At 41.4% G+C, this 72,089-nt stretch overlaps 1 protein-coding gene and 1 pseudogene across 4 annotated transcripts; one reads left to right on the top strand and one right to left on the bottom strand.

Moving 5' to 3' along the window:
* Positions 1-14,016: 14,016 nt before the first annotated feature.
* Positions 14,017-47,527, top strand: LOC118935207 (bromodomain adjacent to zinc finger domain protein 2B-like). 4 transcript variants are annotated; one of them, XM_057493777.1, is made up of 9 exons: positions 14,017-14,355; positions 31,939-32,072; positions 32,480-32,607; positions 41,037-41,078; positions 42,407-42,538; positions 42,832-42,981; positions 43,248-43,391; positions 43,665-43,808; positions 46,988-47,527. In XM_057493777.1, exons 5-9 carry the CDS (start codon positions 42,408-42,410, stop codon positions 47,172-47,174), a joined length of 756 nt encoding a protein of 251 aa, XP_057349760.1. In that variant the 5' UTR covers positions 14,017-14,355; positions 31,939-32,072; positions 32,480-32,607; positions 41,037-41,078; position 42,407; the 3' UTR covers positions 47,175-47,527. The 4 variants fall into 4 exon arrangements, with proteins under 4 accessions (XP_057349760.1, XP_057349761.1, XP_057349759.1 ...); XM_057493778.1 differs by lacking the exon at positions 32,480-32,607; XM_057493776.1 differs by lacking the exons at positions 14,017-14,355; positions 31,939-32,072; positions 32,480-32,607; positions 41,037-41,078 and adding an exon at positions 30,461-30,495.
* LOC130681216 (calponin-3-like) lies at positions 27,221-28,405 on the bottom strand (annotated as a pseudogene).
* Positions 47,528-72,089: the final 24,562 nt, after the last annotated feature.

The raw sequence follows: 72,089 nt of genomic DNA, 5'->3' as shown, positions 1-72,089 counted from the left end.
ACAGGAGCACCAGCATATGTGAAAAAAATACTAACAGAACTAAAGGGGGAAATAGACTGCAATGCATTCATTCTAGGAGACTTCAACACACCACTCACCCCAAAGGATAGATCCACTGGGCAGAAAATAAGTAAGGACACGGAAGCACTGAACAACACAGTAGAGCAGATGGACCTAATAGACATCTATAGAACTCTACATCTGAAAGCAACAGGATATACATTCTTCTCAAGTGCACATGGAACATTCTCCAGAATAGACCACATACTAGCCCACAAAAAGAGCCTCAGCAAAATGCAAAATATTGAAATTCTACCAACCAACTTTTCAGACCACAAAGGTATAAAACTAGAAATAAATACTACAAAGAAAACAAAAAGGCTCACAAACACATGGAGGCTTAACGACCTGCTCCTAAATAATCAATGGATCAACGAACAAATTAAAATAGAGATCAAGGAATATATAGAAACAAATGAAAACAATAACACAAAGCCCCAACTTCTGTGGGACGCAGTGAAAGCAGTCTTAAGAGGAAAGTATATAGCGATCCAGGCACACTTGAAGAAACAAGAACAATCCCAAATGAATAGTCTAACATCACAATTATCGAAATTGGAAAAAGAAGAACAAATGAGGCCTAAAGTCAGCAGAAGGAGGGACATAATAAAGATCAGAGAAGAAATAAACAAAATTGAGAAGAATAAAACAATAGCAAAAATCAATGAAACCAAGAGCTCGTTCTTTGAGAAAATAAAGACAATAGATAAGCCTCTAGCCAAACTTATTAAGAGAAAAAGAGAATCAACACAAATCAACAGAATCACAAATGAGAACGGAAAAATCACGACAGACTCCACAGAAATACAAAGAATTAGTAAAGACTACTATGAAAACCTATATGCCAACAAGCTAGAAAACCTAGAAGAAATGGACAACTTCCTAGAAAAATACAACCTTCCAAGATTGACCAAGGAAGAAACACAAAAGTTAAACAAACCAATTACGAGCAAAGAAATTGATATGGTAATCAAAAAACTACCCAAGAACAAAACCCCCAGGCCAGATGGATTTACCTCGGAATTTTATCAGACACACAGAGAAGACATAATACCCATTCTCCTTAAAGCTTTCCAAAAAATAGAAGAGGAGGGAATACTCCCAAACTCATTCTATGAAGCCAATATCACCCTAATACCAAAACCAGGCAAAGACCCCGCCAAAAAAGGAAATTACAGACCAATATCCCTGATGAATGTAGATGCAAAAATACTTAATAAAATATTAGCAAACCGAATACAAAAGTATATCAAAAGGAACATACACCATGACCAAGTGGGATTCATCCCAGGGATGCAAGGATGGTACAACATTCGAAAATCCATCAACATCATCCACCACATCAACAAAAAGAAAGACAAAAACCACATGATCATCTCCATAGATGCTGAAAAAGCATTTGACAAAATTCAACATCCATTCATGATAAAAACTCTCAGCAAAATGGGAATAGAGGGCAAGTACCTCAACATAATAAAGGCCATATATGATAAACCCACAGCCAACATTATACTGAACAGCGAGAAGCTGAAAGCTTTTCCTCTGAGATCGGGAACTAGACAGGGATGCACACTCTCCCCACTGTTATTTAACATAGTACTGGAGGTCCTAGCCACGGCAATCAGACAAAACAAAGAAATACAAGGAATCCAGATTGGTAAAAAAGAAGTTAAACTGTCACTATTTGCAGATGACATGATATTGTACATAAAAAACCCTAAAGACTCCACCCCAAAACTATTAGAACTGATATTGGAATACAGCAAAGTATCAGGATACAAAATTAACACACAGATATTTGTGGCTTTCCTATACGCTAACAATGAACCAATAGAAAGAGAAATCAGGAAAACAATTCCATTCACAACTGCATAAAAAAGAATAAAATACCTAGGAATAAATCTAACCAAAGAAGTGAATGACCTATACTCTGAGAACTACAAGTCACTCTTAAGAGAAATTAAAGGGGACACTAACAAATGGAAACTCATCCCATGCTCGTGGCTAGGGGGAACTAATATCGTCAAAATGGCCATCCTGCCCAAAGCAATATACAGATTTGATGCAATCCCTATCAAATTCTCAGCAACATTCTTCAATGAACTGGAACAAATAATTCAAAAATTCATATGGAACCACCAAAGACCCCGAATAGCCAAAGCAATCCTGAGAAAGAAGAATAAAGTAGGGGGGATCTCACTCCCCAATTTCAAGCTCTACTATAAAGCCATAGTAATCAAGACAATTTGGTACTGGCACAAGAACAGAGCCACAGACCAGTGGAACAGACTAGAGACTCCAGACATTAACCCAAACATAAATGGTCAATTAATATTTGATAAAGGAGCCATGGACATACAATGGCGAAATGACAGTCTCTTCAACAGACGGTGCTGGCAAAACTGGACAGTTACATGTAGGAGAATGAAACTGGACCATTGTCTAACCCCATATACAAAAGTAAATTGAAAATGGGTCAAAGACCTGAATGTAAGCCATGAAACCATTAAACTCATGGAAAAAAACATAGGCAAGAACCTCATAGACATAAACATGAGCGACCTCTTCTTGAACATATCTCCCCGGGCAAGGAAAACAAAAGCAAAAATGAACAAGTGGGACTATATTAAGCTGAAAAGCTTCTGTACAGAAAAAGACACCATCAATAGAACAAAAAGGAACCCTACAGTATGGGAGAATATATTTGTAAATGACAGATCCAATAAAGGCCTGACGTCCAAAATATATACAGAGCTCACACGGCTAAACAAACAAAAATCAAATAATCCAATTAAAAAATGGGCAGAGGAACTGAACAGACAGTTCTTCAAAAAAGAAATACAGATGGCCAACAGACACATGAAAAGATGCTCCACATCACTAATTATCAGAGAAATGCAAATTAAAACTACAATGAGGTATCACCTCACACCAGTAAGGATGGCTGCCATCCAAAAGACAAACAACAACAAATGTTGGCGAGGCTGTGGAGAAAGGGGAACCCTCCTACACTGCTGGTGGGAATGTAAACTAGTTCAACCATTGTGGAAAGCAGTATGGAGGTACGTCAAAATGCTCAAAACAGACTTACCATTTGACCCAGGAATTGCACTCCTAGGAATTTACCCTAAGAGTGCAGCAATTAAGTTTGAGAAAGACCAATGCACCCCTATGTTTATTGCAGCACTATTTACAATAGCCAAGAATTGGAAACAACCTAAATGTCCGTCAGTAGATGAATGGATAAAGAAGATGTGGTACATATACACAATGGAATACTACTCAGCCATAAGAAGAGGGCAAATCCTACCATTTGCAGCAACATGGATGGAGCTGGAGGGTATTATGCTCATTGAAATAAGCCAAGCGGAGAAAGAGAAATACCAAATGATTTCACTCATCTGTGGAGTATAAGAACAAAGGAAAAACTGAAGGAACAAAACAGCAGTGGAATCACAGAACCCAAGAATGGACTAACAGATACCAAAGGGAAAGGGACTGGGGAGGATGGGTGTGTAGGGAGGGATAAGGTGGGGGGAGGAAAAAGGGGGGTATTAAGATTAGCATGCATTGGGGGTGGGAGAAAGGGGAGGCCTGTACAACACAGAGAAAACAAGTAGTGATTCTACATCATTTAGCTATGCTGATTGACAGTGACTGTAAAGGGGTTTATAGCGGGGACCTGGTATAGGGGAGAGCCTAGTAAACATAATATACTTCATGTAAGTGTAGATTAAAGATAACAACAACAACAAAAAAAAGCAGTTCCTGTTTGGTGACCTCCAATGAGTTCTACATAATGGTATAAAGGGCAGATCAAAGTGTGGGCAAACGGTCTGTTTGATACAGAGGATCAAAGCCTAATTTGGCTACCCAGAAAATGAACTAAGATACGATATGAAGAACTTCCAACATCAGCACTCTCTGGAAGGGTCATATCAGAAGATGATCATCAAAAAACCTTAACAAAGTTCCAGGCGATGCTGCAGTTGTAGCTGCATTCATCGCACTGGTTCCTGGAGTTGCCATGGGAATGAAGGAGATATCTAAGCTGGCCTGTGCATACAGTAAAACAATAAATTTGACTGGATCTACACTGTTGGAACTCAACCAAGAATTAGGAGAAGTGCAAGTTGTAGCACTCCAAAATCTTACAACTACAGACTATCTACTGTTAAAAGAACATATGGGATGTGAACAGCTCCCAGGAATGGGCTGTCTTAATTTGTCTGATTTCTCTCAGACTGTTCAAGTACAGTTGGACAATATCCATCATATCATAGACAAATTTTCACAAATGCCTAGGGTGCCTAACTGGTTTTCTTGGCCTCACTGGAGATGGCTGGTAGTTATAGATCTGCTTTGGTTATGTAACTGTGTTCCTATTATGTTAATGTGTGTGTGCAATTTAATTAGTAGTTTAAAACCTATACATGCTTAAATTACTCTATAAGAAGATATGTCAAAGAAATAATCAGTCTTCCCATGTTTTCTTCCGTCTGCTACCTCTATAGCTTTTCTTCTTCCTTCCTAATTACAACCCTTAAATAGAATTTGTGCCTCATATCGAATTTACCGAGTATCATAATTCCTCCAAGTGCTAAAGATACCTCAAGACAAATGCTGGGCATAGATACCACAGGGCATAAATCTGCAAAGAAGTAAAAAGCTAACCTTTTCAAAGAATACTGCTTCTCTCTCACTTACCAACTTTACATTTCCCTGTATGGTCCCGGAAGATGACTGGTTAGCCAGAGACGGGTAAGACTCCTCAAGGGAGGAACAACCTAAGACAGGCACAGTCGCAGGGGGGCCATCAGGTGAGAAATTGGGGATCAACAGAGGTGAGGCTTAGAACCTCTCCCCCCCTGTTTTGAGAGAAATCTGCATCCGTGGATGTTTTATTGCCCTTGTCTAGCTTGGATTAACACATAGTCTACACGCACTCACCTGATCATCTACATTTGCTCTCTTACAACACTAAACTAAGTTTTCTACCTCTATCTTACATCTACCTACCACTTCAGCATTTTATTAAAAAAATAATAATAATAATAATAAAGGGAGAAATGTGGGATCCACATATAAATCAAGTATAAAAATCAAATGAATATTCATATTTGACCTGATTGTTTATTGTTCATAATACGTGATCAAAACCGAAAATTTCTGGGATGACTGCCCTTGCACTGTTCACCATGTAAGAACTTATTCACTATGTAAGAATTTGTTCACCATGTAAGAACTTGTTCATTATACTTTAGAAGATTGGAGACTGTTGAGAATTAGACTTGGGGTTGATTAATGATTGTGCATTGAGTCCCTTATACAGAATTTTATTGTTGTTAACAACCATTTGATCGATAAATATAAGATGCCCTCTCAAAAAAAAAAAAAAAAAACCAAAAAAACCAATTTTGTTTTATTGCATGAGTCAAGATTTTTAGTGATGGTCACCAACCTAAATGGTGAAAATCTTGGTTCTTAGGGGTAGTAAAAAAAGTAGCATCTGCTGTCAGCCATTTTAGTAAAACCTCTGAACCCAAGTCCTCAGGCTCTATTTATCATCCTTGCAGACAGGGCCCTGGGCCTTCATCTGTGAGCTGAGCGCCTCTTATGGCGGTCTTCTCCAAGTTCATGGCTCTACTTGCTCTGTTTTGACATTACCAGTGGGCATCTGGCAGCAAATTAGCTTTTGAGGCTTGTGGTGTAGCCACTATTTCAGTCTCATTGTTGCTACACTTAAATCAAGAAATAAGGTGAAAAAAAATTATATGAAGAATAAAAATAGGTGGAAAAAACTGCTGTGTGTTTTCAGCAGCTACCCCAATATACAGATATTGTGATTATTTTTTTAACATGACACTTTCTCACTCCATTATCTCCAGGAATTTACTTTGTCAGGAGATAATAATATTACTCAGGGGTCAGGGGTCTACTCAGAACATCTCATCCTCCCCCAGTCATGGTTGATCACTTCAGCAAATGTCCTCTGAATCTCTCCCCTCTTGGATCACTTTCCCCTTTATTCCCAATCCCGTGTTGAGGAGGATGAGGGATGTCTGTGGCTCCCCAGTTGTTTAGGACAATTTCTGAGGAGCCTGTTTTCCAGGGTCACCAGATCCTTGTGGAAATGAAGCCTTTGTTGTGTGGCCAGCAGTTGACCACGCCACGCCAGCCCTAAATCCACAGCAGTGGCTCATGGTTTCCATCTTTCTTCTTGTCTCTTGTTCTATTTTGTCCTTGGAAGCTCTAGGTTTATCACCTATTTGTTCATTTATCTGTTTCTTTCCTACCTCATAGGGCCTAAGGTACACACTCTTTCTTACTGCTCATCTCTCCTTCTGGAATATCATCACATTCGGTGTTTTTCTGTTTTTGGACTCTTCCCTGTGCTATAATTTTGATGAATACCAATTTCTTATCCTTACTCTTTACATAAACACACAAGGTTTCTCCAATGTTAATCTAGGAATCCCTTCATCCTGGCTTTCCAAGACCCTCTCAAACCCCTGCCCATGCCCTGGACCTCTCTGTCTCTAGCTTCTCCCCTGCTTCAGCCTGGCTGGTCTCTCTTCTCTTTTGGAATACACTTCCCCCCACCAGCACCAAGCCATTGCTCCTGCATGTCCGCATCTGGAATGCGTTATTCCCCCAGCCCCCAGTCAGTCTTCAAGCTCCAATCCACCCCTTTCTTCCTCCTTTAGGGTTCCTTCCTTGGTAACTAATGTTGATTTTTAGCTTATTCCTTTCTGAATGGTTATATAATTTCTCAATTGCCACACAATTGTCACCAATAATCCAACATATTTTCATATCTCCACAAGTACATTACATTTTTCTTGGAGTACAAAGGCCAAAACTGAGGCTTCCTATCCTTCCCACCCATTGACTTAAGCACAGGACCTTCCCATGGGAGGCACTGAATAGGCACTTGTTGAGCAAATGACCTGTAGCATCTGGTGCTGGATCATTCTGTGTCACAGGTGACTGTGTGCCTGGCGTTGAACTGATCTTCAGAAAAGTTAGATGATGAATTACCTCAGACACATGTTTTTCTGTTTATTTGTCCAGTTTCCTGCTATCACCATCATTAAAAATGCAGTTGACACTGAGTTTTTTCCCTCTTAAGTAATTTTCTACTCTTCTCATCATCTCTAATCTTCTAAAACCATATCTTTTGTTCTGGTTCCCTATGAAGCATCTATGTTTTAGTGCAACCGTTCCGCGATGTTTTGTTATATTTGGTATGCAGATACCTTGTCTCACCATCGATGATTCGTGTGGGGTCAGCAAGCTTTCTCTATAAAGGCTGGAGCATAAACATTTAAAGTTTTGCAGGCCATGTGGTCTCTGCTGCAACCACTTGGCTCTGCCCTTGAAAACAGATCAACAATCGACAATATGTAAACAAATGAGGTGACTGTGTTAAGACAAAATTTGGGTTATATATTATTTGTATGTATCATGAAATTTGGGTTACATATTATTTCTATGTATCATGAAATATTATTCTTTTGATTTACAGTCACTGAAAAGTCTAAAAACCATTCTTGGCTGGTAGGCTTTACAAATACAGGTGGTGGGCCAGATTTGTCCTGCTAGCCCCTGATACAGTGTGCTAAAGGCAGGGTGCTTTATTTAGAGGTGAAATTGACGAGCTCAGTTCCCTGGTCTGTGTGTGAGAAATATGCTCACTGGCCCAAACTCAGTAAGTGGACATGGAGACAAAGAGAACAGCAGAGTGAGGCTTTAATGGAGGTCTTGCAAGATCGGATGTCTGGTGGGCAGGCACACCCAGGGCAGCTGGAGGAAGTAATTTATTCCCTACCACATGAGTCCCTCTCTTGGTTCCTCATTGGCTGAGTACTACAGGGTTTACATTCTTTCCTGGACGTTGCCCAAGCAAGTTTTATCCATATTAGGCAGTCCTTTACATTTGCCTTAATTTTATTGGCCAGTTTAAAATTTCCTTCTTTTTCCCAACTGGTCACAGCCCATTCCTTATCTATCTCCATTCCCCTGCCAGCTTGAGCAACTTCCTGGCATGTATTTTGCCATGTGGCCCTTTGTCAATACCTTACTGTTAAAATGTTTAAACCCCTGATGGAAATAAATCACATTTAGGTTTTATGCTTCTTCTAACATGTGGCATTTCAAAGCTGTCCCTAAAATCTTGTCTGATCTTGGTGGACATAAGACCTCAGCCTACTGTTCCTCCTCCTTTATGTCTGGCCTTTTTTCTATGCCATGCTGACCTTACTCTGAAACATAGCCCTTTACTGAGTCCCTCAAAGGAGTTCCCATGCACACAGGTCTTCTTGAGCAAAACAGACTTTACCGATGATTTCAGAGGAGTTTGGCACAGAATCCTAGTAAGCCTTGTCCAGTGGATTTATGACACCACATTTCTCAAAAGATTGCTCTGTCACCTCACCACTGTTCTCCCCCCACCAAATAAATATTATGTCTTCTTTAAGAAGACTGCTTAAACTCTTAAACTAACAGAGTCCTGAGCATGATAAAGCTAAGAAATACACACTCCAGCTCTGTCACCAATGGGCTGTGGACTTGGATTCAACTGTAGGTGCTTGGTTTCCTTATCCATGACACAGGACTATCAACAACAATTCCTCAGTGGACTGCTCGGAAGTATCAGTGAGTTCATATTTGTGCACAGTGCATGGTGCAGAGCAGGCTGTTGTGTCAGTGGTTGTGACAATGGACAGCTGGACTGACAGCTTATTTGTCGCTGGCTCCTTACATGCAAAGAGACAGTAATGACGACTAGAATTTTAGTAAGCTTAGGTAAATTATTACCGAGATTGGGATTTTTTTAAAAAGCTGTTTTTAGGCCAAAACTCAGAAAGTGTAACACCCATAAACCCTCAGTAAAGAATTGTTAAAGGATGTTGTGCAAAAAGAAATAAATTCACAAGAAACAAAATTCATCATAGAAAGGGGTGAAAGTAAGTCCAGAGACAATTCGCCTCCTCAGAGAGAGGAGTCAGGAAAAGGAACTCCTGTGGTCTCTCTTTTAATCAATTTGCCCAAGGGCAACACCAGTTACAGAGAACTGCATGATAGCACATGCAGTTAAACCCGGAGAGAAGGGGATTAAGTTTCATATGTGCAAGTCCCAGGCCGACTCCCAGACTGTGCATGAGCTCAACAGACCCAAAGAAGCTCAGCAAAAGATCTGAGAACAAAGTTACACCGACTGCCTGACTCAGACTGACCTCCCGAGGTTTCACACACATGGGCTTTGAAAACCAAACACTGGAACTACCGCCTACCAACGGTAATTAACAATTGAAAACTGAAATTATAGAAAATTATCCTTTCCAAAAAAATTAAATGCTTAAGTACAAATCTAACAAAATATATACAGGTCCTCTATGCTTCAAACCCTCAACCACTGCTAAAAAAAAATCAGAGTAGACATAAATAGAGATATTTGCCATGTTATTGTAAGACTCAACATTGTTAAGAAGTTAATTGTCCCCAAACTAGTCTATAGATTCAACAAAACCCTGAAATCAAGCAAAACTCTGACAGCTTTTTTTTTCAAGATGGGAAACAATAGATTCTAAGGTTTGTACGCGAAAGGACAAACATGTAGATACGTGGGACAGAAGAGCAAGACCAGGTACTGAAAAATAGTCAGTCATTTTTTTGGCAATGATGCAGAAATTGTAAAAATGGCTCATTCACTAGTCTGGGATTTTTTGTTGCAAGTTGCAGAAACTCAAATGATTTTTAAGGAGATGATTTGTTGCTCAGAGAACTAGAAGAAACCTAGAGGCTGGGGTTGGGGAACCAGGGCTGAGAGATGAGATCTGGGGGCCAGGAGGGTTCCTGCCTAGCTCTCAGTGACATTCCTGGTCACACTTGCCTCTTGGTCTCCTGTGGCAGCAGACTTGACCCAATTTAGCAACCCAGCTGTGGAGAGAGACTTCTCTTCCTCTGAGTCTGTCAGCTCCAGGGAAGCCTGAGCTGTGTGGCCACAGACTCACACCTGGTCAACCCCTGCTGCCAAGACAGAAGGAGCACCAGGATTGTTAATCACCCCTCTGTGGCCAAGGACTGGGGTTGTTTGAGAAGAATGGGATCAGAAAGCTTTAGGGCAGACAAGATCAAGTCAGGGGCTCATTCAACTTCATTAACCATGAATTAATAAAATTAACACAACTAGTATTTTATTTCTAGTCAACATCTACTTATACTTTCATAATTGTTTCCTTAAACTAGGTGAACACTGATTTGAAAAACAAAGGCTTTAAAATGTTTTTGAGGCACTCAACTCTACAGATTGACTTTTAAGACTGGGAACGAATCATAATTAAGTGTGAAAATATTTATTTCTGGTCCCAGTGTATTTCACTGATCCACCAATATTTCAAAATGATAAAAGGAAACTGGCCTAAGGCTGGTGGCGCAGCCCAAATTAAAAGACTTTATTATGTAAATGAAGACTATTGTATCACCTTTATGATTAAGCTTCTTTCCTTTGAAGTATCAGTCTTTAAACATTTTGGAATTAAAAAAAATCAAAGCTAGATAGCCTCTTTTGTTAAAAGATAAAGATGCTTAATTTTAAAGATTTTCTCTGGAAGCCATCAGTCACGATGATTGAACTCAGCTTATGAATTTTCCTGCCTTTGTATCAGTGAACCAGAACCAATATTCTTTAGAGAGCTGACATTCGAAAGCCTTTATTTTCTCTTTGCATGCAGTGTCTTTATAAAGAAATCATTAAAACAAGTATAAATCCCCTTCCAAAGCAAAAGACACGTAAGCTCCATGCTCTTGTTTTCCTCTTCCCCTTCCTGCAGTGTTACTCCAAGGGCTCCACCGGATGGGGTGGCTGACAGAGGAAACTCACCAATCTCACGTCCCTGGATTACAAACCAGAAATAAGAGGAAAAGACAAACGCTGGCTTCCATTTGCCCAGCCTGTTGGCTCAGCAACCAAGGGACACAGTCTCAGCTGCTCTTTGGGCCGTACAGTGATGACTTCTTCCCAGGAGGGTGGCACCTGAGGGTCACTCACCCTCAAACCTCAAACTGCCAGCAGGGGGAAGCAAAAGCAGATGCAGAAACTGAAATATTCCTCCCTGAGAGCAACTCTGAACAGTTTCAGAGGATTCATGTCATGCAGTCTCAAGTTTCTAAACCTAATTTAATAAGTGTATGTCTTCTTTTAAAAATAACACTGTGCATATCAGGGCCATTTTTATCTGTTTCAGCTGGAAATGGAAGCAAAGTTTCCCATTACTGGCAAATTCTCTCAGTATCTCAGCAGCTGCAAAGAAGTTTAATTCATCCTATTTTTAAATCCTGCACAATAAAGTTATATTATCACATATTTAAAATTTCTCTGCTATTTTATTTAAAAACTACAGTTAAGTGATGTAGGGTACCTAAAGCTAAAACTGAGAATTCAAAAAATACATATTATTAGGCAAAGTCCCAAAATTATTAAGCTAAGGTTATTTTATGTTCCTCTTAGGCCATTGTGATACCATTTAGTTCAATGGAAGAGACTCAAGAAACTAAACCAATTTGTTCTAAAATGTGTGCTGTTTGAGAGGATGGTATAAATCCTTCCTGTTTCCAGAGAAGACGGATATGAATTCTGAGAACAAATGGTATCCGTTATCCCCAACATTCCAGGTCAAAAACAGAGGTGTGTGTAAGGGCTTGTTGACTGGCCTTACTGGTACAAAACCTCCGTTTCAGGCTCAGCCTCCCAGACCGAAGCTAGAAGGTGCCAAGGGAAGAGGCTGGTGAAAGGCAAGTGTGAGGGGGCTGAAGAGAAAGGGGCTCAAGTAGAGGTGCCCCCAGAGGCCCATCTAGGGATTTGATGCCCGAGGGGCTTCATACCCCCTCCTCTCCACAAAATTATTTCAGTCATTATCCCAAACTAAACAAAGTGACAATAATGAACAGAAAAGAAATGCAAACAGTGCAAAATGCTTTATTAAGTTTTATAAGTAAAACCATGCCATTAAAAAAATTAAAACTTAACAAAATATTGCAGAAAAAAAGGAAAAGTAATGGATTGATGTATTTATATTAATGTACTTTTTGAAAAAAGGGGGAATTTTATTCCTTTGTATTATTCTGGTACCAGTAATGAACAACATTATAGTTTCTATTTTCAATCCTTAATTTTATCAAAATGGATATTCACATATTCATGATTTGCCCCATTTGTGGATCTATATTCCCTGTTTTGTTGAAGACCACTTTTTATTAATTTAAAATTTTAATTTCAAAAGCCTTTTCACATAAAGCAATGCATACATAAAAAGTGGCAAGAAGTCTTAAGCCTAAGGATAAATTTGGCAGAGATTCCTAAAAAGCCCATTTCACAATAAATTCCAGAGTTTCAACACTAAGCATGTCATGGTTTCTTTGGGGTCTCTTTTAGCAGTTTTCAAATGTCTCCAATGAAAAAAATTTACTGAAATATCTTTACTAATAAATTCAACATAAATTTACATCATATCCCATACAAACTTCCAAAGTTTTTCTTCTGCAAAAATCAGAGACATTTTCTGATCCCTTATTTTAGAACAAATGTCCAGTTCTTGGTAAGAACAATGAAGTTACTCAATCATAGACATTTTTATATCTCCTAGCAATGTAAGAGCAGCATTTCTTGTTATTTCTCCTGGCCTTTAAAATTTGATTTTTTTTCCTATGTAAATACCCATTTTCTTATATGTTGTTGAGTGCAAAAACTTTCTCTACCAAGTTAGGTCTGAATGGTCAAGAGCTTGCAAATTAATTGACAGTAGACAAATTAAAAGGACAAAACTGTATTATATATGTGGGAGTGTGCTGTGGAGCTCTCTGGGATTAAGGTTATAGGCCAGTTTAGTAAGGGAAGGAGGGGCACTGAGTTCGAGCTTCAGAGGGTGGAAAGCTCAGATGAGGCTTACTTACACAATTTTTTGGAATATTCCAGTGCCCAAGGATAGTTGTGTGTGAGACAGCTGATTCTCATAAAGCTCTGCTTTCATCAGATAAGGGAAATTCAGATAAGATTTCTTTCTGCATCTGCTGTAGCTCAGATAGTTTCACCTTGATACCATTTGGATGTGGTTTCAGTCCTTTCAATTTTGTGTGGTGCAATTTCAGCCTTTTTCAGAATTTCTGTGTGTTGATCTCAAGTAACAATTTTAAAGCTTGCTGTGTCACGGTATATAGTTCATGGTTGATTCTGGCTGTTTGCATATATTTTGGGGTCTACTTAACCTCAGCTAAAACTTCACACTAGAAAGTGGTAACTCAGAAAAGAAGTACTGCATGCAACAGAGACATTTTTTTGGTATCATTAATGTACAATTACATGAGCAACATTATGGTTACTATACTCCCCCCATTATCAAGTACCCACCACATACCCCATTACAGTCACTGTTCATCAGTGTAGTAAGATGCTATCGAATCACTACTTGTCTTCTCTGTGTTATACTGCCTTCCCCGTGCCCGCAACTACATTATGTGTGCTATCAGTAATGCCACTTTTCCCCCTTATCCCTCCCTTCCCACCCATCCTCCCCAGTCCCTTTCCCTTTGGTACCTGTTAGTCCTTTCCTGGGTTCTGTGAGTCTGCTGCTGTTTTGTTCCTTCAGTTTTTGCTTTGTTCTTATACTCCACAGATGAGTGAAATCATTTGATACTTGTCTTTCTCCGCCGGGCTTGTTTCACTGAGCATAATATCCTCTAGCTCCATCCATGTTGTTGCAAATGGTGGTAGGATTTGTTTTCTCCTGATGGCTGAATGATATTCCATTGTGTATATGTACCACATCTTCTTTATCCATTCATCTACTGATGGACACTTAGGTTGCTTCCATTTCTTGGACATCTACTGGGCGAGAGCGTCGACCACGTGAGTCTGGCGGCTGCGCAGTAGCTGCAGGCGCCGCCGCCACCATATTCAGTCAGTAGCGTCGCGAGCGCCGCCGAGAGGAGCCGCTGCTGCCGCTCCCTCAGTGTTCGGTATGCCGGCCCCGGGAGGAGCTGCCCGCGCCGTCCTGTCCGCTTAGCGGGCTGGGCGGAGACCAGATACTGACGAACCCGAGCCTTGCTCGGCTGCACCGTCCTTCCTGCGCGCATGCGGGGGCGGCACCGGCCCGGACTTGGAGCCGCTGCCCCCGCCGGGCTAAAAAAAGAGCTCGGCCGAGAAGCGGCTCCCGCTCCCACGTATCTGCGGTGGAGGGTCCAGAGTGGGCCCTGCTTCAGGTTGAAGGCGATAGCGACGGCTCTGCGGGCCAGAAGGTACGTGACCGTGGGACGCGGCGGGACCCGGACGGGGCGTGGTGAACCCTGCCTTCGCCTGAGGGCGCGGGGGAGCCGGACGAGGGGGCGGCCGAGTGGCTCGGCGGGCAGCGCGTGGCTCGCGGGGCCCGGCCGGGGGCCGGGAGTTGGCGCGCTGCGACGGAGGGCCAGCCCGGGAAGGGAGGGAGCCGAGCAGGTGCGCCCGGGGCGGGCGTCCGCGCGGCCGGCGAAGTTCGCCGGGGTCGGGGGCGGTGGGGCCCGCCGGAGCCGCTGCTCCCCCGTCCGGGCCCGGGTGGTGAGGGCGGCTGCTCTCCGCCCCGCGGCGCGCGTCCCCCCGGCCCGGGGACGCGCCGGCGACCTCCTCCCGCCGCTCTGGCCGGGGCCGCAGGCGGAGGGGCCGGGCCGGCCCGCGCAGACATGGAGGCCGGTGGGCGTTTTGCCGTATGTGGATTTTCTCGGCGGGGGCCTCGAGGGCGAGGGCCGGTTGGGCTGAGGTTCAAGTGTGACCCGCGGCGGTCGAGAGGCCGCCCAGAGGCAGCGCCTTTAAAATTAAAATTTTTTTCATGAGGTACTTCTCGTGTCTTTTATTTGGGAATGAAGTTTCTTTGGGAACTGACAGTGCAGTTTCTTGTATTTAGAAATTCGTATCTTTCTGTCATTTCAGTTTCTAATCTGCAGCTGAGTAACATAACTAGCCACAGAGATTCTGAGACGCGGACCGTGGGTGTAGTCAGAGTAGGGTGAGGGCCTCTGGAAAAAGACCCCTGCCAAACCTCCGTATTAAACAATTCAGCAAAGTCAGTCACATTAATTCTCTAAAGTAAAATATCAAATTAGGAGTATAAGCAGTCTTTAGTGAAGATTAGTTAAAACTAAAAAGCCAGGAGTAACCGGGCCTGGAATGTTTGTGTAAACATCCCCCGGATAAGAAAATGCCTCCATGTAGCCCATGACTTCATTGTGTCAATTAAATGAGGATGTTGTAACATTTAGTTCAGTAGGCTAAAAGGCCCAGTTAATCTTTAACTTTGTCCAGGTGCTTCTTTTCCTCCTCCAGCCCCTAATCAAGTGATGTATAACCTGGGCAATTAATGTGGCAAGTAAGCCCAGCCACAAACAACATAGTAAAAGGCAGGAAACATCCCATCTTAAAGATAAGATTGCATTTTAACACCCAGGAAGTTAAACAGGTAAGATTCTTTAAAAAAATTTTTTTTAAGGTATTATTGATATACACTCCTATGAAGGTTTCACATGAAAAAACAATGTGGTTACTACATTCACGCATATGAGTCCCCTCCACATCATACCCCACTGCAGTCACTGTCTATCAGTGTAATAAGATGCCACAGATTCACTATTTGCCAAGAAGTAATTAAGTTGTTCTTGGCTTTTTGAGCTTTAATTGATTAATTTTGGGTCTTTCTGGTGGACTTTCTGGCCTTTTTCTCTTTCCACCCCGCTCATAGGTAATTTCCTGCCTAACAAGTAGGTTTCCTTTTTGTCTTTTAGAGGGTTTCATTTCCTGCCCAGAAGCCATGTAGTTTGATGTAGCCACACTTGTTTACCTTTGGTTTTGTATCCCTTGCCTGGGGAGACATAAGCAGAAAAAATTTGCTGAAACCAACATCCAAGCCTTACTACCTATTCTTTCTCCAGAGTTTTATGGTTTCAAGTCTTATATTTGTAAAAACAAACAACTGCTTCATTCATCCCCCCACTAAACCTAAGACGTGCTTTTTGATTTTCATCCTCCTCTTTGTCCTCCAGAGACTTGTTTCATTGATCATAAGACATACCTGTAAGGCTAAGAGCACTGACGCAAGCACGTCGGACCCTGATGACGTGTCAAAGTCCCCGGCTGTTAGCTGGGTGACCCGAGAGATGAAAGCAGGCCCGTTGTCCGACTGTAGCGAGGCAGGCAGACCAAAGTGAGGGATGATATGCGCTACCAATGTCTGTGCCACCACCGAAGCTGTCTCTTGGTTGGTGGGGAAGGTTTCAATCCATCCTGAAAAGGTATCAACCAGAACTAGTAAATACCTGAGTTTTTTATGTTTAGGCATGTGGGTGAAATCGACCTGCCAGTCCTGTTCGGGGATGGTTCCTCTCATCTGGTGGAGGGCCATCCGGATCTTCAGAGCACCTTGAGACGAGATGCGATGACAAGTAGTGCAGCCTTGGTGTACCTCATCTGTGGCCTTGCAGAAACCATAAGGGGCAAATACGGGGGAGAGAAACCGGTACGTGGCTTCCAGCCCAATGTATAGAAACTGATGAATTTTGGATATGACATCTGGAGAACAAGATGGAGGATATGAACAATGAGGAAGGGAGCTGGGAGGGGGCAACAGCCGGGGACTTTGACACGTCATCAGGGTCTGACGTGGGAGGGGGCAGCAGCTGGGAACTTTGACACGTCATCAGGGTCCGACGTGCTTGCTCCTCCCGTCAGTGCTTTCAGCCATACAATATTTTCACTGGTTTATTTAGGATTGCTCTGTCTTAAAAATGTTGAATAGTAAATACAACTTTTTCTTTCCTCAGGTGGTTGTGTTTATATACTGAAGATATCCATGTTAATATGTGTAGCTCCAGTTCATTCATTTTAACTGGTTTATACTATTTTGTTCTATAAACATACCACAACCTTTTAATTAATTTTTCCAATATTTCACTATATAAATAGTGCTGAAATTTACATTTTTGTATATGACCTCTTGTGCACATGAATGAGAACTTTTCTGGATTCTGTATCTGGAAGTGGAATTGCTGTGATGGAAATGGCATACAGCTTTGATTTTACTATGTATTGCTTAATATTTTTATACACTGTTCATACCAGTTGGCACCACCAGTGCGTAAGAGATTTCCTGTTCTACATTTTTGCCAATCTTTGGAATTTCCTTGTTTTTTGCCTTCCCACTTGCTCTGTATAGAACTTGCTATGAAGTCCAGTAGATTTTACTTCTACATTTTTTTTATTTCTAGCTCTTCTTTGCCCAGCTAAGAAGAAAAATTTTTGATTCATTTTATCTCATTCATAATCATCTCCATATTTTTGACTCTACTGCTACAATCTTAGATGAGACCCTTACTTCTTGCCTTAAACTATTGCACCAGAGTGAGTATTGCAATCTCTATTGGAAATCTCTTCTGCTCCAATCCATCCTGCTTAAAACTACTAGATCAGTATTTCTCATGTAAGTAGTTTACCATTGTTTGCAGTGTTAAATTTAAACACTTAATGTGGTATTCAGGGTTATCTATTATAAGGTCCTAAACAACCTTTTCAACCACTATTTTCTGAATATGCCCTATACACAGCCAGACTGGATCACCTGCATTTATTAATTCATTCAAATAGTTGATATTTAATGCTTGCATATTGACTATACAGGCATATTGACTCGAGTTTTGTAGGTACTATTGCTATAAAACGAACAACTCAAGATTCTTGTTATTGGGAGCTTGCAAGTGACTTCAGGCTCTTCTGTGAATAAATCCAATGTTTTTAGCCTCTGTTCCTCAAACAAGTTTCACCTCCGCTTGTGATGCCTTTTTTCCTAGTTCTTCCACTTAGCCTTTGCCTTTAAAAATCCTACATACTTTTCAAGGCCTGCTTCAGGAGGCATCTTTCCATGAAGCCTTTTATAACACCTGCAGTTAATTTTGCTCCCATTCTACTATATTTATATAGATTTTTTGGCACTTACCATGTTCCATGTCTACTATGTCCATTTATATTGCCTTTGTAAAACTTAACATAATGTCTTATATATGGTAGGCATACTATTAACTAAAGTAATTCAGTTGAAAATAATATATTAATTAAAACCAACCTCAGCAATTAGACTATTTTGGGAGGAGATCAATTTGAATTAGGAAAGATGCTTAATTATATAATTATATCTAGTGCTCTTTAAAACACGATAGAATAAATTAAACTAAATTGAATAGTAGGTTTCTGTAAAGAGTTCTTTAGGGCTCACTTTGATCAATAATGATCTTTACTTGTGATTAGTGTAACAGTTACTCAGTTTGTTTTTAGACTTTTAAGTAGTTCCTTTAAGGCAGAGTTTTCCAAACTGCACTCTGAGGAATCCAGTCAGTTGGTTCTGTTGAGATGCTTTGGCTACTGCTGGATGCCTTCCCTGCCCCAAAGCAGAGTCCTCTATTTATATTTTACTATACTGGGCTCCTTCCTAAACAAGATTTTATTTAGGAAAGACTCTTCTGATGAAATTGTTTAAAATAGTCGCTGAGTGTAAATACTTCAACTTTATCCATATATTTAAGATTTTCCAAGATCTTACAAAAAGATAATAATCCCTCTTACTTCTTTATTACCACAAACTGCAGATCAGTAGTTTATAATGAATATGAGACTTGAAAAAGTAAAGCAAATGATAGGTGAATGGGCTTTGGGTATAGCAGGTAAGCTGTCTGTTCTCTGAATATTCTGTATCTGAATTTGAATTTTTGAGGAGTTGTTAGAATATCAGAAATTAGTGGAATTGATATACAAATTGTTTGGTAGGCTGAAGAATTTTCTATATCATGGCTTGTAAATTTTAATGTGTGTAAAATTCTGATTAAGTACATGTAGGTTGGTGTTTGAAATTCTGATTTTCTTAAAAAAAAAGCAGTTTCAGCGTTGCCGGACTGTGGGCCACATTTTGAGTAGCAAGGAGCCAGCTGACTTTCCAAAGCCTATCACCACATTTTAGGACTGCAGTCTTGGTCCTAGATAGCAGGTTTTCATTGTTACTACAGACATTTGCTTAAACTGCCTGTTTCTCTACAGTCTGATTTTTATTTTGCCATTTTAATAGAAATTTTTGGCTGTAGCTCCAGGAGTAAGGGGTGGGAGGTTCCCCTCCAGAAAAAATTCCAGTGAAACCAAACTAAGTCAAGGGAAAGGGCAGGTTGGGAGAAATCATTGTTAATTGCTCACAGTTCCAGGTGTCCTCTCTGCCACTGCACGCATGCGCTTAATTTTGTTTGGCTGAGGCTGTTTTAGTTGGTATTGGTATAAGTACTGCTTTTTTTTTTAAAGCAATTGTTATTATCATGAATTAACAGCAGTTATATGCCACAGCAGGTTAAGCTGTTAATTTTATCTGTAGCACATGTGAATTGAAAACCTAATTTGTAAACAACCAATGAAACAGTTACTTAGCTAAATAGCTTATACTCAAAAAAATAAATCAATTTTGAGGGTATTAATTATTTTATTTAAAATATATAATATCAACTTTTCACAGTCTTTTGGGCTTTTATAGAAAATTATAACTAAATCATAGATTTAAATAATAGTTTTTTAAGAAAACTCAGAATTATTTACTTTTGATAAATGGAAATTAGTAATTAACTTTGTAGAACAGGACAGCAGAGCAGTTTTGGGGGAAAATTACAATTTTTATCTAAACACATTAGAATAATTTTCATACTGATAGTTATGTCAGCCCTACATTATTTCGCTTAATAATTGTCAGTAGTAGAAATTGCTGGAGGAATTACATTATTACAAAAGTGACTTTTAAAAATAAATTCATATTCCTTATCAAGTAGGTACTAACATTGCTATAAAATGTCAGATGTTGCAATTCTGAATAGAAATAAACTTCCTTTGTTTCTTCTGGTATCATCCATTGATTTTTTTTTTTCTTAGATACTTTTTAATAGTGCTGATAGAAGCAGAACAGTTGGAATTTATATTAAAAATAAATAGCACTACACTACAACATTATAGCCTTAATTTTTGTTTACCAAAGTTCCAAAATCTAAAGGACAAAAATACAGACAAGGTCAAGAAAAAAATGAAAAAGAAAATGACACTGAGGTCTTGGTTTAATGCATATGTATTCCAGGTTGATGGTTGATTTCATTAGCAAATCTCATTGTTATGCAATGTCTGTTCTTCTGCAGCAAAATGAATATTGTATTTTCACACGCTCTGTGTATTATGTTGCATTAAATGAATACATATGTATTTGTAGCTTTCTTTGGTTTATTATTTACAGTTTGTCTTTTAAGAAAAAGAAAAGTTGAATTACATTCTTGTTAAATTGGTAAAAGCTTTTCAATTTATATTATAGATATGTTTCCTACTTTTATTCTCTGAAGTAAACAATTTTAAGTGGTTAATGTAAAATCATAATTATCCTATAACTTTCTAAGTTAATAGAATGTAATATTGATTGATTTAAGCTTATAATTAATACTGAGCTTCTTAAGCATATGCTTTTCAATATATTTTTAAATGTAGGAGTGTTTTTTTAATTGCAAGAAAAATGTTAAACAAGTGTACATATTATGCCAAATGTAAATAACGCTACCTTTTGCAATACTAAAGATTGTATGTTGAGATCACTAAGGTGTGAATTTTCATAGAACAGGAAATTCAGAAATAACAAATTTCAGTGGTTACACACTGGAAGAGTTCATTTAATAATAGAAGACTCTGGGTTATGTATATGAGTTCAAGTATGGATCAAACTGTATTGGATACCACTGTCATTTAATCTTAGTCATTTTGAGATCTGACAATAAGTTACAAAATCTATTTGGTTTTTTGTTTGTGTTCTCAAAAGTCCTCACAACTAAAATTCTTCTGACAAGCTTGGAAGTAGAAGAGCTTAAGGTTTGATGTAATATGGGTTGATTGTATGCCATTCGGAAATTACCTTTGTGGTAAAAAATTTGCTTTCTGGCTTACTTGATGAAATCCTAATAAATATCTTAGTTATGTCGAACAACCGTAAACTGTTACAAGTATGTGGTTGATTAATGCATCATATTAAGTTAATTTGTACTTAGAGCATTTGCATTTCATTATTCATAGTGGGTAACGTAAAAACTAGGAATTCCAATATCTAGTAAGGGAAATACTAAAATAATTAGAGAGTAATGTAGAGCTAAATCAAATATGATGAGAAGGTTATGTGGGCCCAAATAGCCAGGCTTTTGAGAGAGGAGCATCCTGAAAGTGATGAGATTCAAACTGATAATGAGGTAGGAAAGCAACGGGGTACAACATAACCATAATGTGGGCGGTAGAATATAAATTTGACATCTTCGGGAGACAGAGAAGAGGAAACTCAACTGTAATGGAAGATACAATTTGCTACTGCCTATTTATTAAATATCAGATTGTAGCATTGCTAAATTTTAGTAGTATGAAGTCCAGATATATGGTACATTGAGATGCTGCCATTGTGGACCTTAGTTTTTCTTGTATGATAAAATGGGAGATAGGAAATTCTCTTGATACTAATTTTACTCTTTTCTCCCCCACCAGTAACGTAAAAAAACCTGCCAAAGTGTGTAAAGATTCATACTCTACCATGAATTTAAATTGGTGTAGACTGAATGGGAAGATACCAATCTAGAAACTCTTAAGTTAGAATTCTTTACCATTTCTTGGTTAGAAATACAAAATTGAGGAGGAATAAAAATGATCACAGATTGGGCTCCCAGGCTGCTGAATTAAGCAGGATAATAGAAGGCTCCCCAGAAAAGTAAGAGAAGGACTGTTTTAAGTTTTAAGAAGAGGTCTCCTTGAAGTGTTTGGACCTATGTATTAGTGTCGCCCTCATCTGATCTGGAGCCACAATTGTCGCTTGCATGACCATTTTACTTACTCATCCATCAGAAGAACCTGAATTTAGAAAATGAAATGGGACTTTGGAATATGAAAATGGACTATGAATTTAACAAATATCCTGAGGATTGTTAGTATTTGGTTGGTCTGCTTTCTTTGCTGTGATTTTATTTTCTCTGGTGATATCTGTTTAGTCTTAGGAGTGCTCCCATCTAGAGCAGTCCCTCTGAAATACCCTGTAGAGGTGGTTTTTGGGAGGCAAATTCCCTCAACTTTACTTGTCTGGGAATTGTTTAATCCCTCCTTCATATTTAAATGATAATTGTGCTGGATACAGTATTCTTGGTTTAAGGCCCTTCTGTTTCATTGCATTAAATATATCATGCCATTCTCTTCTGGCCTGTAAGGTTTCTGTTGAGAAGTCTGATGATAGCCTGATGGGTTTTCCTTTGTAGGTGACCTTTTTCCTCTCTGTAGCTGTCTTTAAAAAACTCTTTCCTTGTCCTTGATCTTTGCCATTTTATTTATTATATGTCTTGGTGTTGTCCTCCTTGGGTCTATTCTGTTGGGATTTTTGTGTACCCCTGTGGTCTGATTGATTATTTCCTCCCCCACTTTGGGGGAGTTTTCAGCAATTATTTCTTCAAATACACTTTCTATCCCTTTTTCTCTTCCCTCTTCTTCTTTTGGTACCCGTATAATGTGGATATTGTTCCTTTTGGATTGGTCACATAGTTATCTTAATATTGTTTCATTCCTGTAGATCCTTTTATCTCTCTCTGCATCAGCTTCTATCGTTCCTGTTCTCTGGTTTCTATTTCATCAATGGCCTCTTGCATCTCATCCATTCTGCTTTTAAATCCTTCCAGAGATTGTTTTATTTCTGTAGTCTCCCTCCCTTCTTTGTTAGCTCTTGCATTTTTCTTTGCAGCTCCATCAGCATGGTTATGACCTTTATTTTGAATTCTTTTTCAGGAATATTGGTTAGGTCCATCTCCCCAAGCTCCTTCTTAGTGGTTGTGTCTGTTAGTCTGGTCTGGATCAAATTCTTCTGCCTTTTCATGGTGATAGAGGTAGTTGTGGGGAGTTGGTGGGTGTGTCAGCTGGGAGAACATCCCTTCATGTTAGTTTGTGGCATTCCTCTCCTGTGAGAGTGGCGACCACTACCGGCTTGTGCTGGGCAGCTGTGCACAGATGGGGCCTCTGAGTTTGGCCCGAGCGGTTTTATCTCGGTGTGGCCGGCCTCAGGTTGCTGCTCCACTATGGCAGAGCTGCACCGGAGGGGGAATGGGCGAGAGGCTGTTCATTGTCGTGAGGGGCCTCCAAGCTGTGCTACTTCCCAGGGGGTTAGGGTGCCCAGAGTTATTCCGGATTCCCAGCTGCTGTGCTGAGTGCGTCGGGACGCTTCTGTCCAGCTGTGAGGCTCCTGTCCCTTTAAGACTTTCGAAAAGCACTCACTTTTCTTTGTCCCAGGGGCGCCAGCTCTGGGGACCCGCTCGCAGGTTTTACTGTTCCGTTTCCCTACTATCCACACACCACACACTGTGTGTCTGCGCTCTCAGTGTGGATGACTGGGGCTGGGTATTTAGCAGTCCTGGGCTCCCTCTCCCTCCCCACTCTGACTTCTCTCCTCCTGCTGAGGAGCTGGGGTGAGGGACACGCTTGGGTCCCACCGGGCCGCGGTTTGTATCTTACCCCCTTCGTGAGGCACTAGTGTCTCGCAGATGTAGATGTAGCCTGGCTGTTGTACTGTATCTTCTGGTCTCTCTTTTAGGAATAGTTGTATTTGTTGTATTTTCAAAAATATATATGGTTTTGGATGGGGATTTCTGATGCTCTACTCACGCCACCATCTTCGCTCCTCCTCCCTTTGTGTGTTTTGATTAGTGCATTTCCTACATTTACATTTAGTGTGATTATTGATAGATATGTACCTATTTCCATTGCAGGCTTTGGATTTGTGGTTACCAAGGGTAGCTTCTTTGCTATCTAACCGTCTAATATTAACTCACTTATTATGCTGTTATAAACACAGTGTGATGATTCTTTATTTCCCTCCCTTCTTTTTCTACGTCCTCCATCACTTTGTGTTAGGTGTTTAATTCTGTACTCTCTTGTGTTTCCCTGAACTCCTTTTGTGGATAGCTGATTTTATTTTTTGCTGTTAGTTACTATTTGGTGTGCCTTCTTTGGTGTGATTTTATTTTCTCTAGTGACATCTATTTAACCTTAGGAGTACTTCCATCAAAGCAGTTCCTTTAAAATACACTGTAGAGGTGGTTTGTGAAAGGTAAATTCTCTCAACTTTTGCTTATCTGGAAATTGTTTAATCCCTCCTTCAAATTTAAGTGATAATCTTGCTGGATACAGTATTCTTGGTTCAAGGCCCTTCTGTTTCATTGCATTGAATATATCATGCCATTCTCTTCTGGTGTGTAAGGTTTCTGTTTAGAAGTGTGATAATAGCCTGATGGGTTTTCCTTTGTAGGTGATCTCTTTGCTCTGATTGGCTGCTTTTACTACCCTGTCCTTGTCTTTGATCTTTGCCATTTTAATTATTATGTGTCTTGGTGTTGTTCTCCTTGGGTTCCCTGTGTTGGGAAATCTGTGGGCTTCCATGGTCTGAGAGACTATTTCCTTCCCCACCTTGGGGAAGTTTTTATCAGTTTTTTCTTCAAATACACTTTCTATCCCATTTTCTCTCTCTTCTTTTGGTACCCCTATAATGTGAATATTGTTCCATTTGCATTGGTCACACAATTCTCTTAAGTATTCTTTCATACCTATAGATCCTTTTATCTCTCTCTCTGCCTCAGCTTCTCTGTATTCCTGTTTTCTATTCCATCAGCAGTCTCTTGCACCTCATCCAGTCTTCTCTTAAGTCCTTCCATTGTTTGTTTCATTTCTGTTGTCTCCCTCCAGAATTCATCCCTTAGCTCTTGCATATTTCTCTGCAACTCCATCAGCCTGGTTATGACTCTTATTTTGAATTCTTTTTTAGGAAGATTGGTCATATTGGTCTCACCAGGCCCTCTCTCTCTGGTGTTTGAGTGATTTTGGACTGAACCAGGTTCTTCCTTTTCATGGCGATAGAAGTTATCGCCAGTGAGTGGCATGTTTGTCAGGTGGGAGGACCAAGCCCCTTCCTGTTTGCTGGTCGCCTTGCCCTTCTCTGCTTCCTGTGCTGGTTAACTGCACACAGCAAGCAGTCTCTGGGTTAATCCCTTGAGCTGCCGTTGGCAGGGCAGCCCTCAGCATAGCCTAAGGCACTGGCGGGGGTTGCAGGCGAGCCACACGTTCTGCGAGAAAGGTGCCCCTTAGTTACTTACGCACTTTGTGCTGTCTTCCTTAAGCCTATGCCAGGTAGCTGCACACAGGGAGCAGTCTCTGGGTCTGGCTCGTTTAACTGTGCACTGGGAGAAGATTCTGTGTGGTTGCTGTGAGTGTGGCTTCTCCCTGGCTGGTCTGCAGCAATGGCGTGTCAGCAGTTCGCTTGCAGTGCCAGCCGGGGGGAATGAATAGCAGGCTGTTAATCACTGTGAGGGGCTTTCGAGCAGTGTTGCCACCGAGGGGGTTAGGGCGCCTGAAGTTCCTTCAGATTCCCAGCCTGCTTTTCTGAGTGTGCCAGGACAATTTTGTCCACCTGTTGAACCCTTGTCCCCTTACGACTTTTAAAGTGCGTGCTTTTCCTTTTGTTCCGGGGAAGCTGGCTATGGGGACCTGTTCAGGGTCTCCATCTCGGATTTACTTTTCCGTTTCTCTAATATCCCGTATACCGTGCAATGTGTGTCTGTGCTCCCAATGCAGAATACTAGGGCTGGTTATTTAGCAGTCCTGGGCTTCCACTCCCTCCCCAGTCAGATTCTTTTCCTCACGCCGGTGAGCTGGGGTTGGGGGAGTGCTCTGGTCCCACCATGTCACAGCTTTATATCTTACCCTTTTCGTGAGATGCTGGGTTCTCACAGATGTAGATGTAGCCTGGCCGTTGTACTGTATCTTCTGGTCTCTCTCTTAGGAATAGTTGCATTTGCTGTATTTTCAAAATATATATGGTTTTGGGGGGATATTTTCGCCACCCTACTCACATTGTCATCTTGAGCAAGTTCCCTCGTGGTTTTAATTTGCATTTGCCTGATGATTAGTGATGTGTCATATCTTTTCATGTGACTGTAGGCCATCTGTACGCCCTCTGTGGAAAAATGTCTGTTTAGATTCTCTGCCCATATTTTAATGGGTTCTTTGTTTTGGGGTATATTTATCCAATATGTATTGGATATCAGTCCCTTATCAGATATATCACTTTCAGATATTCCTTACAGTAAGTTGCCTTTTCATTTTGTTGATGTTGTCCTTCACAGAAACTTTTTAGATCGATGAAGCCCCTCTTGTTTATTCTTTCGTTTGTTTCCCTTGCCTGGGGAGATGTGTTCAGAAAAAATTTACTGTTGCTGATTTTCAAGAGATTCATGCCCATCTTTTCTTTCAAAAGTTTTGTGCTTTCATGCCTTTAGGTATTTAATCCATTTTTTTTAATGTTCAAAAAAATATATTTGTTTATAAAAAATACAATGGGATAAGTTTATGCTGAGAAATGCAGCAATAAATACAGTTGAAGGAAACAGAGCAACTCTACATTGAAACATTGGCACAAACAGGAAGAGCAAATGCACTGCCCAGACCTAACTGTCTGCGGGCTGATTTTATACACGCTCCTTTAGAAACACCATTCTCAAAAGATCTTGTCAGCTTGGGTAAGAATAAGTACACATTTAATCACAAATACACACTGATCATGACTTTATTCAGCGAAACAATACTGTAAAAACATTGCTATGTAAATTTCTAAAATGCAGCATCTTAAATTTAGTTGGCAAAGACCACATTTAATTATAAGCACGAGTTTATTAGTCTTCCGTGTAGAAACCAGATACTAAACTGAAAAAAAAAAAAAACCCCAAAAAACCAAAAACTTTCTGTTGCTTGAAAATACCATTTTAAGTAGAAGATTGTTAAAATGTGTAGATCTTCCATTACTGTACTGGCTGTCTCACAGTACTCCCCTTTCACAGTATTCCTTTTCACTGTGCATGCAAGTTAATGGCTATGCTGTAGGATTTGACTGTTACAGCACTAAAAGGCAACTATTTAGGGAAGAGGCAGGAAAAGGAAGAGGGAATGTATGTAAGGCAATACTTCTTTTAGATACAATAAGCATAAGAGTGTTTGAGGAAGACAAGATAAAAATTACTCAAGGCTAGCTTGTTTCTCAGTGGATAAAAAACAATGGGCTAAATACTGAACTCCTCGTGTGACTAATAATCAATGCTTTGGTCACCGTACTGGTAATCTCTGGGGTAGTCATCTTGGTACTCACCATGATACTCATCGGGGTATTCTGCCTGATAATCACTATCACTGATTTTCAACCCGTTTGTTCCTGTTCCTAGGCTTCCATTGTGAATGACAGGTTCTGTTGGAGCAGCACAGTATTTAGGGTCATATATTTGCTGCCCAAGCCCGTACACACTCATTCCTTTCTGGGAGGTGACTTTGTTGGTACCCATCTGTAGGGAAATTGTAGAGTTGTCCACTGGTTGTAATGTTAGTTTCTGATCGTAGATGTCTCTTCTGGTACCTGGTGCTAACATCCCTGCCTGGCTGGCTCCTTTATTGGTGCCCGTCTGCAGGCTAATCGTGGACTGGTCAAAAGGTTTGTCAGTTTGCATTTTGGGATGATAAAGATGCCTCCTAGTCCCATAGGCTGTCATACCTGCCTGACTGGTACATTTGTCGGTTCCCATCTGCAAACCAATCACACTTTGGCCAGCTTTTAATTTTCATCAAAACGTCTTGTTTGCTTTTCTGCATACTTAACTCCAATGTCAATGGTTATGTTGTTGTTTTAGCCAGACCTGCTAGAGCCACCAGTGTCGTCTGAACCTGGGTGATGTTTCCATTCTCAAAAAGATCATTTGCTTCAAATATATCATGTGGCTTCATACTGTAAGCCTGAATAGCTTTAATAAAGTTGCCAATATTCTCCAACCGAGGCCAGTTTAGTGAAGACTCATTAACCTTCTTCACTGAGCCTGGCTGTAGCTTGTTTATGAGTTCGGAGAGGATTATGCCATCTTTTAAGCCCAGCTGGAAGTTGGTGCCAGTGCTCATGCCTGTCACCTCTTCTATCCAGTTGCGAAGATCTTCTGCCTGATTGTCATACTTGGAAGCAATCTTGTTCTTGAGTTCGGCTGAGAGCCCATAGGATGGGCCCTTGCTGAAGTGGGTCATGGTAGTCCTGGTGGCCGGAAGAGGCTGCGCTTGGATCTGAGGGTTTCTCGCACTCAGCTTCCACGTTCCCAGAACCGAGGAGCAGCTGCAGCGGGAGATGCTCGGAGCTCTCTCTCCTGGGTGGTGCAAGAGACGCCGGGATGTGGTGGTGGAGTGCAGGCGGAGCCTCGGTGGCTCTCCGCATCTGGGTCCAGGGGAGCCTCCTGGTCAGTGCCAGATTCCCCCACCTAATCCATTTTGAATTGAATTTTGTGCATGATGTTAGACAGTGATGTGATACCATTGTCCTGTATGTAGCTGTCTGGTTTTCCCAGCGCCATTTATTGAAGAGACTGTCTTTTCCCCATTGTATATTCTTTCCTCTTTTGTCATATTTTAATTGACCATATACGTGTGGGTTTGTTTATTAGTTATCTGTTCAGTTCCATTGATTCATATATTTGTTCTTGTGTCAGTACCATACTGTTTAATTCACTGCAGCTTTGTAGTATAGCTTTTTACCCCCAGCATTGTTCTTCATTGTCAAGATTTCTTTGGCTCTTCAGGGTCTTCTGAGGTTACATATAAATTTTAGGATTCTTTGCTCTAGTTGAGTGAAAAATGCCATTGGTTTTTTTGATAGGGATTGCGTTGAATCTATAGGTTGCTTTGGATAATATGGCCATTTAACAATATTCATTCATCCTATCCAGGAGCACAGGATAGCTTTCCATTTTATTTGTGTCTTCCTCAATTTCTTTCATCAGTGTCTTAGAATTTTGAGAGTACAGGTCTTTATCTGCCTTGGTTGAATTTTCTTCCCAGTGATTTTATTCTTTTTGAGGCAATCATAAGTGGGATTCTTTCTTAAATCTCTTTCTGTTAGTTCATTTGTATGTGTAAATGCGGCAGGTTTTTGTGCATTGGTTTTGTTTGCTGTGACTTTTTCTGTGACATTTATTAATTCCAGTAGTTTTTTGATGCAGTTTTTAGGGTTTTCTCTATACAGTATCATGTCACCTGCAAATAGGGGAACTTTGACTTCTTCCTTACCAACTTGGATGCCTTTTACTTGTCTGGTTGCCGTGGCTAGGACTTTCAGGACTGTGTTTAATAAAAGTGGTGACAGTGGGCATCCTTGTCTTGTTCCTGACCTTAGAGGAAAAGCTTTCAGCTTTTTTCAATTCAGTGTGATGGCAGCTGTGAGTTTGTCATATATGGCCTTTGTTATGTTGATGTATGTTCCCTCTCTACACACTTTGTTGAGTTTTTAGCATAAAAGTATGTTGGATTTTGTGATCCTTTTTAGTACCTATTGTGATGATGATAGTTTTTATCCTTTCGTTTGTTAATGGGGTGTGTCACATTGATTTGCAGATATTTCAACATCTTTGCATCCCTGGAATAAATCCTACTTGTTCCTTGTTAATGAGTCTTGTTGTGTATTTTTTAATTCAGTTTGCTGCTAGTTTTTTTGAGGATTTTCACAAATGTGTTCCTTCAAGGATGGTGGTGTCTTAGTGTTCCTTTTTTGTACTGTTTTTGTTGGATTTGGTATTGGGGTGATGCCGAAGTAATGAAATGGCGTTAAGTTTTCCTTCCTTTCAAGGTTTAGAAGTAGTTTGAGAAAGGGGAATATTAACTGTACTTTAAATATTTGGTAGAAGTAATTTTGGAACCATCTGGTCCTTGTCTTTGTAAGGAGTGTTTTTTTGATTATCAGTGCAGTTCATTACTGTCAGTCTGTCAGTGGAGATTTTCTATTTCTTCTGGTTCCGTTTTGGAATATTGAGCATTTCTAGGAGCTTACCTTTTCTCCTATGTTTCCCAATTTGATGGCATGATGTTTTTTATAACAGCCTCTTGCAGTCCTTGGTGTTTCTGTGGTGTCAGTTGTCACTTCTCTTTCATTTCTGACTTGAGTTGTCTGTGTTCATTTACATATACATGGCCGTCTTTTTGCCTTGTCTCCATTTGTTGATGGTGGTGAACTCTAAATAAGACAATGGAAGAATAAAGTCTAAAGGCCCTGTTTTCTGTATGGAAGTGCTTTTATTTCTTTGGCCAGGTTCGAGTTTCTGTAATTTGTTGGGTCCATTTGTGAACTCTCTGTTCTATTTCATCTATTTGTGTGTATTCATTTATTTATTTATTTTATTAATCAGGAGAAAGAAGTGCAATTTATAGTGTGGCTTGACATTTAAATCATAAGTTTCATCTAAACACACCTGCCCAATAGAAGGGTGAATGACCTGTGGAAACCTCTGGTAGGTTTTTCTTCTAGACATCAACATCAAGGCAGCTGGGTTTTTTAAATGGAGGGTGTCAAGCACACATTTGGTTTTGACTGGTAAAGCAAATGATTAGAACTAGTTGAGTTTTAGGTGTTTGAAAATATTCAGGGTAATGACAGGTTTACAGATCAAGATAATACTGTAGAATGGAAATACAGTTTGTTCACTTAATCTAGTGCAGTTTTATAACTAATATGTAAGTCGCTTGCCTCCTGAAATTGGAGTAACATGCTTGGCAAGTCTGTTACCCACTTGCAGCCAGGAGGATCCTTGTTGTTGGAGCACAGATAACAAACAGGGCAACTAGAAAGACGTGTTCTGTTATTTTTTTCCTGAAGTTTGGTAGATTGATGATTTTTTAATAGCAAGGCAAAATCTAATTTCTCAGTCATCTTCTGGATCCATTAGGATGAAATTGCTGCTTTGGGCAATTACCATGAAGTCTCAATCAAGGGCTGTCAAGTTCTGTTTCTTCAGTGGTTTCTATCAGGGCAGAGAAGGTGTCAGTGCTTTTGTGGTTGGAGACTTGTTGTTTTGGGTCACTCTGATGTCAGGGTTCTTGTTCACGAAGCCGAAGAATGAGCTTCATAAACACTCAAGGTAGGAGAGCAAGGTAGAGGCTTTTATTTAGAGATAAAGTGAACGGACAGAGCTCCTGGCTCACACAAGGAGGGGAAAAGAGAGTCCCTGTGTGTATTAATTTTAAATATTATGCTCCTTTAGTTATTGTAGCTGTGCAATTAAGCTTGAAATTTTAATGTTTGAGTTCAACTTTTTCTTTATTATTGATAGATGAACAGGTATTCAATTGAGTTGTCAATTCCTGCAATATAGTGTGGTAAGGTTATTGTTAGGATTACTTGGGGTCTCTAAGTCAATTTGAGGAAAATGGACATCTTAGTAATGGAATTTTGATCATGGACAGTATATCTCAGTTGTTTTGTTTTTTCTTTCATTGTTCTCAGAAATGTTTCACATGTTTTTCCCCAGAGATCTACAAGTATTTTGTTGCATTTATATTTGAGCATTTGTATTTTTGCATTTTTTATTTTTGGTGGATATAAATGATACTGTTTCTTACATATTCCAATCATATGTTAATGGTTGACTGAAAATCAGAAACTTTTATGTTCACTTTGAACTTAAGTTTATGGTATATGTGTAAAATCCCGTCTGGGCACAGAACAATGGGCTCCATTTCTGTTTGAACTTAACCATATATTTTCACTGAATAATCCATATATTGAATTTGAGCCCTTTGCCAGGACTTCAAAGAAGGGGCCCAACCATCAGTGACTATGTTTGAGCTATGGGATGCCTGAACCTGCCTTTTGTGGCATGCATTGAGCACGTGTGCTCCTCCTGTGCACTCTGGTACCTTTGCTAGAGTGAAGACTTGAGCTTTTGTATCTGCAGGACCCAGGAGTCTGGGCTGAAACTTTGGGATGACTTGGAGCCCAATCCACCAGGAGGAAAATGCTTCCCGTGTGGGGTCCTGACACCTGCAGAGGGGGCTTTGCCATGATTTCTTCTGGATGTTTCTGCAAGGAGTAAGTACAGAACCTGCCATTTTCTATCATATTCCTAAATGCTTTCTTTATTAAATTCTCATATAGTATTGTAACTTTTTTTTTTAACGTGTGTTGTATAAAAATTTCTTAGAAAGGTAAATAGGGCTGGTGTTATCTATACAATAACACTGTTATGAAAGACCAGAATTAGATTATATAATAGCTCCAGGGTCTGAGGCATAGTGTGTGCCCAGAAGGAATAATATTTTGTGAATTTAAAATGCTTTATGGAAGCAGATCAAGTGAGGAATGAGCCAGCTCTTAGAGCTTTGTGCTCTTCTGTGAATCATCTTTAAAGATCTGACCCTGTAATAATTAATGTGCAATGTTCCTCATTCACTGAGGGTTTCTAATGATTTAACTTTATATTATTCTGTATCGTTTAGATTCAGGATTGTTTCTGTAGAGAAATCCCGATTCAGCATCATATTCACAGTCATAAAATTCATATCAAGAAATGGGACCAGCCAGTCTTCCCTGCAACCGGAGGCAAAGAGAAAAAAGTCACACCCTAGTAAGTCCCTTCACTCACCTGTATTGTTACTTTTCCAACATTAAAGTAATTGAGATCCACTGAAAAGTGGAAGTTTAAGTACATTAAAATTCAGAATATTATTTTGAGTTCTATTTTATTGATGCCAAACCAGAATTTAGTACACTTTTATGGTCCTAGCTTTCAAAAAGCTAACTTATCAATATGTTTATATCCCCTGTAGCTTGTCATTTTCAAACGGGATTATCATTGTGCTTGATGATTTCTCCTGAATTAGTGTTGAACATAATTTTTAAAAATTATCTTCATCCACTAATATGTTCTTTAGTAGACCTCTGTGTGAATGAATGTATTTGTTAAAACATACATAAATGAACCAAGGGAACATCTAAGTGTTTTGATACACGATTAGAGTGAGCAAGTTTCATGAATCAGGTTTAGAAGATCAAAATATGATGTCTTTTCTCTTCATGCCACCTACTGCATGCTGCTTAAAACCATTTAAGGTGAATTTATTACCAAATGAAACAAACCTGTTTCCACTAAGCCAATATACAGCAAAGCCAAACACTGACATGAGCAGTGAAACCAAACCCTGACATTGGGATGTGGTGAAAGAAGGTGGGTGTTCCCCAAGCAAGGAGAATGGATAGCTAAAACTTAAAGCCCTGCACTCACTATTGGCTTATAAGCAAGGGCTTTTAAAGGTTATAGGAAAGGGTTGCAGGATGTGCGATGAGCTTGTGGCATTGTTCTGATGGGTCCATGGTGAGGTGACAGGGGACTGTTTCAGGAGTGTTAGCTGTCAGCCTTCTGACTCCACTGAGGCTGGAGTCCATGTGCTCATTGTCAGGAGGTGGCATGTCTGGTGGGGCCTAAATTCCTGCAAAACAAGTCAAGGATACACGAGTCAATAGTCTGTCTGTGGCCTTGAGGGGGAAATCAGAGTCCTGGGCCATTTTAGTTTGCTATTTACCTTGGTTTGCAAACTCCCATTTTTAAAAATCTTAATTTACACATTCTGATTCCCATACTGTGGGTCATAATTGATGGACCCAGTCTTCTGTATCAGTGAGATGTCTGAGGGCCTTTATCAGACAGGGAATGCCTGTGCAGTTACAAAACATCTTTAGGACTGAAATCACCGTAAAGCTTAAGAGCCAAAACATTGGCTGCTTTTTCTAAATGAGATGCATTTATGGAAAACAGATTTTCTCAGGTTCCAAGTAGAAAATCTGAAGGTACTTTACTTTTGTGTATCTTGGTTTCTGAGATGACAGTGAGATGTTTCTAATCTTCCTTTTTTATGTGCTTCCTTCTTGTAATAATGGAAAATTCAAGTTTCTCTATAGCATGCTCATTCCTTTACTTTTTTGGTCAATTCTGAGCTTCAGAAAAAAATATACATAAACCTTGCTTTAGCTTTACATTCCTCTAATATACTTTCACCTAATATTCTTTGTTGGTAAGCTACACGACAGGCATTCTAATAAGCATGAGGAATTACATATTGTCCTGGTTTTTCACTAGAGCTGTTTTTTAACCATTTGCTTATGATTCATATGATCATCTCATCATGATCAATTGCATTAAATTTGAGAGTCTGTCTGTGCCAGCGTGCTTTTGAGTTTAGCACTGTGTATTTTATGTGTTACAACTCCTGAGGAAGTTTTCTTAATTACTTAAGGAGTCTAAAATTTTCTGGACTATTAACGGGGGTTTTGTTTTAGTTTCTCATAACTATGTATAGAATCTTTATTTTACAAGGGTGTCTGTATATAAAACCTATTAGCATGCTGTAGGTTTTACTTCTTAATTGTTTTCATGGAGGAAGCCCTACACAGATTCACACACAGGGGAAGTAGGTGTACATTCAGGGGATTGTCTGCTTGAATTGTGGACAGTATCTGACTGTGGAAATCAGATGCTTTTTACCAATGCTTCTATGAATTCTCAAAATGGTTAATTTCCTATGACACTGGAATAATTGAAATTCTCTTAAATATTTAAAGAGTGTATGTATTATATCTCACAATGTAATATTTCAAGTTTACATATTTGTACTAAAGCCAAAAATATTTTCAATTTACTGTTTTTAATTTTCAAATTCATAAAGTATATCCATGTGCCTTATTGAAGTTTTACATTCATACAACATACTTCCAAATTTATATACTCTCATTGTTTATTTAAAAACGAGTGAACTAATAATTATGATGTTTGATTAAATTGTCAGTTTTCAGGAGAGTCTTAAAATTGTCAGGAGACACCTAAAATTTATTTCCAGTCAGTCAAAATATCATTCCACGGTGCTAATTTGCATACAATTTAATAATGATTTTGTATCAAGATTTGGATTCAGCGTAGTATATATTCTCCTTTGATATTCCATATATTAACTTTTGAGTCATGTTAACCTGTGTCAAAATGCACCAATTACATGTAGTCCCGTACGGCAGCACAAAGGGGATAGTCTCTTCATCACATAGTCCACATACCTCTGCACCGTAAATTCCCCGCGAGGTCATGTCGCTCCTTCCTGCCGCTTACCCGGTAATTTGTCATAAGAGAATCCCACCTCAAGAGAGCCAGAGTGGTGATTCTCTCTGTCTAGTCCCCTCTCTTCATGTTGCTGGGTCATACCTGTAGGGACAGACTCAGAGCAGCACCACACAAGAAGCAAAATGACAGCTAAGACCCCAGCTTCCGTCCTCCGCCAGCCTCGTGGAGAGGACAGGGTGCAGTGGTTCAGGGGCGCCATGGGCCTTAATAGGAGGAGTGGTGGTAAGGGGGAATGCCCTTGTCCCTGTCCTGTGCCCTGTGGCAAGGGTTAGAGAGTTTTCATAGTAGCCAGGTGAGGAAAGGCATCATGATAGAAAAAGGGGTTTAGAGTTCTCAGTGTTTCCCCAGGCTCCACAAATTATCCATCACACTGGAGGTACAGTAACATTAATACATTACTCATGTACTGCCTTCTAAATGTTCAGTTTCTTACAGGGTTGACCAGCTTTAGCTTTACAACTTGGTTCATCTGGGGTAAATCAAGCTCTTCATCTGTAACATATTTTGCAGTCAGACTGCCTTAATGGCATAGTATGAACACAGTCATTTAGAAGAGTGTTTTCAGATAATTTCAGACTTACAGAAAACCTGCAATATCCCTGATATTCCTTCATTCAGATTTTCCAGTGGTCAGTGCACCACTACATTTGCTCCATCATAGAAAATTGTCCACTGTATTTTTCCAATTAGAGGCACAATTTACCACAGAAGTACGACATGACCCACATTAGGAAATCAAATAATTCTTACCTGCAGACCAGCTTTAAATATCAGCAAGTGCATCAACTATGAGAAAAATATGTCTGCATTCTGGTCCATAGACTATCTGTCATTTTCATGACCTCAGATGGGTTAGAGTCCAAAGTTCTCCAACATCATTATGTGCAGGCTCAAGAGTCCTTGTCTTCTTGGCCTTAGAGGGGAAGCTTTCAATGTTTCACTGCTGAGTATAAGGTTAACTATAGGTTTGTTGTATATGGACATTATCATGCTGAGGTTGTTCCTTCTCTGCTCTGTTTCTTGTGGGTTTTTATGATAAAAGTATATTGTATTTTGTAGCATGCTTATTCTGACTCTACTGAGATAAGATTTTTTTCATTTACTTCTAATCTCATCTGATTTGCATATTGAACCACTTGCCTCCTTGGGATAAGTGTCAGCTGGTCATGTGGGAAATCCCTTTAATGTGACCTTGAATTTGGTTTACTAATACTTGTAGAAAATGCTCATCTATTTTATATTTTTTTTTATTAAAGGTATCATTGATACATAATCTTATGAATGTTTCACATGAGCAACAGTGTGGTTACTACATTCCCCCTTATTGTCAAGTCCACAACACATACCCCATTACAGGTACTGTGCATCAGCATAGTAAGAATCTTGCATCTATTTTCAATAATATTGGTCTGCAGTTGTGTTTTTTTCATGGCATCCTAATCTGGATTGATAGCAGGGTAATGGTGGCCTCATAGAGTGAGCTTGGAAGTGTTCTGCACTCTCCAATTTTTTGGAAGATTTTGAGAAAGATTGACATTAATTCTTTAAGAGTTTGGTAGAATTCTCCAGTGAAGCTCTCCGATTACCGGAATCTCTTGTACAGCAAGTGTTCTCTGTCTTTTTTTTCATTCATTTATTCTTTCATCAAATACTTTATTTTATTTTGGTATCATTAATATACAATCACATGAGCAACATTGTGCTTACTAGATTCCCCCCATTATCACGTCCCCACCACATACCCCATTATAGTCACTGTCCATCAGTGTAGTAAGATGCTATAGAGTCACTACTTCTCTTCTCTGTGCTGTATGGTCTTTTGTCTCCAGAGAAGATCATAGCCTTTCACTGCTGCTTCTCAGCACAGGCCTGTCATTCGTACTGGGTCAGTGGGTTCTCCAACTGTGTTTTGTATATGGAAGATGCTTCTGATGATTCTGCAAAGTTGCAGTCTTCCGGCTGGGGAGCCGCAACCCGGGGACGGGCGGCGCGGGAGCAGCCGGGTGTGAGCCCTCCCCACAAGCCCAGCCCGGTGTCTGCATCACCGCCGAGTTTGAAGCATCCAGTGAAAACGCAGGACGCCCGAGTTCACGCAGCAGGCCCGGCCTGGGCGGAGCAAGGATGCTGGGAGTGCCGCGCCGGGGGCGGGTTGAACCTCGCGTCTCGCGAGGCCCGCTGATCCCCGGGGGCGGAGTACGCATTCCCACGGCCGGCCGTGCAGCCGCGCAGGGAGGCACCACCGCGTCGAGGGCAGCTGCGGGGACAGACGCAGGATGCGCGCGCCCCCCGGCGACTCCGCCTCCCCGGCCCGCTGCTCAGGGCGGCCCACGGGCCGGCTAGCTCGACGCAAGCCAGCCGCCCTCCGGCCAAGTCGGTGGCAGAACCCCTCCGTGGTCCTGGGGGCGTGCCAGGCACACCCCCGGGGCGCGCGTGCTGGGACACGGCTGCCAGCGCCTCGGCCCTCCCCAGGAGCCGGGCCCCCAACAACACATTCAAAATGCCTCGGACAGAACATGGTGCTTGGACTGTGGGGTGTAACTGTCATCCGTGATGGGAGCAAGAGCAGTGCTTGTGTCCATGGCACCCATTGTGTGAGGTCATCATATGTCATCATTCCGAGCCTGGTGCCACAGCATAAAGGGCAGTCAGGACTGCTGGCTCTGGTTGCAGAAGTGCCCAGAGCGGTTCAGGCTGAATCCTGCTTTAAGGTTCTTTTAAGGAAAAAGGAACACTAAAAAAATCTTATTAACCTTCACACCAAAGGAATTCTCTCTCAAAAAAGAAGTATAAGGTAATTTAAAAATTGTTTTAGAAAGGTTATTTTGAAAGGATGCTTTTCTGTGTCCGGACATACTACTTGGGACTCTAAATAAGGACAGGTAACAGTGTATTTGTTTTGGTTTCCTTGTGGAGGACAACCAGCTCTTGATTATTACCTATGCACTAAGCAGGCTTATTCCTGTAGTACACTAGCTTTATGCTGGTGTATGTGTGTCCGTAAACCCTTTTTTCCTTCTCTTTCACGATAGTATTTATAGAAATGAATGTGTTACTGCTTAAGATTTAAATTAGTAGCTGTAAAAGGAGAATTATAATGGTATAAAAGGCTTGATCTGTCACCATCTCTATCTTCTTAGTCATCTTTTTTCTCTGTTTCTTTTAAATCTTAAGAAAGATTATTTTCAGGAACCATTTACTATCTTAGTCTTGGAGATTAAGAAAAAAGAATAAACTCCTTTTTATGCATAATTTCTGAATGAAAAAAGCATAGGAATCAAATGATATAAATTATATTTGCTTTTTCTAAGGAAAGTTTATTGAGAAAAATACTTCTTTTTTTCCTCACCCACAATTGATTTGACTGTTCAGTGAATTAAACTTTAATACAAGCTTCAGCTTTTCCTAACAATCCATTTCTCATTTTATGAAAAAGCCCGATACATGAATCGCCCTTAGAAAGTATTTATTTATAAATGCCTAAAGCAAAAATGTAAATGATGTCATTTTTCAGGTGAATTTTGGACACCAAGATTATCTGTTCCTTTTTTGTCACAGGTATATTTTCCTAGCTGAATAAAATATAACTATGTAAAAATTATAACTGGATTTAAAAAAGCTTAATTGATTGAACCCTTGAAATTCAATCAAAAGCTCCCCATGCTGGTGAACATAAAACTGTTTTGCCGGATTCCTCCTTAGTGTTTTAGGGTGTAAAAATGCAGTTAGTACAACTGCTGTTCCTACTGACTTCATTTGAAATCTCAGCCAAAATTCTCTCCTCAGGATTACTATTTAAAATGGGAATTACTGAAAAGGTTTAGTATAGATATTTTTTTGACATGTAGACACTGAGTATGTGCATTGGTTTTTTCCATAACCCTGCCATAACATCATCTTGACTATGCTTTCATCCTGAATATCATGATCAGTATCAAGTATAAAAATGTCTTTGTAATAGCAGTGAAGTACATGTAGTGGCTAAGACTGCAGGTTTTAGAGAGAGACAGTCCTGGGTTCAAATCACACGTTGCTGTTCCTTATTGCCAGTGCACCTCAGGAAATGATTTAACCTCAGTGGGCCTGTAGTTCCCTCAATGGTAATATAGGGACCGTGAAACCCACCTTACTAGGTCAAATGATTATGAAGATTAAAGTGAACAACACATTCAAAATGCCTCGGACAGAGCATGGTGCTTGGACTGTGGGGTGTAACTGTCATCCGTGATGGGAGCAAGAGCAGTGCTTGTGTCCATGGCACCCATTGTGTGAGGTCATCATATGTCATCATTCCGAGCCTGGTGCCACAGCATAAAGGGCAGTCAGGACTGCTGGCTCTGGCTGCAGAAGTGTCCAGAGCGGTTCAGGCTGAATCCTGCTTTAAGGTTCTTTTAAGGAAAAAGGAACACTAAAAAATTCTTATTAACCTTCACACCAAAGGAATTCTCTCTCAGAAGTATAAGGTAATTTAAAAATTGTTTTAGAAAGGTTATTTTGAAAGAATGTTTTTCCTATGTCTGGACATACTACTTGGGACTCTAAATAAGGTCACGTAACAGTGTATTTGTTTTGGTTTCCTTGTGGAGGACAACCAGCTCTTGATTATTACCTATGCACTAAGCAGGCTTATTCCTGTAGTACACTAGTGTTATGCTGGTGTATGTGTTTCCACGAGGAGACTTATAGTGGGAAATCTGAAATATCACAAAAGTAGGCAAAATAATGTACATCATGTACCTATCATCAGCTTTAGAAATTATTGTATGAACAATATTGTTTTACATATATTCCCATCTACTACTTGAAGCAAATTTTAGACATCGTACTTCATCTATAAATGTATCTAAAAGATAAGAATTCTTGTTTTCTACAAAAGTATCACAATACCATTATCATACTTTAAAATGATAATTTCTTGATATCAAATATCAGACATTGTTCAAAATTTTCATTGTTTAAATTCTTAACTCTCAGAATTTCCTAAACAGTTTGTCTATTTGAATTAAAATCTAGGTAAGATCCAAACATTAGGCATGTTTGATACATCCTTTAAGGCCCCTTTAATCTTCTCGCAGTGTTTTCACTTCTTGAAATTTATTTGTTGAATAAACTGGGTAATTTGTAGAATTTCCTACAGACTGCATTTTGCTGTGTAGTTTATAAAGCCAGGGAACTGTTTGTCACCTTTTTTATATAGACCTTCTTACTTTGTTCTTTAGATTTCTACCCTTTTTCATGGCTTCCCTTAATATTAATTTCACCCAGATTTTACTTTTATAAAAATATTTAAATTATTAGCCTTCATAGAATAGCTTGCATCAAGCCCCACCCTTTGGAATGGTCCGCTGAGTCCTAGGCAGGTGTGAGAATCTCAAGCTGATCCCATTGCCTCTCATCACTCTCATTCACTTACAGTATATAAAATGATATAGATGCTGTTAATTATAGACTGTTTGGCAATTTATATTCAGAGTGGAGAGAGTTCGAGTTAGTTAGATTTCAGGGTTGTGCCAAATCTACTTATTAGATTTATTTAATATTTTATTGTTAAAATGATAAAAAATACATGTTCCATTTGTATCTGACATGTTCTGACAATCTAGGTCAGTCGGTTCAGTAAATGTGCTATTGAAATGTGGCATGAGGTCCTTAAATTTTAAGTTTAAATGTCTGCTGAATAAAGATCCTTGATGTTGTCATACAGTTTTTATGTGTTAGGTAGAACCGCATGAAATTGCCTATTTTGTAAGTAAAAAATGATTACATATTTACAATTTTATATAGTTCGACCTAATGGGCAACTATAGAACTTCAGAAAAGGAACTTGCAATACTTGTAACATGTTCTAAATCTTCCCTGAAATTATATATTAAAAGCTTTTTATTTTTTAGGAGAGAGAAATCAGAAGTCAACAAGCTGTTCTGAAGCATCAGGTCTGTAGACATAAAGTTAAACAATTGTTGAAATGTACATTTTATGATTTTTCTTAAATCTTAATTTGGGGAGCATCTTGAAAATATTTTCTTAAAAATTTCCATTATGATTCCCCCTTAAGTTTTCCCTTCATCTTACAGTTATTGTCTTGCTTTCGTATTGGTGTCTTTTGGGTGGTTAAAAATTGGTTTCATGACTATGTGATTTCTGTTTCATAATGTTGTGCCAACTCTTTCTACTGGGAGGTGGAGAGGCATAGACTAGATATGGTATGGATATGTTTATTTTTGTACATCTAACACCACATTGTGATTTGGTTGTGATATGGTTGTCATAGCAATGCATAAAGTGTAGCACTGGCTGCTGTCATATTACATACTGCTGCATGGCTTTACATCACAGTGCATTGCATACATCTGCTTGTCTGTCTATAAGTATGATCTGTCCCCAAGATTTTTAATTGAATTGTGTAAGCCTTATTGAAGGCCACTGTCCGAAAATTTGTGTTACTGATGTTAAAATGAAAGTTGGATAACTGTACAAATCAGGTACAATTGTGACCCATATTCTCCCATCTTTCCTGATGCAAAACTGCCATTGAATACGGTGTGAATTTTCAGTTAGGTTGATGAGAGAATATGAAATAGATTCGTGTTTTATAGGTAAATTTTAGAAGTGATATTAGAAATATCCCTTTGGGGATACGAAAAAGAATTGATTAGACGTTACAACTTTGATTTTTGAAGTTTGAAATAAAATGAGATGATCAAACTCTAAGCTACTGGTAGTGCTTATCTTATTTTCATACTGTGCCTTTTAGATGCCCTTATGGCCAATGGTGCAGCTTTTATGGCTTTAAGTAGTGCATGAAGTGGCAGACATCAGTAAATAGGAGTATCCCGTTTCATTGGTATTGGTGTATGAACCACATCTAAGCAAAGAGCAGAGAAAAGGAACAACGGAGGAAAACGATTCGGGTCACCTGTCAAAAGAACCCAGTTGTACCTCTGTTAAGGAACCAAAATGAGAGGAGGCTGAGTACGTGACTTTTTGCCAGTATTATTTCTGTTCCCCTGTCCTATATGTTATAACATCCCATTGTATTTATTTAGAAAGTTTCCACTGTTCTACAGGTGACTTTTTGACCGTTTGTGTAAATAGGAATTTTCCTATATAATGTCAACTCTGTACTATAAGTAAATGTATTCTTTCATCTATTTTATGAATTGATTTGCATTGTCTTTACTTGAAAGACAATGAAAGCTACACTTTTACTAAAGATGGATAACTGTGAAGCATGGATGTTGATTTGAAACATTTTCTCTAGGATGATCCTTGCCGACATGGTAACTCGCCTCAGCGAAGAGTTGAGGAAAGGAAAAACAGAGAAAAACACTTATGACTTGTCCAAACTACCAACTTGTGGTTCCGTTAAGACACCGAAAAGAGAGGAGGCTGAGTACGTGACTTTTTGCTGGTATTATTTCTGTTCCCCTGTCCTATATGTTCATAACATCCCATTGTATTTGTTTAGAAAGGTTCCACCATATTACAGGTGACTTTTTGACCGTTTTTGTGAGTGGAAATTTTCCTTTGTAATGTCAACTCTGTACTATAAGTAAATGTAGTCTTTCATCTTCTTTATGAATTAATTTGCATTGTCTTTACTTGAAAGAGAATGAAAGCTAAACTTTTACTAAAGATGGATAACTCTGAAGCATGGATGTTGATTTGAAACATTATTTTCTCTAGGATGATCCTCACTGATATGCATACTCGCCTCAGCGAAGCGTTGAGAAAAAAGAAAACAGAGGAAAACACTTGTGACTGGGCCAAACTACCAACTTTTAGTTCCGTTAAGACAACGAAACGAGAACACTCTAAGGACCTGACTCTTTGCGGGTATTATTTCTGTTCCCCTGTCCTATATGTTCATAACATGCCCTTGTATTTGTTTAGAAACCTTCCACCATACTAAAGATGACTTTTTGACCGTTTGTGTAAATAGGAATTTTCCTATGTAATGTCAACTCTGTACTATAAGTAAATGTATTCTTTCATGTGTTTTTATGAATTAATTTGCATTGGAAGAGAATGAAAGCTAAACTTTTACTAAAAATAGATAACCCTAAAGCATGGATATTGATTTCAAACATTATTTTCTCTAGTAAGAACCTTAATGAAATAGAAACTCATCTCAGCAAAGAGCAGAGAAAAAGAAAAAGGGAGGAAAACACTTCTGGTAACTCGTCAGAACCAAGTTTTACTTGTGTTAAGAAAGCAAAACGAGATGACTGTAAGGACCTGTGCAGGTATTATTTCTCTTCTCCTGTCCTATATGTTCATAACATCCCACTGTATCTGTTTAGAAACCTTCCACTATATATATTAAAGGTGACTTTTTGACAGTTTGCATAAATAAGAATTTTCCTATATAATGTCAACTCTGTACTATAAGTAAATGTATTCTTTCATCTTTTTTTATGAATTAATTTGCATTGTGTTTACTTGAAAGAGAATAAAAGCTTACTAAAGATAGATAACTCTAAAGCATGGATATTGATTTCAAATATTATTTTCTCTAGTATGATCCTTACCGAAATAGAAAATCATGAGGATGCATGGCCTTTTCGTCTTCCTGTAAACTTGAACTTTGTTCCTGGTTATACCAAAGTTATTAAGAAGCCTATGGATTTTTCCACAATTAGAGAGAAATTAATTAGTGGACAGTAAGTACATCATTTCTGTTCAGTGTTTATTGAATGTTATGTGCTCAGTACTCTTATAGTGAGCCAAGAATACATCAATTACAAGCCCTGCCTTTAGAGACAGGATATATATGTGTGGTTAAGGTAGTATGATACGGAAGACAAGTCAATTAAAATTATATCAGTAATTAGAAATAGTGTAATAAAGCTGTTTTGACTTTGGAAGGCCACCAAACCTAGCCTGGGAGTTAAGGAAAAGTATCAGGGAAGCCTCCCAAAGTGACTAAGTGACATGTAAGCTGGAGCTTATATTGTGCATCATTGGGATATCAATATCATTTCATGTGCATTAAACAAAAATTGATTTCATAATATTTTTAGATTATTATAAGATGGATCATTGTTAATTTTAAGTAATGAAAGCCTTACAAAGAATCATAGATTACAAAAAAGGCCTGTGTTAAAAGTAGAAGAAAATTATTTGCTCCTCTCTACCATATGGTCTTTGTGATCCTATCGAAGGGTAAAGTGGCTTCCTGGTCACAGTTAATGATTTTTGTTAAAACGACTTCAGACTCCTGCCAGGGAGTGACCACTGTCAGTGGGCTTTAGTTGGTTCTGGATACTGGACTCCTGTGGAACCACAGGAAGGAATGAGGCTGTTTGTTTACAGAACAAACCCACATAAAGCATTTCACGTGAGAATGGCCAGGAGCCGTGGAGCTGCATGGGCCCTCTACTCCATTCTCCCCGCTCCCTTTATTCCTATATACTGCTTTTGGTTAATGTAGCTTGTGCCCATAACTGCAGGCAAATTCACCAGTAATTCTGGAGAAAAAAGGAACTTTACATGAAAAAGAACCATAAAATATATTTTGATTACATTCTTACTGTGTTTTTTAAAAGCATTATTTAACAGTGTATTAATTGATCCCTCCTGGATATTCCTTGGGAGAAAATGACCCTGTTCTATAATTTATATTCAATTTAGAAGTGTTGATTAGAACTTAACTCATTAGTGACCAACATTCTTACATGTATCAAAGGATTTAAGAAGTTGACAAAATGACTAATTTATTTGTTTGTAGGCTGAAATGCCAGTCTTTCAAAAGATTTTATTTACCTTTTAAAAAATTAAAATTCAGAAAACATTTAAGACTGTTAAAATATTGGTTCTAATATGAACCAAACAGCAGAAGCTGGTGTCTAGATAGGAACTAGTTCTTTTGCTCAGATGTTTAGGTGGGTAGCACAGGGCTAGGACAGACTTACACAGGAAGACTTTACCAGTGTTTAAATTAACTCTTGACTTTATCTTCTGCAATTCTCCTGTCCCTGGGTGGAGGATGAACTTCAGCCTCAAAATCCCCAAAACACACAGGTTCAAACATTAAAATAGAGCTTAGACATTACCAAAAATCGGAGCTCCCTTTTGAGAATGAGTACTGGTGAATGGAGGAGGAACATAGCAGAGGGAGGCAGGCGGAGGGGAGCAGTTCTGTACGATCCTGTTCATGACGCCAGCTGTGTTGGAGTCAAAATTCAGTGGATTCAAAGTCCTCTAACTTCAAATTGTTTGATTAAGCCCAAACTAATGAGCTGGAAACAAAACTCACAACAATATTTCAAATATTTAAATCAGAAATTTATAGAACAGAGGGGAGGAGGTGCCTAGTTTAATGAGTGTGGGTTCCGTCAGCTGCCCTGTCCTGTGAAGGGATGGCAGAGATGTGAGCACCGCACTCACCGCACCTAGAGTCTCACCGAGAATTCTTTCCTGGATTCCAGTCTCCCTGACATTAATCATTAATCTTTTCTTGTAGTAAGGAAGAGTCTAAAGAGCGAAATATTTCTCAGAGTAATATTAAAATATTTTATAAAAACTATTCTCATACGTTGTATGATTCTATTTTTATGAAATACCCAGAATAGGTAAATCCATAGAGACAGAAAAACAGATTAGTTGTTTCCGGAGACTGGGATAGGGAGGAATGGAGAGTAACTGTTTAATGGGTTGGGTATGAGGTTTCACTTTAGGGTAATGACAATGTTTTGAAACTAAATAGAGGTGGTGGTAGTAGAATGTGTGGAATATACCAAGTGCCACTGAATTATCTACCTTAAAATGGCCAATTTTATGTTATGTGAATGTCAACTGAATAAAAATAATAATTCCCAGAAGAATAGGAAAATGGGTGAGGTTACATAAGTACTGACTTAAATGAGAGAGTGAAAAAGACTATACAAGGTATTTGATGAAAGAAATAGTTCCACTTTTACCAGGTCTCAGAGCTCCCGTGTGTACTTCATAGGTATTTCTAAAAGGTAAATTAGTGTTCAGCTTATCGTCATATATTAGAATTAATTTAAATTTGGATATCCAAAAGCCCTCCTTCAAAATATATTGATTTGGCTTGAGTTGGCTTGAAACAAGGCAGTCTTTTTTTACCAAAAAGCTTAGGCAGGTGCATTCACCAATCTGTCTTCTCTGTGCTCTTACAGAGAAAGAGAATCAGGTTTATCGCACCAAAAAAGCACAGACGCCACAGTGCTTCCAATGGAAGGGCAGATCCTCATAGTGTTTCTCTGTGAAGGGATAATATGCTGTTTTGTTGTTGGGATCATCATAATCCATTGCTTGAGAAAAGAGCATGGTTGAAAAGAGAAGAGAAAGAAAGAGGAAATGGGGAAGATTTAACACAGAGTGGCATGTCCTGGGATGTATGTGAAGGGTCCAGGGCAGCTGTAATGTGTATCGTGCATAGGAGGCATTGACATTATTTCTAATGAAACTAAGTTGTTTTGAATGTGGGTCATAGGGTACTACAAGTGCTACAATTGGTCAGAAAAGTTAAACTAGTCAAGTGGAATGAGTTCTGGGCTGGGATTGTGATTCAAGTCAAACCGGAAATTGGATGGGGGGAGAAATGCTAGTTAGTTGAAATATATCTTGATCTTCTGAGAAATCTGTTTTTTCCATTTAACCTGTCTATATCCTTTATAGTCCAGAACACATGGAAGTTTTAAAATGCTCCATTTGTAAGAGGATATAAGGTGTTTTATTTCTGCTTAAATGCAATTATCTTTTTTTCTCTTACCATTTCAGTTTTACTTTTTATTTACCTTTTATTATCATTTCATTTGTTTACAAAACAAAGCCACCCTACAAAAGAACCTCTAAATCATGTGTTTTCTTTCAGGTATCCAAACCTGGAAGCCTTTGCTGTCGATGTCAGGCTTGTTTTTGACAACTGTGAAGCATTTAATCAAGACGATTCTGATACAGGCAGAGCAGGCCACAGTATGAGGAGGTATTTTGAGAAAAAGTGGACAGATACTCTCAAAGTGAGCCAAAGCTACAATAATCTCTTTTTTCCTTTTCAATAAGGGCGAATAAGACCAGCAATGTCAACTATATTTTACATAAATGTGCAAGGCACACACATAATGACTTTTTATCTTAGTAAAAGTATCACACACAAAAACAGTATCAGAAGAATGATACCATTTTTAAAGGCTTCACTCCTACAACAACCAAGGCCCTTGGTTATTGGTTTGTGTGATTTATCAGCTAATTTAGGTAGAACAGGGAAGCACACCCAAAGAATTTTCAAAGGTAAGGGTGTTACAGAGTAACAGCAATTAAAATATATCAAATCGCACTGAATATTCAACACCAGAGCTTTAATGTGGGAGATGGTTCTCCTTTCCCTCTCAATAAATATCTACTTTTCCTTTTTTTATTTTGTAAGTTTATTTTTTAGTGAATGTATTTAATTTTATGAATTATTCATGATTAAGCCACATTCAGAATCTTCGTTTTCTGTGAAAAGGAGAAACTAGAAAATTGCTTTAAATCTTGAAAATACAAGGAATGTTTTAGGAGGAATGTCTCCGAGCAGGATGGACCCCTTGTGGCCAGGCCTTTCCTCAGGTGTCCGGTCCTCCTAGTGCTGAGTGGCCCTGGACCTGCCCTGGTGGTGGCCCCACAGTGGGTGGGCGTGGATTCTCGGGGCAGGAGTGCACCGACCCAGGGCACCAGGAGCCAGGCTGGCTGTTTCCCGCCCCCTCCCAGTCTGCTCCCTGGGATGTCCATGGGGCAACTAGCCCTGTAACTGTGCCCCTCATGCCTGTTGAGCCCCCCAGACCAGACAGGTCTTTGGGGTTGCCAGTGGGTTGAGGTCTCCACACCTCTCTGGGGCCTTGTCTCACTGTGGCTGCAGGAGTTCTGGGGTTGGCCGAGGTCAACCACTCCTGCCCAACTGCCACCTGCTTCTCTGCTCCCTCCACTTAGGCCCATCAGCTCCCACCTTCACCCCACCCAGTCCCCTTTCCCTCCCCTCTCTCTGCCCTCCCCTCCCCCTTCCCTCCCTTCACCCTCCGTTCCCCCTGTGCCCATGGTGGTCCTGTGCTCATGGGGGTCCTGCCCATGGGCCTCTGTTCTCATGGGGGCCCCTCTGCTCATGGAGCCCTGTGCTCACGGGCTGTGTTTTCATGGGGGGCTCATGTGCCTCAGCTCATTTGGGGAGTGAGGCTTTGTCTTTTGGTCAGGTTTTAATTCCCCTGGTTGCCTGACCTGGGGTTAGGGAGGCATGTGTCCCACTCCAGTCCCCATCTGAAGCCCCACATCCCTGCATTGTCCCTCTGTCCCAGGTCTGAGGCCTTGATTTGGGGAGCAGCTCTGGTGCGGTGAACAGTGGGAAGAGCTCTGGGCCCTTGGTACACCTCTGTGCAAGTTGGGGCCATTGCAGGCTCATCAGAGCCTGGTGGGGGCCAGCTGGTGTGCAGAGCCGTGGGGTCACCCATGTCAAGCAGCTGGTTCATGTCGGGGTTTTTAGCATCTCTTCCAGGTCGGGTCCCCTCCAACTCAGCCAACCCCCTCTCCTGCATTTGCCTTGATTTGGGGGCTGGATCACACATGACGGTGGGCTCCTGGCAAAGACACTCTCTCCGGGTACACCTTCCACGTGTCCTGCTCTCCCCACTCCAGGTGCTGGCGTTTAGCAAAATCCACAGCCCTTTCCTCTGAAAGCCTTAGAGCTTCTGCCCCAAACAGTAAAGCCACGTTACAGTAAGGTTTGTTTCCACATTTACTAGGAAGAAAAAGTACAGTGTGAACTTGGCCATAAAGAAAGAGTATTTTTAATTGTAGTAAAAAGCATAGAACACAAAATGTACCCTCCCAACAGTATTTAAGCACATTTTAGGACCATTGACTGTATCCCACTGTTGGGGAACAGATCTCCAGAACATTGTCATCTAGTAGAGCTGAACTCTGTCCCTATGGAACGGCTCCCCACTTCCCTCCCCAGACCCTGGCAACTAGCCCCTGCTTTTGTTTCTGTGATTTTGATGATGGCAGGTATCCCCTATGAATGGAATCATACAGGACTTGTCCCTCTGTGTCTGGCTTGCTACACTCAGCATCATGTCCTCATGTTGTGACATGTAATGGGATTTCTTTCTTTAAGGTTGAACAGTGTTCCACTGTGTGTTTGTACCATGTTTCCTTTGCCCATTTGCCAGCAGACACTTGTGTTGCTTCCACCGCTTGGCCACCACTGTGAATAATGCTGCAGTGAACATGGCTGTGCAGATGTCTCTGAGATACCGCTTCCAGTTCTTTTGGACATGTACCCAGAAGTCTCATTGCTGGGTGATGATGGTAATTGTATGTTCAGTGTTTTGAGGAATCACCGTACTGTCTTCTACAGCAGCTGCACCATTTTACATTCCTGCCAACAGTGCACACGGCCTCCAGTTTCTCCACCTACATTTGTCTTTTGGTTTTTGATAGTGATTGTCCTACTGGGAGAAAGACGGCATCTCACTGTGGTTTTGGTTTGCTTTTCTGTCATGATGACAGGTGTCAGCACCTTTTCATACGTCTGTTGGCCAACTGTGCTTCTCATTGGAGAAATGTCTCTTCTGGTCCTTTGTCCACATTACAGGTAGGCTGCCTGGGATCCCCACATCTCCTGCGGATCTCCTTCCCACTGAGCGGCTTGTTTCCACTGTGCAGAGCTTCTCAGTACGCTGTGGCCTCCTTTGTCTAGTGTTGCTGTTGTTAACTTGTGCTTAAATGTCCTTTTGATCACCTGAGATAAAGGCAGGGATGACTGCACCAAGTTCATCACATTCATCCCAAAGGAATCGACACCATTAGTTAGGTAAGAATGCCTTATCAAGCATGAACATAACAATGTTTGCTGAGAATTTTTGTTGATGTTTATTTTGACATAATGATAGCCTTTTAGAAGGGCAACAATAGGTTACTGACAGATCTTATGCATCATCCATTCACAGTCCCCAAGTCTCAGCATTTTATGTTATCTTTATGCTGCTTCAGAGCACAGAGGAGGGCATGCTGTTTCCCTGGCTATGTTTTCATGTCTGCAATAACATTATGTAAACCAGATGGCTTCTAACAGCAGGGATTTATCTTCTTTCGGTTCTGGAGACCACACGTCCAAACTCGAGGTGTGGGCAGGGCCATGCTCCCTCCTCAGGCTCCAGGGGAGGCTCCTTCTGGCTTCTAGCTCCTGGGGGGCTCCAGGTGGCCCTGTGAGTGTGGCCACATCCCTCTCGTCTCTGCCTCTGTGTCCACATGGCTTCTCCTCTGTGTCTGGGTCTCTCCTCTTCTGACTCCTATAAGGGTACCAGTCACTAGATTACTGGCCACCCTCATCCAGGATGACCTCATATCAGATTTTGCAGTTAATCCCATCTGCAAACACCCTTTTCCCAAATAAGGTCCCATTCACATGTTCTGGGGGAATATCATTTTTGGGCCCAGAAAATCACCCTTTATTTTAGGAGATGACCAGGGCCCTATATTGACTGGCACTGCCAGCAACTGTGTGGAATGGGGGTGGGGGAAGAATGAGGACCCTGGCAGTGCCTTTGATAGGAGGGATCAAGGCTGGGCTCAGTCAAAAAGTGACTTTTTACTTTGAGGCTCATGAAAGCACTTAGGCCACCCTTTCTCTCAGCAAAAGGGACCCAGCACTGAGTCCAGAGTAGTTACCTCAGAAAGCATCTTCTGGAATCTTGCCATTAATAGCATTATGGCACCAGTAATTACAGGTATAGAAGACTCAGTCGCTGGACAAAATGACAGCACTGTCACTTTAGGCTCAGCAAGGCTAAAGCAGGAGTGTTTGAAGCAGGAAAGCTTGGACAATTGAGAAAGTTGGTTGTCAAGGAAATGGAGCAGGCCTGTTAAGGTTGTCAAGGAAACTTCTCAGAGCAGAAGGCAGGAATTGGGGAGCTGGACTCCCTGTGATCCTCCTAAAGGTGCCACTGCTTTTAAGCAACATTATCTGAATGATGAGCTGAGAGTCATCTTTTCAGTGTGATTCAGTCATCTTCTCTGGTTTCAGAACTGTGGGTTAAATCAAGCCTTATTTTCTGTTACAGTTGGAGACAGGCTTGCAAAGCACCTTTCTTTTTAGGGCCAAAGGCTGCTACTGCAACAGAGCGTGCCAGCACATGAGGGGCTGAGAGGTCAAGGACCACTCCCTGCACACAAGCGCCTGGGGCAGGTGGGTCTCAGAGTCCCGCTGTGTCCATCTTGTTTTTCCTTCTTCCTCCAGGCTGGAGGGTTCTGGCCAGCAGGGGGTATAGGGCTGCCAGTGTGACCATGTGGGAACTGCATCCTTCATCCTAAGACCTGAGCTGGCAGAGGCCCTCATCAAGCCCACCCACTTCCTCATAGGAAACCTAGAGACATGGTGCCCACTCTGCTGGTGGGGATGGGCTGGGAAGTGCAGTGTAGACACCAGCAGAAAAATGGAAACAGGCTCTGGCGAGCAGCTGCAAGGCTCCCCCACAACGGGATCACCAGGATGCATGTGCAGTCTTGGGGCCTGTGAGCTACACACTACTATGGACTCCAATATTCATTGCTCTGGAAATCCAGTTTTCTAGGACACTTGCAAAACAAAGTCATGAATTTTTGGGTTTGTGCAGATCCAAGCAGACACTGGATGCCAGGTGGCACAGGCTTCAGGAGTTAGCAGGGGATGTTCCATATGCTGAGCAGCAGTTCAATGAGCTCCCCTTTATGTCTCCGTTCTTCCTTACTCTCTGCTGCTGCAAGGCAGCTGTCATTCCATGATACTCAGGTTTTAATGAATTCCTTCCTCACCCGGTACTCTTGACTTCACTGCATCTGCAAACCAAATTCCTCCCCAACAGGAGTGACAGAGATAGCTTGCATTAGCATCCAGGAGTTGGTGTAACAAAGTACCACGAACGTAGGAAATCATTGCCTCACTAAAGCGTGAACTGGGGGCATTGGCAAGATGGGGCTTTCTAAGGGCTTGCAGGGAGAAGTGTGGGTGCCTCTGTGCTCCCTGTGGGACCCCCGGGTGTTCCTGGGCCTATAGAGGATCATCTCATTGAGTCCCCCCATTATCCTCCCCTATATTTGCCCTTGTGTGATGGGTGGAGGCCAGACTGCAGCAAGGCTGGGACTAGAGCACCCAGGCTCCGAGCACTTCGTTGCCATTCCCTGAAGGACCGGGAAGAGCACACTGGGGCGCACCCTCCGGTGTTGTGGTGTAACTGCAAAGACATGGCTCTCGAGTAGCTTAAGCAAGGCGTGAATGTGCTGGAGGGGCCATGGACACCTGGAGAAGCAGGGAACCGTGCATAGCTGAAAGGAAAGGCCGATCTAGGCCTGGAGCTGGGGGCACGGGCTGGGGCACCGGGCCACCTCCACCTGCTCCTTTTCTGCTTGGTCCTCACTGCAGAGCGTGTGCACACCGTGCAGCCGCTGCAGGGACTGCGCACCTGGGGCTGCCTTGCAGAACACGGAGGTTTGGCGTGGCTGGGCGGGGCATCATCTTGCAGAGTCGGGTTTGGGGGATGGAGAGTGAGGGCCTGGTGGTGGGTGCCAAACGCCGAAAGTGCTTATGCCCCCTAACGGAGCCACTAGACGCGGTCAGCAGGGTAGACGGTTGAATGTCAGCACCATAAGCAGAAATTGCTCCTTGCTCGCTCTGGAGAATGACGGTACCCTAATGTCAGGATTGGGAGCGAAGTTTGAGGGGCGAGGACATGGCGCCCCAACCCACCCAGGCTGGGGAGGCATCAGGTCCCTGGAGCCACGCCTGTGGGGTCGAGATGCGCTTGCGGGCCTGTGAATGGACGAGCGCGAACCTGCACGTCAGGTCTCTAGTGAGCCGCCAGCCCTTCTCTTTTTCCGTTACTTCCCGCCTCTCTCCGCCGTTCTCCGTCTCTTTCCGTCAGTCTTCGTCGTCCCTCGCCTCTCCCGTCAATCTCCGCCTCTCTCCGTCAGTTTCCGTCCGTGTCCGTCATTCCCCGTCTCTCTTCGCTATTCTCCGTCTCTTTCCGTCAGTCTTCGTCATTTCCCGGCTCTCCCCGTCAATCTCCGTCAATTTCCGCCCCTGTCCGTCATTCCCCGTCTCTCTCCGCCACTCTCCGTCTCTTTCCGTCAGTCTTCGTCATTCCTCGGCTCTCCCCGTCAATCTGCGTCTCTCTCCGTAAATTTCCGCCCCTGTCCGTCATTCCCCGTCTCTCTCCGCCATTCTCCGGCTCTTTCCGTCAGTCTTCGTTATCCCCCGCCTCTCCTCGCCAATCTGCGTCTCTATCAATTTCCGCCCCTGTCCGTCATTCCCCGTCTATTTTCGCTACTCTCCGTCTCTTTCCGTCAGTCTTCGTCATCCCCCCGCCTCTCCTCGCCAATCTCCGTCTCCGTCAATTTCCGCCTCTGTCCGTCTCTCCCCGCGCAGGTCTGCTGGTGGCTCTCCGTAGATTCCTGTGTTCACAGGCGCACGGTTCGCTCTGCTCCTGGCGCGTCCTGCCTCTGTGCTGAGGCGCAGAAGCTCGTAGCTGGGTCAGGCGCCCGTTGCTGTCTGCGTGTCTGTCCCTTCTGCACTGCAGCCTCCCCCCGGGGGCTCCCTTCCGGTCCGTCCCCGCGCCGCGCGGGGCTCCGTTACCTGCTGGCACCCGGGAGGGGCTCGGCTCGCTCCCTGTCCCCCATTTCTGGGATCCCTCCTGTCGTTGGCGGGCGATTTCCCGTCCTGTCGCTGTGCCGCCTCCCCGCCCACACCGCCTGGACTCAGGACAACTCCTGCCTTCCTCCTGCGGCTCCCTCACCCTCAGCCCCGTGCTCTTCACCGGGCTCCTGGACTGCGGGCGGCGGCGGAGCTACCGTCAACAGGGCCTCGGGGAGGGAATTCTAGGGGTCAGGGTTAGGGTGCGGGTTTGGGAGGGGTGGTAGGGTTAGGGTGCGGGTCAGGGAACAGGTACTGGTCAGGGTACGGGTTAGGGTATCTGTGAGAGCTGCATGTGCTCAGTGGACCATGCAGGGGAATGTGTGTATGTGTGTGTGTCACAGTCTGTGTTGCCAATCTGAAAAGAAACACCTGCAGAGAGGCAACCTAGAGTTTAGTTGGGATTACATAATTTCAGTTTGGAGAGCACAGATTCAGGCAGGTACCCAAATAGTGTTCCCAGTTGTAGGGTGAAACAAGGGGTCCTATGAGAAAAAGGAAGACGGGCAATTAGGTGAACTAAAAAGATAAAAGAACTTTCTATGGGTGTTAAGACAAGCCGATCTACTCTGTGTTACATATTGGCCACTGAGTCTATCTTGTGGAAGTCCACATCCATCACACTTGTCATCAGATGCCTGTCCTCCTGCTGGCCACTCAAACAATGGCTGTTTTGCGCATTCCAAACGTTTTGGCCCAGTTCAGACAAAGGTGGGTGAGGCGGCTTCTCGCCAGCTGCCACTCCACCTCCGTTCTGACACGGCTCCAGTAGTGCCCGTCTTTCACAATGTTCACGCACCTAGCTATAAAGATTTGTGTGTGGAGCTTCCGACAACCACACCAAGCTGCAGGTCTCCAACTTGTTCCATGATCGCATAGATCTTGTAACCTTCTCTCCTTGTTTACCTGTAACTTATGCCTCCAACAGGGAGAAACCTGGCTCCAACTATGTGTCACTTACATAATCCACTGCTCATCCCAGATTACAGATGTAGTGTTTTCAGGGTTGTCAGCAAGGACCTGCATTGAAATAGCTGATAAAACACAGTCCCCTATCTGTGTACAGTACATTTTCCCTTTAGTTAACAGATTCTGTTCATTTCCCAGTTTCCTTAGGTCTCACCACCAACAGTGAGCTTTCCCCCTGACATTTCTAATACAGTTAGATTCTTTGTTAAATTTTGTATTCCACCCTTGGACACTCTAACATCCTAACTGACTTAATTTGAATAGATTATGATTTAACTGTTGGGCTCTAAGGATCTATGGGTTTAGACAAACACATAGTGGCCAGTGTCCCTCACTGGAGGGTCCCATGGGACACTCCAGACTCCCCACCATGACCCGTTTACCGCATCCGTAGCTGTGCCTTGTCCAGAGCGTCATGTACATGGGGTTCCACAGTGTGTGGCCTCTTCAGGTTGGCTCCTGTCACTTAGCATTATGCACACAGATTCACCCACGTCTCTGCATGGGTTGGCAGTTCCTTCCTTTCTGTTGCTGAATAGTTTCCATTCCTTGTGTAAGGGAGGCAGAATATCCCCCCTGCCCTTCTCGGTTCCTGCCTGAGACAGCTGCTCCTCCTGCCCACAATAAAGAATGCTCAACAGGAGAAAAGCAGACAGAAATGTAATGACATGTATACTTCCCGTGTGCATGGGAGATACCCAGGAACACTGAGTAGCTCCCCAAAATGACCCAAGTTACCACCTTAAAAGCTATCTTCAGCTAAAAACTACAAAGGTGTTAGGGAAGGAGGAAAGCTAGGTTACTGGGAGGTTATCAGGCAAAATAGGATAAACACAAGTGCATGGTTGTCATGCAAATTTGAACCGAGGCCAAACTCCACTGATAAAAGTTTCTAGAGATTTGGTTATCTTTCCATTCCTAGTACAGAGGGAGGCACCCTTACACATGTGGATTTCCTGCATAAAAGCAAATGCTCCTCATAACAGGGCAGCTTTTCAATTTCCAGAGATTATCCTCTGCTTTTAAAAATAGTTAATCAGCTGAACATAATCCTGTTCCAAAGAGGCATAGTCTGCTCCCCTTCCCGTGGGTGTACCACAATTTGCGTACCCATTCATCTACTGGAGAACATTCTGACATCTCTAAGTTTTTAGCCATTGTGCTGCTGCATAAAATTGCATGATGGTTATGGCTGGGATAGTGTCTCAAAGCAGTTGTTTAAATATGGGAGGTGCACCTCTGGGATCCTAAGGTGAGAATCTTTTTCTAATGGTAAAATTTTTTTAAATGGTTCTTTTTTGTCTTATGGATTTCTGTATATCTTGAGTACGAATCCTTTATCAAATACATATTTTGTAAATATTTTCTCCCAGTTTCCATCTTGTCTTTGGGTTCTCCAAACAAGGTTTTTAGAGTAGAGGATTTTAATTATATAAAGCCCACGTGATTAGTTATTTTTCTTTTGTGGATAAACTTTTGGTGTTGACTGTTAAAAGTCATCAGCAAGATTGTGTAGGTTTTCTAGCTTTTAACTAAAATTTTTATAATTTTACATCTAAAATTTGTCTATGGACAATTCTGAGTGAGTTTTGGTGTAAGCTGTAAAGCCTGTGTCTACCTTCATTTCAGTCCATACGGTCTCCAACGAATTGGAGAAGACACGGAACAGTCCTGCCCATTGGGAGTTTGAATTAACAAAGATTTGTGGTTCATCCGTTTAACCACGAGGTGGCGCCTCTGCTCCTATCAGGCCCCGGGACTGCCGCTCTCCTAATGGGAGCCGGGATTCCTTGGGCTCCGCTGCGGCCCCGGGACCCCGCCAGCCGCGTCCGCAGTGACAGCTTGGTTTCCTCGGGAGCCGCGGGACAGAAAGGTGAGGAGAGGCTTCTCGTGCACTGCCTGCCAAGCGCTCCCCTACAGGGGCTGGGGGAGGAAAGGCCTGCAGCGGGGAACGGGGTCTTCGCGGAATTTGGGGGCACGGCGGGCGCGGGTGATTTCGGGCTGCAGGCGTGGTGGGCGGTGCTCGGGGCGAGTTCGGGGCGCGGGTGAGTTCGGGCCGGGGCACGGCGGGGCCGAGGCGGGTGCGCGGCGCCCAGCACGTCCCCAGGAGCCTGTGTCTCTGCGCCACGCGCCCCGGGCCCTGTGCGGCGGGTGGATTGGCTGCACCTGCGGGACACACCCTCCGGCTCCAGGCGTCCTTCCTAATGAGGCTCTGAGACGGGAGTGGGGTCATGGAACTTGGCTGCTGAGGCGGCCTGTTTACTGTGGCCGCAGCTCTTGCTGTGCGCCGAGCACACCAGGCGGTTTCCTGGGAAGGGCCCCCGGGGAGGGGGCCGCCTGGGAGACCCCCGAGGCGCATTGAGGCGCTGACCCAGCTTGGCTCCCCAAGGGCGGCCCCTACCCACAGTCTAGGACCAGGGCTTCGTGGTCGGCTCCTCAGGCAGAGCGGGTTTTGGGGGGCTGAGGGTACCCGGTGCCTGTTTCCACACCCGCGTCTGCCTCGGCGCCACGAGGGGTCTCAGTTGCTGCAGCACCGCAGTGTAGTGGGAAGTCTGGGCGCGATGCCCCAGCTCTGCTTTCCAAGGATGGTTGTGGAGATGGGGTCCTGTGGGGTTCCGTCCAGCCTGTAAGGTGTCTGCTTTTGTGAGAAGTGCGATGGAATTTCGGTGGGGGTGGCATGGATTCTGCACATTGCTGTGGGCAGAGGAGACTTGTCTTAATCTAACTCTTCCCGTCCACGTCCGCAGCGTCCACAGTTTTCAGAGCTCAGGCTTCCCATGTCCTTGGTTAAGTTTCTTCTTAAATACTTGTAACTCTAGGTGGAAAATTCTGGGGCAAAGTATCTTTGAACCGAAATCAGTCAAAGGGAGAAATAAAGTGGGAGAAACCAGTTTATTACTTACTAGCAGCCATACACTTCTGCTTGCCAGTGTCTCTCACAACCTGACTGCAGAAGAAGGGGCCCCACCCAACTTCTCCAGTCCAGATATGCCCTCCCTCACCCTTGTAATTACCTGTTGATATAGAGATTGACTACTTCTCTCCACCCCTTGGAAACCACCTACTGATGAGATGCACTGAGGCCAGGCAAGAGATTCTGGAAATACTGCAATTTTACCCATAACACTTTATACTTTATGATGCAGTTTTAAAGGGCATTGCTTTCTTAATCTCTCTGATGGTTGGTTATTAGTGAATACAAGCAGCCGATTTTTTAATGTTGGTTTCATATCTTAGAAGTTTATTGAATTCATTTTTAGTTCTAACAAGGTCTTTGGTGGAGTGGTGTGGGAAACTGGAATTCTAAAATCCCACTGTTTGTACAGCAGGTCATCCCAATGCCTAAGGCCCAGTGGCTACAGGGGATCCTCTAATGACTCCTGGACCCATGTAAGGTGAGTAGCGCCCCCTTCGGGTGAACTGGATGGGGAGGGCTTGGCCCCTGTTGATGCAGTGTGATGCTTTTCTCATGGTTGTTTTGCAAAGTAAATTAATTTCCAGCAATTTCAAGCATACAGAAAACTTGCAGTGTCAGTACAAATTATCTTTATACTGAATTCCCCAGCGCCTCACTTTACCACAGTTGCCACTTCACACAAAATGCTGGAGAGCCTACCCCAAACAGGGACACATTCCCAGGGAACCACCACCTGACCCCAACTGAGGGAAGTCTTAGGGTCTCCACATGATAATCCAGTGCACAGACCCACTGCAGCTGTCACCATGCGCCCCAGCTGTGTGCACACGTCTTTCTATCCTGAGGCAGTTTCCTTTTTCTGGAACTGTTCCTGAGACTTTACCTCAGTTGGGCTTTCCAGGACCTCACATAAGTGGTATCACATAATATTGTTCTTCTTTGAGGGGTGCATTTCACTGAGCATAATGGTTTTAGGGTCCATCTGTGTAGCATGTTCTAGGACTCCTTGTTTACTTTGCTGTGTAGAGACCATATTTTTTTCATGTGTCTCTGGACACCCAGGTCTTCTCCACCTTTTGGCTGTTGTGAGTCATGCAGCTGTGAACATGCGTGTGCAAATATCTAAGTCCCTGCTTTCATGTCATTTGAGCAAATGCTGAGAAATGGAATTGCTAATCATATGTTAATTCTGTGCTCGAGTTTCTGGGGATGCCCCCCACACACTGTTTTAATTAATTAATTAATTTTTATTAAGGCATGATTGATATATATTCTTATTAAGGCATGAAAAACCAATGTGGTTACTACATTTACCCATATTATCAAGTCCCCACCCATACCCCAATGCAGTCACTGTCCATCAGTGTAGTAAGACGCCACAGATCCACTCTGTGCCTTCTCTGTGCTACATTGTTTTCCCCATGACCCCCACACCATGTGTACTAAACATAACACCCCTCAATCCCATTCTCCCTCCCTCCCTACCCGCCCTCCCACACCCCTCCCCTTTGGTAACCACTAGTTCATTCTTGGAGTTCCGAGTCTGCTGCTATTTTGTCCCTTCAGTTTTGCTTCATTGTTATACTCCATAAATGAGAGAAATCATTTGGCATTTGTCTTTCTCCGACTGACTTATTTCACTGAGCATAATGTCCTCCAGCTCCATCCATGTTGTTGCAAATGGTACCCCCACACCTTTTTCAAAGCAGCCTTGGACCATTTTTCTTTATTTCTATATTTGGCAGAATAATGCAGTTTATGGATCAACCCTGTTTTGTTCATCCATTCACCCCTTGAAGGTCATTTGAGTTGTTTCTACCTTTTTGCTGTGGTGAGCAGTGCTGCCAAGAACTCATGGGCCAGTTTCTGTTTGAACAGTTTTTTCATTTCTTTGGGGGTATTTATCTAGGAGTGGGTGTTTACCCACAATTAGGTAATTGTATTATATATTATCAGGAAATGCCAAGCTGTTGTACACAAGCTGCATGTTTTATATTTCCACAAGTAAGGGTTAGGGGCTCCAATTCTTCTACATTCTTGGCAACATGGATTTTGAATATTCCTGAGTATTGCCACTGCTGTGCGCTTGCAGGGGGTGGTCACTGTGGTTTAATTTGCATTTCCATAGCAAGTAATGCTGTGTTCATGTGCTTGTTGAACGTTTGTATGTCTTGCTTGGAATTTTTCTTCGGCTTTAAACATTTGGGTGTTGTCCTGTTGCCTTGTACAAGTTTGTGGTGTTTTCTGGGTTACAGGCTCTTGTCAGATGTACAATGTGGAGATATTTTCTTCCATTCTGTGGCTGTTTTTCACTTTCTGGTTGGTGACTTTTGATGCAGAAAAGTTTTTAATTTGGGGGAACTCTTAATTTATGCTTTCTTCCATTGCTTGTCCTTTGGTGTCAGATCTGAGAAACCATGGCTAAATCCAAGGTCATGAACATTTATACTCATGTTTTCTTCTAGAGTCTATACTTTTACCTATTATGTAAGCCCTTTGTTTTGAGTTAATTTTTGTATGTGACATGAGTTAAGGTTTCAGTTTCATCCCTCTGTACATGGACAGTCATTTGCCCAGCACCGTTTACTGAAAAGACCATTCTTTCCCTAATTTAATGTTGTCCACCCTTGTTAGAAAGCAATTTGCTGTAGATGGTTGGGGTCACTTCTGGGCTTTCCACTCAGTTTTGTTGATCTATACATACAGTTGACCTTTGACAACATGGGGTTTTGTGTAGCTGACATCCCACAGACTCAGAATCCACATAAAATATCTCACTCCCCCAAACTTAAGTATTATCCTAAATCTGATTGCCTATTTTGACTGAAAGAGTTACCAATAATATAAACAGTCAATTAACACATATTTTGTACATGATACATGTTTTGTGCTGTATTCTAACAGTAAGGTAAGCTAGAAAAAAAGCAAATGTTTCAAATCATCTTAAGCCTTTAAACATTTTTTCTATATATTTGTTGAAAAAAATCCCCTCAAGTGGACCTGGGCACTTCACACCCCTGCTATCCATGGGCCAGCTGTGTATGTTTATGCCAGTGTCACAGTGTTTTATTTACTGTTACTTTGTACTAAGATTAGATATTGGGGGCCATGAGCCTTCAGCTTCAATTTTCTTTGTCAAGATTGTTTTCAAGGGCTCTTTGGGTTCCCTTGAAATTCCACATGTCAGGATCAGGTGGTACATTAAAGCCTGTGAATTTTCAAAGAAATCACGTTGACTCTGTAGGTTGCATTTGTGTCATTGCCACCTTAACAGTATTTAAGTCTTTCCATCAACATGAGTAGACTTCACATGTATTAAATCTTTCTTAGTTTTTAAATTATCAATAGTTTATAATTTTCAATATACAACATTTGCACCTTAAGTCTATTCTTAGTATTTTATTAATGTTCACATTATTTAATGTGGAATTTTAAAAAAGACAGGCTTCTCTGAGCACAAGGCTCTTTCCATCCCCCCGGGGGAGGGGCCTTCACCCCCCACCCAGAGCTGCAAACGGACAGTTAGAGACACAGCCTGTCAGGCCCTCAAAGAGCTGTGGAAGCTGATACTTGTCACTATAGCTAAATCGGCCTTTTAGTTGGAATCTCAGTGTGTACATCTTGGGGTCACACATTATACGTTATATTTTTTGTATAACTCAATTTAGTTTCTGTTTTAAATCCTCCTCCTCCTGGGATAGTGGAAACACAACTTGCCAACCCTCTCCCTGGGATGCGCTACTGTGAACATGGAAGTACAGTAGAAAAAATGTATGTTGGTCTGGGCCTCAATCCTGACACTGGGCTCCTAAAGCTCTGGGGATTTCCTGAGTAATAGAGGCATATTTTGTTCTAAGTAGGTGGTTCTGGGTGGGTTCTGCTGGGTGTCTGAAAGGCAGAAAGCCCAAGCCATTATTAGAAGCTTGAGATTTTCAGTCTCACCCCTCCATTCTCCAGAGAAAGGGGAGGGGATAAAAGTGGAGTTAATAATACGTGATACCAGTGTCTCAAAATATGGATTTTGGAGAGCTTCCAGGTTGGCGAACCCATCCATGTCGTGTACTGGGAGGGTGATGCATTCCAACCCCACAGGGAAGAATGAAGCCTTCTGCTGGCCCAAGGCCGATGCCTTCATAATCCCAACGAAGCTGTTAGAAACCATTTCTCACGTGGGGTAGACCTGTGACCTCCAGTGATCAAGGCACCAGCCTCACTGGGCAAATCACTGTACAGTTCACTGTATAAGTAGTAGTGAAATGTAATGGATGTACCCCAGTTTGCCAAAGCATTCATCTGCTGAAACACATCCTGATTTCTTTAAGTTATTAGCCTTTATGAATAGAGCTATTGTGTAAAATTGCATGGTGACATTTTCGGGGCATAGTTTTTCAAAGCAGTTGTCTAAATACTGGCAATGTAATGCTTGGATGTTAAGGTGAGACTTTTTTAAATTGTAAAATATTTTTCAAATTTTATTATATTTATTTATTATTTATTATTATTATTTTTGAGAGGGCATCTCTCATATTTATTGATCAAATGGTTGTTAACAACAATAAAATTCTGTATAGGGGACTCAATGCACAATCATTAATCAACCCCAAGCCAAATTCTCAACAGTCTCTAATCTTCTGAAGCATAACGAACAAGTTCTTACATGGTGAACAAGTTCTTACATAGTGAATAAGTTCTTACATGGTGAACAGTGCAAGGGCAGTGATATCACAGAAACTTTCGGTTTTGATCACATATCATGAACTATAAACAATCAGGTCAAATATGATTATTCGTTTGATTTTTATACTTGATTTAAATGTGAATCAGACATTTCCCCCTTATTATTATTGTTAATAAAATGCTGAAGTGGTAAGTAGATGCAAGATAAAGGTAGAAAACATAATTTAGTGCTATAAGAGGGCAAATGTAGATGATCAGGTGTGTGCCTATAGACTAAGTATTAATCCAAGCTAGACAAGGGCAACAAAACATCCACGGATGCAGAAGATTTCTCTCAAAACAGGGGGGTGAGGTTCTAAGCCTCACCTCTGTTGATCCCCAATTTCTCCCCTGATGACCCCCCTGCGACTGTGCCTGTCTTAGGTTGTTCCTCCCTTGAGGAATCTTACCCATCTATGGCTAACCAGTCATCTTCCAGGGCCATACAGGGAAATGTAAAGTTGGTAAGTGAGAGAGAAGCCTTATTGTTTGAAATGGTTAGCTTTTTATTTCTTTGCATATTTATGCCCTGTAGCTTCTATGCCCAGCATTTGTCTTGAGGTATCTTTACCACTTGGAAGAATTATGATAATCGGTAAATTTAATATGAGGCACGAATTCTATTTAAGGGTTGTAATTAGCAAGGAAGGAGAAAAGCTATAGAAGTAGCAGGCGGAAGAAAACATGGGAAGATTGATTATTTCTTTGACATATCTTCTTGTAGAGTAACTTCAGCATGTATAGGTTTTAAGCTACTACTTAAATTGTGCACACACATTAACATAATAGGAATATAGTTACATAACCAAAGCATATCTGTAATTACCTGCCATCTCCAGTGAAACCAAGAAAACCAGTTAGGCACCTTAGGCATTTGTGAAAACTTACTATGATATGGTGGATATTGTCCAACTGAACTTGAACAGTCTGAGAGAAATCAGACAAATTAAAACAACCCATTCCTGGGGAATGTTCACATCCCTTATGTTCTTTTAACAGTAGATAGTCTATAGTCGCACGATTTTGGAGTGCTGCAACTTGCACTTCTCCTAATTCTTGGTTGAGTTCCAACAGTACAGATCCAGTCAAATTTGTTGTTTTACTGTATGCATAGTCCAGCTTAGATATCTTCTTCTTCATTCCAATGGCAAGTCCAGGAACCGGTGGGATGAATGCAGCTACAACTGCAACAGGGCCAGGATCGTTGTTGTAGATTTTGATGATCATCTTCTGTAATGACTCTTCCAGAGAACGTTGATGTTGGAAGTTCTTCTTCATATCGTATCTTAATTCATTTTCTGGGTAGCCAAATTAGGCTTTGATCCTCTGTATAAATGCAAACAAACCCCCTGCCCACACTTTGATATCCCTTTATACCATTGTGAAGAACCTATTGGAGATCACCACACAGGAACTGCCTTTTTTTCTTTCTCTTAAGAAAAAGGAATATTATCATAAAAATGTGCTTCCATAGCTGATCATCTGACATCCTTTAAATGATCAAAATTAAGGATATTTAAAGCATGCATTAATCGGTGATTTGCAGTTAGTTTTATCCTATCAGGGAGTAATCCCCCTTTTCTTTCTTTTTTTATCATTAAGCTACAATTATATGAAGAACATTATGTTTATTAGGCTCTCCCCTATACCAGGTCCCCCCCACAAACCCCCTTACAGTCACTGTCCATCAGCATAGCAAAATGTTGTATAATCACTGCTTGTCTTCTCTGTGTTGTACAGCCTTCCCCTTTCTCCTGCCCCCCCATTATGCATGCTAATCATAATATCCCCTTTTTTCTACCCCCCTTATCCCTCCCTACTCACCCATCCTCCCCAGTCACTTTCCCTTTGCTACCTGTTAGTCCATTCTTGGGTTCTGTGATTCTGCTGCTGTTCTGTTCCTTCAATTTTTCCTTTGTTCTTATACTCCACAGATGAGTGAAATCATTTGGTATTTCTCTTTCTCTGCTTGGCTTGTTTCACTGAGCATAATACCCTCCAGCTCCATCCATGTTGCTGCAAATGGTATGACTTGCCCTTTTCTTATGGCCGAGTAGTATTCCATTGTGTATATGTACCACATCTTCTTTATCCATTCATCTATCGAAGGACATTTAGGTTGCTTCCAATTCTTGGCTATTGTAAATAGTGCTGTGATAAACATAGGGGTGCATCTGTCTTTTTCAAACTTGAATGCTGCATTCTTAGGGTAAATTCCTAGGAGTGGAATTCCTGGGTCGAATAGTAAGTCTATTTTGAGCGTTTTGAGGAACCTCTATACTGCTTTCCACAATGGTTGAACTAATTCACATTCCCACCAGCAGTGTAGGAGGGTTCCCCTTTCTCCACAGCCTCACCAACATTTTTTGTAATTTGTCTTTTGGATGGTAGCCATCCTTACTGGTGTGAGGTGATACCTCATTGTGGTTTCAATTTACATTTCTCTGATAATTAGCGATGTGGAGCATCTTTTCATGTGTCTGTTGGCCATCTGTATTTCTTTTTTGGAGAACTGTCTGTTCAGTTCCCCTGCCCATTTTTTAATTGGATTATTTGTTTTTTGTTTGTTGAGGTGGGTGAGCTCTTTATATATTTTGGATGTCAAGCCCTTATCAGATCTGTCATTTACAAATATATTCTCCCATACTGTAGGGTACCTTTTTGTTCTATTGATGGTGTCTTTTGCTGTACAGAACCTTTTCAGCTTTATATAGTCCCACTTGTTCATTTTTGCTGTTGTTTTCCTTGCCCGGGGAGATATGTTCAAGAAGAGGTCACTCATGTTTATGTCTAAGAGGTTTTTGCCTATGTCTTTTTCTAAGAGTTTTATGGTTTCATGACTTACATTCAGGTCTTTGATCCATTTTGAATTTACTTTTGTGTATGGGGTTAGACAATGGTCCAGTTTCATTCTGCTATATGTAGCTGTCCAGTTTTGCCAGCACCATCTTTTGAAGAGACTGTCGTTTCACCATTGTATGTCCATGGCTCCTTTATCAAATATTAATTGACCATATATGTTTTTGTTAATATCTGGAGTCTCTAATCTGTTCCACTGGTCTGTGACTCTGTTCTTGTGCCAGTACCGAATTGTCTTGATTACTATGGCTTTGTAGTAGAGCTTGAAGTTGGGGAGTGAGATCCCCCCTACTTTATTCTTCTTTCTCAGGATTGCTTTGGCTATTCGGGGTCTTTGGTGTTTCCATATGAATTTTTGAACTATTTGTTCCAGTTCGTTGAAGAATGTTGCTGGTAATTTGATAGGGATTGCATCAAATCTGTATTCTGCTTTGGGTAGGATGGCTATTTTGACTATATTAATTCTTCCTAGCCACAAGCATGGGATAAGTTTCCATTTGTTAGTGTCCCCTTTAATTTCTCTTAAGAGTGACTTGTAGTTTTCAGGGTATAGGTCTTTCACTTCTTTGGTTAGGTTTATTCCTAGGTATTTTATTCTTTTTGATACAATTGTGAATGGAGTTGTTTTCCTGATTTCTCTTTCTGCTGGTTCATTGTTAGTGTATAGGAAAGCCACAGATTTCTGTGTGTTAATTTTGTATCCTGCAACTGTTCTGTATTCTGATATCAGTTCTAGTAGTTTTGGAGTGGAGTCTAAGGGTTTTTTATGTACAGTATCAGTTCATCTTCAAATAGTGACAGTTTAACTTCTTCTTTACCAATCTGGATTCCTTGCATTTCTTTGTTTTGTCTGATTCTCGTGGCTAGGACCTCTAGTAGTATGTTAAATAACAGTGGGGAGAGTGGGCATCCCTGTCTTGTTCCCGATCTCAGAGGAAAAGCTTTCAGCTTCTCGCTGTTCAGTATAATGTTGGCTGTGGGTTTATCATATATGGCCTTTATTATGTTGAGGTACTTGCCCTCCATACCCTTATTGCTGAGAGTTTTTATCATGAATGGATGTTGAATTTTGTCAAATGTTTTATCAGCATCTGTGGAGATGATAATGTGGTTTTTGTCTTTCTTTTTGTTGATGTTGTGGATCATGTTGATGGATTTTTGAATGTTGTACCATCCTTGCATCCCTGGGATGAATCCCACTTGGTCATGGTGTATGATCCTTTTGATATATTTTTGAATTCGGTTTGCTAATATTTTATTGAGTAGTTTTGCATCTACATTCATCAGGGATATTGGTCTGTAATTTCTTTTTTGGTGGGGTCTTTATCTGGTTTTCGTATTAGGGTGATGTTGGCTTCATAGAATGAGTTTTGGAGTATTCCATCTTCTATTTTTTGGAAAGCTTTAAGGAGGATGGGTATTATGTCTTCTCTGTGTGTCTGATAAAATTCCGAGGTAAATCTGTCCAGCCCGGGGGTTTTGTTCTTTGTTAGTTTTTTGTATTTACCGTTTAAATTTCTTTGCTCGTAATTGGTTTGTTTAACTTTTGTGTTTCTTCCTTGTTCAGTCTTTTAAGATTGTATTTTTCTAGGAAGTTGTCCATTTCTTCTAGGTTTTCCAGCTTGTTGTCATATATGTTTTCATAGTAGTCTTTAATAATTCTTTGTATTTCTGTGAAGTCTGTCGTGATTTTTCTGTTCCCATTTCTGATTCTATTGATTTGTGTTGATTCTCTTTTTCTCTTAATAAGTTTAGCTAGAGGCTTATCTATTGTCTTTATTTTCTCAAAGAACCAGCTCTTCGTTTCATTGATTTTTGCTATTGTTTTATTCTTCTCAATTTTGTTTATTTCTTCTCTGATCTTTATTATGTCCCTCCTTCTGCTGACTTTAGGCCTCATTTGTTCTTCTTTTTCCAGTTTTGATAATTGTGATGTTAGACTATTCATTTGGGATTGTTCTTCTTCAAGTGTGCCTGGATCGCTATATACTTTCCTCTTAAGACTGCTTTCGCTGCATCCCACAGAAGGGTTAGGGCTTTGTGTTCTTGTCATCATTTGTTTCCATATATTCCTTGATCTCTATTTTAATTTGTTCATTGATCCCTTGATTATTTAGGAGCATGTTGTTAAGCCTCCATGTGTTTGTGAGCCCTTTTGTTTTCTTTGTAGAATTTATTTCTAGTTTTATACCTTTGTGGTCTGAAAAGTAGGTTGGTAGAATTTCAATCTTTTGGAATTTACTGAGGCTCTTTTTGTGGGCTAGTATGTAGTCTATTCTGGAGAATGTTCCATGTGCACTTGAGAAGAATGTATATCCTGTTGCTTTTGGATGTAGAGTTCTATAGATGTCTATTAGGTCCCTCTGTTCTATTGTGTTGTTCAGTGCCTCCGTGTCCTTACTTATTTTCCGCCCTGTGCATCTATCCTTTGGGGTGAGTGACGTGTTGAAGTCTCCTAAAATGAATGCATTGCAGTCTATTTCCCCCTTTACTTCTGTTAGTATTTGTTTCACATATGCTGGTGCTCCTGTGTTGGTTGCATATATATTTATAATGGTTATATCCTCTTGTTGGACTGAGCCCTGTATCATTATGTAGTATCCTTCTTTATCTCTTGTTACTTTCTTTGTTTTGAAGTCTGTTTTGTCTGATATTAGTACTGCAATCCCTGCTTTCTTCTCTCTGTTGTTTGCCTGAAATATGTTTTTCCATCCTTTGACTTTTAGTCTGTGCATATCTTTGGGTTTGAGGTGAGTTTCTTGTAAGCAGCGTATAGATGGGTCTTGCTTTCTTATCCATTCTATTACTCTGTGTCTTTTGATTGTTGCATTCAATCCATTTACATTTAGGGTGACTATTGAAAGATATGTACTTATTGCCATTGCAGGCTTTAGATTCGTGGTTACCAAAGGTTCAAGGTTAGCCTCTTTAGTATCTTACTGCCTTACTTAGCTCGCTTATTGAGCTGTTATATACCCTGTCTGGAGATTCTTTTCTTCTCTCCCTTCTTTTTCCTCCTCCTCCATTCTTCATATGTTGGGTGTTTTGTTCTGTGCTCTTTTTAGGAGTGCTCCCATCTAGAGCAGCCCCTGTAAGATGCCCTGTAGAGGTGATTTGTGGGAGGCAAATTCCCTCAACTTTTGCTTGTCTGGGAATTGTTTAATCCCTCCATCATATTTAAATGATAATCGTGCTGGATACAGTATCCTTGGTTCAAGTCCCTTCTGTTTCATTTCATTAAATATATCATGCCATTCTCTTCTAGCCTGTAAGGTTTCTGTCGAGAAGTCTGATGATAGCCTGATGGGTTTTCCTTTATAGGTGACCTTTTTCTCTCTAGCTGCCTTTAAAACTCTTTCCTTATCCTTGATCTTTGCCATTTTAATTATTATGTGTCTTGGTGTTGTCCTCCTTGGGTCCTTTCTGTTGGGAGTTCTGTGTATTTCCATGATCTGTTCAATTATTTTGGGAGGAATGGCATGTTAATCCACACAGCAGTACGGGTCCTCTACCAATGGAGATAGATCATTTGTTCTGTGTTTTATAACCTTCTTCCTAAGGGAGAGAAAGAAGCTAAATAAATTTCACTCTTAGACGTTAATTAGAAATGTCATATCAGGGCAATGGTAAAGCACAGTTTACTGTTTGGTGCCAGCTCTCATAAATACAATTGAGAAGCATAGTCTGGATGATTGTAAACAGAATTCAATTTATTCTGTTTTCTGTTTGGAGCATGGTATTTCTTGTAGCTAATATACATTTACATGATCTGTTTGTTAATTGTTCAGAGGCAGCTGGTCCAAAATAAATGGAGAAAATGATAGTAATTTGTATTTTTTTATTATAATTAAAGTTACAGTAACTAGTTTGAGTCCTTGCAATATGGGGCAGTTATGTAACACTCTATTTCACTTAATGTGTTTATGGAAAGTAAAGAATGTTGACAAATTGGATTTGTTCAATTGTCTAGAACTCTGAAGTTAGCTGGAGTTGTCAATACTTCATTGTGGAAAAAAAGGAAATGATTAGAAAACAATGACAACTGACTTATTAAAACCCAAACAAAACTTCTTTTTTGAAGCTGTACACATTCAGTTTTAATCTCTTAGAATTAAAGAGGCACTTGGGCCTGTAAATCAAAAAAATGTTCAGTTTTAATAGTATAAGGATGGATGAGTCATGTTTAAAAGATTTCAGCATCAGAATGGAAACAAAAGGTCCTCTGGCATTGAGTTAACTAGAGAAATCAGTCTTGATTGCCTTAAAATCCAATTATGCAAATAAGTTGTGGTTTGTTTTTATTTAAAGTAAAGCCAATTGTATTGTTACTGACAATATGAGCCACCACACATTGAATATTATCACATGCTTTGGTCATTCTGTAAACTATTCAGTCCTCACAATGGCGCTGTGGGCTAGTTCCCTAGGGCTGCCGTAACCAAGTACCTCAGACTGGGCAGCTCGAGCAGCAGGCTTGTTCTTTCACAGTTCTGGGGTCGAATGCCCAGATCAAGGTGTTGACAGTGATGGTTGGCTCTTCCTGAGGGCTGTGAGGGAGGCGCCACCCCAGGCCCCTTTCCTTGGCTTGTAGATGCCGTCTTCCCCCTGTGTGTTCGTACCAGCTTCCTCTGTCCACGCCTGTGTCCACATTTCCCTCTTATAAGACACCAGTCCCATTACCTAAGGCCCATCCTAATGAGCTTACATAAAGTGAATCATCTCTTTAGAGATCCTATCTCCAAATATGGTCACATTCTGGAGATCCTAACTCTATGGATTTGAGGGTTAGGACTTCAACATGGGAATTTTGAGAAAGGACCATGGAAGTCAACCAATGGAAGATCTATATTTCTCATTTTACAGCTGAGAAAATAGGCCTCAAAAGATTGCAACTCATCCTTCACCTCCAGATAGTGGTGGCAGAGTCTAGACTAATCAGATGTGTTGCCCATAATCACAGTCAGATGGGTCTTTTCCTGTCATTGTCCCACCCAATTTCAGGCTTCCACACTCCCAGGGGGTTTATTACCTTACACCCACTACTCCTCCCGTTAGAGTAGGTAGACAGCACATGTAAGCAGGCAGGGGGAGGGGATGTCTGTCCAGTGCTTACATTCTGCACATTTCCTGGTGAGCTGTTCTTGTGGGATGAGGGCAGTGAGGGTATAGATAACAGACCAGCTGAAAATGGCTGGTTCCAACATGGAGAAGTTGACCTAAACCTCACCCCAAAATCATGCCCTCATTAACGGTAAAAATTGCACCTACCTGTACCATGACAGCCCAGTCTGAACCAAATATAACCAAAACTCCCCTGGATGTGAGGGTAGAGCAAGTCCAAACTCCAAAAAGACCTCACCTGTTCCCTCTGAAACCTGAGCCCACTTAGTGAATGTTCATCTCCCTTTACATAACAAAGGCCCTTATTGTTTCCTCAGTGCTACTTCCTCTGATATGCCCTCACCACCTCACAGGTCTGTATGTTCTCCTTTCTCTAAACTCCTAGTGCTCAGCTGCCTTTTGTGTCTGTTCTTGAGTTCTTCCTCACAGGAGGCCAAGGACCCATCTCTGTTAACACTCTGGTCTCTAGTTTTCTCCCCATCTGCAGACTTTACCTCCCCTTTTTCCATCACACTGATCCCCACCTTCCAAAACTCACATGAAACACCACTGGCTTCCTCTGAATCATTTACACTGTATCTCATAAAGGCTCTTGGAGCTTCCTGGGTATTGACCCACCACCCAATAAGTTAGACCAAGCAATGAGCTCAGGGGGAGGCTTGAAGAGGCCTCCAGGGTGATGTGTGCTCATGCCTGCCTGCATCTGCCTCACAGCTCACCTCCTTGGTGAGCGTTTCCCAGCCCCTCCAAGCCCCCAGCAGCTCACAGCCCCACAGGCCCAGGTTTACTTTTATCAGACACCAGAAATGCCTTATCATGGGCATTTATTGTCATATCTGCATCTCCACCAGACAGAAAGGTAGAAACGGTGTTTTATCATCTCTGAATCCCCAGGGCTTAGCATTTTGCCTCGTAGTTACTGGTGAGTATTTATTAATTTCCTGAATGAATGAATGATTTCCTGCCCTGTACATAAAAATACTTTCTCCACCCAGCTGAACGGTGCATACAATTATAATAGATATTATAATATGATATTTTTTTCTTTTGGTTCAAGAATTGGTGCTTATTAATGGATGAAGGCTGTTCAGATGTTTGAGCCTTAGGGGAGATGTATGGATGTTAGGAGAGATGATTGCTTAGGGGCCTAATAATGGGTAAAGGAAGGGGAAGGTGTAGAAAGGTAATCGAAAGATGAAAGGCACTTTCTTCCACGCAGCAGCTCGTTGCCATAGCAACAGCAGCCATTTGTGGTACTTCTTCCAGCTTCCTTCCTGCTGGTGAGGAGGAACTGAGAGCCACAACCTCTTCACACAGCAGGGCATTCTCCTGGCATCTCAGAGTGGAGCTGGGGTCAGACTCGGGGAGACGCAGCTTGAGCTGGACCAGCACGGGCGGCCAAGGGAAAATGCTGAGCTGCCAGGAGGTGAAGTGAAGGCTGCTGGGAGGTGGAGGCTGCCAGAAGGTGGAGGCCGACTTTCAGCCCGAGTTTCACAGGAGTTGGGGAGTCAGCTGCCGTGTTGGCAAATAATCACAGTTGGGCAATAGCCCTCAGAGGAGATTCCCCAGAGATCTTCTGACTTAATTGATTCTATATGACCTCCTGACTGCAAAATTGGGAGCTTCCAACAGCAATGGCAGTTTTCAAACGGGAGCTGCTGACTCCAGTGGACACCCCACACAGCATTGTTTGCCAGA

This window comes from Manis pentadactyla, chromosome 16 (assembly GCF_030020395.1).
Source record: "Manis pentadactyla isolate mManPen7 chromosome 16, mManPen7.hap1, whole genome shotgun sequence".
Lineage (NCBI taxonomy): Eukaryota > Metazoa > Chordata > Mammalia > Pholidota > Manidae > Manis > Manis pentadactyla.
The sequence above is the reverse complement of the archived record's forward strand: the minus strand, read 5'-3'. Positions and strand labels throughout refer to the sequence as shown.

Coding starts and splice junctions, on each gene's coding strand:
- LOC118935207 (XM_057493776.1), top strand. CDS start 30,476: ATGACCTGTGGAAACCTCTG. Junction 42,982..43,247: donor AAGGACCTGACTCTTTGCGG/GTATTATTTCTG, acceptor TATTTTCTCTAG/TAAGAACCTTAATGAAATAG. Junction 43,809..46,987: donor GAGAAATTAATTAGTGGACA/GTAAGTACATCA, acceptor GTTTTCTTTCAG/GTATCCAAACCTGGAAGCCT.